This window comes from Triticum urartu, chromosome 2A, assembly GCF_056163025.1.
Source record: "Triticum urartu cultivar PI428250 chromosome 2A, HENAU_Tu73, whole genome shotgun sequence".
In the NCBI taxonomy this organism is placed as follows: Eukaryota; Viridiplantae; Streptophyta; class Magnoliopsida; order Poales; family Poaceae; genus Triticum; species Triticum urartu.
The window spans coordinates 13,641,374-13,713,462 of NC_141874.1; the positions used below are offsets into that span (position 1 = coordinate 13,641,374).

Here is a 72,089-nt window from a genome sequence, read left to right on the forward strand (position 1 = left end):
CTCTCTCGACCCCTCGGCGATCCTCGACCCCTCGAACCCTCGACGACCCTGGAACCCTCGACCCCTAGACGACCCTCTTCTTCCTCTCATGTTCGAGAGGATCGCCGAGGGGTCGGGAGGTTGCCTAGTGTCAAAGGATTCAACAAAACCATGTCTTCATCATTAGGCGAAAGTAACATGTGCATGATGGTACGAAGCTCTTCAAAGTTGTTCTGGAACGGAGTCCCAGATAGGATAATTCGCTTTTTGGTACAAAGTTCAGAAAGAGCCTTCCGAATATCGCTATTTGGAAGGCCTTTGCTGAATTCGTACCAAAAGGCGGATTATTCTATCCGGGACTCCATTCCAAAACAACTTTGCAGAACTTCGTGCCAACATGCCCTGGTTACTTCCGGCTAATGATGAAGGCATGGATTTCTTCAATACTTTGACACTAGGAAACCTCTCTCTACTTCCGGCTAATAAGAATAAGAAGAAGAAGAAGAAGAAGAAGAAGAAGAAGAAGAAGAAAAGAAGAAAAAAAAGAGGAGAAGAAGAAATGAATAGTGGAGAAAAGAGAAAATAGAATATATTCTATTTTCTCTTCTTCTCCACTATTCCTTTCTTCTTCTCCTCTTCTTTTTCTTCTTTTTTCTTCTTCTTATTTATTTCTCCTCTTCTTTTCGGTAGAGGAAACCCTAAATAGCTAGCAAGTATCGTGGGTGTGAGATACATGTGGCCTTCGGTGTCGGACACTACATCCACGTCCCACAAGTGACGTGGGCGTCGAAGCCCGCGCCACTTGTGGGATGTGGGTGTAGTGTCCGACACCGACGGTACATGTATCTCACACCGACGATACTTTCTATTTAGGGTTTCTCCTCTACCGCTCCTCGACCTCTCGACAACCCTCGTTCCCGATAAAATAAAGAGGAAGAAGAAGAAGAAAAAAGAAGAAAAGAAAGAATAGAGGAGAAGACTTCCTCTTCTTCCTCTCCTCTTCTTCTCCCTCTTCTTCCCCTTCTTCCTCGCCTCTCTCATGAATGTCCGACGTTCTCGACCCCCCCCCATGTGTCGAAGAAAAAAAAGAAGAAAAAAAAGAAGAGAAGAAGAAAGGAATAGAGGAGAAAAGAGAAAATAGAATATATATTCTAATTTTCTCTTCTTCTCCTCTATTCCTTTCTTCTTCTCCTCTTCCTTTTCTTCCTCTCCTCGTCTTCTCCTTCTTCTTCTCCTTCTTTCTCTACTTATTTTCCTTTTCCTTATTTTAATTTTTCCTCTCCACTAACATCATCATATATATGAAAAAATGCATATATGAAAAAAAACATCATCATATATATCATCATCATATATATCATCTATCATCTATGAACAAAAATATTCCTAGATACATAAAAAATTTCTACAAATGAAAATAACCTAAAAAAAATCATATGATCATCTATGAACAAAAAAAACATCATTTGATCATCTATCATCTATGAACAAAAATATCATCATTTGATCATCTATCATCTATGAACAAAAATATTCATCATTTGATCATCTATTATCTATAAACAAAAATATTCCTAGATACATAAAAAAATTCTACAAATGAAAATAACCTAAAAAAATCATATGATCATCTATGAACAAAAAAAACATCATTTGATCATCTATCATGCATCTATGAACAAAAAAATCATCATTTGATCTCGATCATCTATGAACAAAAATTTGCAAAGGGATGGCGCCGGCGGCCGGACCAAGCTAAGGAGAGGTTGGCGGCGTGGATGGCGTCGGGGCAGGGGCGCGGGCGACGGCGAGGGCGGGCCGGGGCGGCGCGCGGGCGACGGCGACGGGGGCGGGCCGGGGCGGCCGCGTCGGGGCAGGGGCGGGCCGGGGCAGGGGCCCGGGCGACGGCGAGAGCGCGGGCGACGGCGGGCGACGGCGGGCGACGACGGGCACAGGCGAGGCGACGGCGACGGCGGGGCAGCCTGACGGCGTCGTCGGGGCGAGCTCGGGCAGCCTGGCGGCGTCGTCGGGGCGGGGAACTGGCGATGAAATCTAAAAAAACGCTAAGTCTTTGCTTATATAGAAAAGGCTTTGGTCCCGGTTCGTGGCACAAACCGGGACCAATGCCCCCCTTTAGTCCCGGTTGGTGCCACCAACCGGGACTAAAGGCCAATTTTCGGCAGCCCAAAGGGCGGGAAGCGGCGGCCTTTGGTCCCGGTTGGTGGCACCAACCGGGACTAAAGGGGGGCAATGGTCACGGTTGGTGCCACCAACCAGGACCAATGCCCCCTTTAGTCCCGGTTGGTGCCACCAACCGGGACCAATGCCCTTGTGCTGCCCGCGCCCAAAAGTTTAGTCCCACATCGCTAGCTGAAGGGCACCGGCACTGGTTTATAAGCGCTGATGTGCCTCTCCATTCGAGCTCCTCTCTAATGCAGGCTTTCGGGCCTAAACTTGCTACTGCCTGTGGGCCTATTGGGCCTCTGCGAGCCTGAATCCTGGCCCATGTAGGGTTTCTAGTCGTATTCAGGCCGTGGAGGCCCAGTAGGTGGCATTTTTTTTGGTTTTTTCTTTTTTATTTCTACATTTTTTTGGTTTTTTATTTTTTTATTTCTACTTAAAACTAAATACTTACAGTTTTTTAGTGATTTCTTTTTGCTTTTAGGTCACAAAAATTATAAACTTTCTGTTAGTGCCATTAGTTTTAAATTTTGAATAGTTTAAATTTGAATTTTTAAATATTTGTGTGAATCACTAGTTTATGAATAACTTTACTATAAAAATAGAAATTTTTTTCTATTTATTTTTTATTTATACTTACAACTAAATATTTATAGTTTTTTAGTGATTTCTTTTTGATTTTAGGTCACAAAAATTATAAACTTTCTGTTAGTGCCATTAGTTTTAAAATTTTGAATAGTTTAAATTGGAATTTTATAAAATTTGTGTGAATCACTAGTTTATGAATAACTTTACTATAAAAATAGAAATTTTTTTCTATTTATTTTTTATTTATACTTACAACTAAATACTTATAGTTTTTTAGTGATTTCTTTTTGATTTTAGGTCACAAAAATTATAAACTTTCTGTTAGTGCCATTAGTTTTAAAATTTTGAATAGTTTAAATTGGAATTTTATAAAATTTGCGTGAATCACTAGTTTATGAATAACTTTAGTATAAAAATAGATTTTTTTTTCTTCTTTGCTATTTATTTTTTATTTATACTTACAATTAAATACTTATAGTTTGATTTTAGGTCACAAAAATTATATTCTTTTTGCTATTGAAGAATATTATAGTTTTATTTTAGTTGATCATAACATAATATTTTAATTGATTGTTTTTATTTTCATAAAAGTTCTGTAGTTCATTCTGTTTGCTATTAATTCATTCTTAGAGCTAAATGACTCTGAAATTGGAAAGCATTTCAAAATGAACTCTGAAAAGGTTGAAAGTTGGCATGATATCATCATTTCACCCACATAGCATGTTCCAAAAAGTAGAGAGGGTTACGACAAAAACTTGATACACTTCGTGTACAAAATGGACAATCACTTTCGAAGTATCAAAGTTTCGAACCATAAGACATGAAAGCATTTCAAATGAACTCTGAAAAAGTTGAAAGTTGGGATGGTATCATAATTTCACCCACATAGCATTTGCTTATTGCGGGAGAAAGTCTTCACTTTTTCTTCGCTTGTGTCATTTGCTTATTGCGCCGTAACCATGGATAATCTTCATTGTTTATCAGGATGCTTGGGTCAGCCTTGACATTGATGGGAGGAATTTCATGAAACTTTTCATAATCTTCAGACATGTCTGTCTTGCCGTCCACTCCCAGGATGTCCCTTTTTCCTGAAAGAACTATGTGGCGCTTTGGCTCATCGTATGATGTATTCGCTTCCTTATCTTTCTTTTTCTCGGTTTGGTAGACATGTCCTTCACATAGATAACCTGTGCCACATCATTGGCTAGGACGAACGGTTCGTCGGTGTACCCAAGATTTTTCAGATCCACTGTTATCATTCCGTACTGTGGGTCTACCTGTACCCCGCCGCCTAACAGATTGACCCATTTGCACTTAAACAAAGGGACCTTAAAATCAGGTCCGTAGTCAAGTTCCCATATGTCCACTATGTAACCATAATATGTGTCCTTTTCGCTCTCGGTTGCTGCATCAAAGCGGACACCGCTATTTTGGTTGGTGCTCTTTTGATCTTGGGCGATCGTGTAAAATGTATTCCCATTTATCTCGTATCCTTTGTAAGTCAATACAGTCAAAGATGGTCCCCTGGACAACAAGTACAACTCATCACAAACAGTGTTGTCACCTCTGAGACGTGTTTCCAACCAACTGCTGAAAGTCCTGATGTGTTCACATGTAATCCAGTCGTCGCACTGCTCCGGGTGTTTGGAGCGCAGACTGTTCTTGTGTTCATTGACATACGGGGTCACCAAGGTAGAGTTCTGTAGAACTGTGTAGTGTGCTTGAGGCCAAGAATATCCGTCCCTGCATATTATTGAGTCTCTTCCAAGGGTGCCTTTTCCGGTCAGTGTCCCCTCATACCGCGATTTAGGGAGACCTATCTTGTTAAGGCCAGGAATGAAGTCAACACAAAACCCGATAACATCCTCTGTTTGATGGCCCATGGAGATGCTTCCTTCTGGCCTAGCGCGGTTACGGACATATTTCTTTAGGACTCCCATGAACCTCTCAAAGGGGAACATATTGTGTAGAAATACGGGCCCCAGGATGACAATCTCGTCGACTAGATGAACTAGGACGTGCGTCATGATATTGAAGAAGGATGGTGGGAACACCAGCTCGAAACTGACAAGACATTGCGCCACATCACTCCTTAGCCTTGGTACGATTTCTGGATCGATCACCTTCTAAGAGATTGCATTGAGGAATGCACATAGCTTCACAATGGCTAATCGGACGTTTTCCGATAGAAGCCCCCTCAATGCAACCGGAAGCAGTTGCGTCATAATCACGTGGCAGTCATGAGACTTTAGGTTCTGAAACTTTTTCTCTGGCATATTTATTATTCCCTTTATATTCGACGAGAAGCCAGTCGTGACCTTCATACTGAGCATGCATTCAAAGAAGATTTCTTTCTCTTCTTTCGTAAGAGCGTTGCTGGCAGGACCTTTATACTGCTTCGGAGGCATGCCGTCTTTTTCGTGCAAACGTTGCAGGTCCTCTCGTGCCTCAGGTGTATCTTTTGTCTTCCCATACACGCCCAAGAAGCCTAGCAGGTTCACGCAAAGGTTCTTCGTCACGTGCATCACGTCGATTGAGGAGCGGACCTCTAGGTCTTTCCAGTAGGGTAGGTCCCAAAATATAGATTTCTTCTTCCACATGGGTGCGTGTCCCTCAGTGTCATTCGGAACAACTAGTCAACCAGGACCCTTTCCAAAGATTACGTAGTGTAAATCATTGACCATAGCAAGCACGTGATCACCGGTGCCCATGGCGGGCTTCTTCCGGTGATCTGCCTCACCTTTGAAATGCTTGCCTTTCTTTCGACATTGATGGTTGGTCGGAAGAAATCGACGATGGACCAGGTACACATTCTTCCTGCATTTGTCCAGGTATATACTTTCAGTGTCATCTAAACAATGCGTGCATGCGTGGTATCCTTTGTTTGTCTGTCCTGAAAGGTTACTGAGAGCGGGCCAATCGTTGATGGTCACGAACAGCAACGCCTTAAGGTTAAATTCCTCCTGTCTGTGCTCATCCCACGTACGTACACCGTTTCCATTCCACAGCTGTAAAAGTTCTTCAACTAATGGCCTTAGGTACACATCAATTTCGTTGCCGGGTTGCTTAGGGCCTTGGATGAGAACTGGCATCATAATGAACTTCCGCTTCATGCACATCCAAGGAGGAAGGTTATACATACATAGAGTCACGGCCAGGTGCCGTGATTGCTGCTCTGCTCCCCGAAAGGATTAATGCCATCCGCGCTTAAAGCAAACCATACATTCCTTGGGTTCTTTGCAAACTCATCCCAGTACTTTCTCTCGATTTTTCTCCACTGCGACCCGTCAGCGGGTGCTCTCAACTTCCCATCTTTCTTTCGGTTCTCACTGTGCCATCGCATCAACTTGGCATGCTCTTCGTTTCTGAACACACATTTCAACCGTGGTATTATAGGAGCATACCACATCACCTTCGCAGGAACCCTCTTCCTGAGGGGCTCGCCGTCAACATCACCAGGGTCATCTCGTCTGATCTTATACCGCAACGCACCGCATACCGGGCATGCGTTCAGATCCTTGTATGCACCGCGGTAGAGGATGCAGTAATTAGGGCATGCATGTATCTTCTCCACCTCCAATCCTAGAGGACATACGACCTTCTTTGCTGTGTATGTACTGTCGGGCAATTCATTATCCTTTGGAAGCTTCTTCTTCAATATTTTTAGTAGCTTCTCAAATCCTTTGTCAGCCACAGCATTCTCTGCCTTCCACTACAGCAATTCCAGTACGGTACCGAGCTTTGTGTTGCCATCTTTGCAATTGGGGTATAACCCTTTTTTGTGATCCTCTAACATGCGATCGAACTTCAGCTTCTCCTTTTGACTAATGCATTGCGTCCTTGCATCGACAATGACCCGGCGGAGATCATCATCATCGGGCACATCGTCTGGTTCCTCTTGATCTTCAGCAGCTTCACCCGTGGCAGCATCATTGGGCACATCATCTGGTTCCTCTTGATCTTCACCAGCTCCCCCCGTTGCAGCATCACCATATTCAGGGGGCACATAGTTGTCATCGTACTCTTCTTCTTCGTCGTCTTCCATCATAACCCCTATTTCTCCGTGCCTCGTCCAAACATTACAGTGTGGCATGAAACCCTTGTAAAGCAGGTGGGAGTGAAGGATTTTCCGGTTAGAGTAAGACCTCGTATTCCCACATTCAGTGCATGGACAACACATCAAACCATTCTGCTTGTTTGCCTCAGCCGCATCGAGAAACTCATGCACGCCCTTAATGTACTCGCGGGTGTGTCTGTCACCGTACATCCATTGCCGGTTCATCTGCGTGCATTATATATAATTAAGTGTCCAAATTAATAGATGTTCATCATCACATTAAAACCAAAGTGCATACATAGTTCTCATCTAACAACATATAGCTCTCCAGAGCATCTAATTAATTAAACCATACATTGAAACTATGGAAAACATTTCAATGCAAAAACAAATGCGATCATAATCACAACCAAGGTAACAATTGATCCAACGGAATAATGATACCAAGCCTCGGTATGAATGGCATATTTTCTAATCTTTCTAATCTTCAAGCGCACTGCATCCATCTTGATCTTGTGATCATCGACGACATCCGCAACATGCAACTCCAATAATATCATCTTCTCCTCCTCAATTTTTTTTATTTTTTCCTTCAACAAATTGTTTTCTTCTTCAACTAAATTTAACCTCTCGACAATAGGGTCGGTTGGCATTTCTGATTCACATACATCCTAGATAAATAAAATCTATGTCACGTTGGTCGGCATAATTTTCATAAACAATAAATGAACCAATAGTTATAAAGATAATATACATACCAAATCCGAATCATAGACAGGACGAGGGCCGACGGGGGCGAATACCAAAACCATCGCACTATATAAGATGCAATAATAAATGTAAGAAAATGATACAAGTATCTATCTAAACATACAAGTAAGAATATTTTTCCTTTCATAAAGAAGATAAGAACAAGAGGCTCACCACGGTGGTGTCGATGATGAGATCGGCGCGGGTGATCGACGGCGGTGAAGACGGGGACGGGGCGTGACGGACCGCTAAATCTAGACAAATCTCGAGGAAAATGGAGCTTGGAGGTCGAGCTTCGAGAGGAGAAAGCTTAAGTAGTGTGGCTCGGGCATTCCATCGAACACCTCATGTGCATAGGAGGTGAGCTAGAGCACCACAAAGCCCTCTCCCCCTCGGCCAGAAAAAACAGAGCACTGTGCTCTGCTCTTGCGCGAGGGGGTATATATAGGCACCTCATTGGTCCCGGTTGGTGGCATGAACCGGGACTAAAGGGGAGCCTTTGGTCCCGGTTCAAGCTAACAACCGGGACCAATGGTGGTGGGCCAGGAGCGAGGCCCATTGGTCCCGGTTCATCCCACCAACCGGGACCAAAAGGTCCAGATGAACCGGGACCAATGGCCCACGTGGCCCGGCCGGCCCCCTGGGCTCACGAACCGGGACCAATGCCCACATTGGTCCCGGTTCTACACTGAACCGGGACTAATGGGCTGAGCCGGCCTGGACCATAGCCCTGTTTTCTACTAGTGAATGTCCATGGTCAGGAAACCATAACCATCTATTGATCAACGAGCTAGTCAACTAGAGGCTCACTAGGGACATGTTGTGGTCTATGTATTCACACATGTATTACGGTTTCCAATTAATACAATTATAGCATGAATAGACAATTATCATGAACAAGGAAATATAATAATAACCATTTTATTATTGCCTCTAGGGCATATTTCCAATAGAGGACGCCGGGCATGGTGGTGGTGGCTGCCTTCTCCACCAAAGGCGGTTGGCTAGGCTGGTGGTGATGGATCTTGGATCCCACTATTAGCACCGGTGGCGAGTTGAGGAGACATAGTCGTTGGTGAAATCCGAGCCGACTCCGGTCATGGCGGGCGATGGTGGCGTCTACGTCGTTACCTTGATGAAGGCATCGTCAAGCAACTGTCGTCAACCTGCCCGTGCCGCTCCTGGAGAAATCCTAAGATCACCGGATCGGACGATGGCGGTGCTGCGGTGTTGTGTTCCCTATTGGGGGCATCGTTTGTGGAGCGGCGCCGGATGGAAGAGGCGTGAGGTGGTGTGGTGTGCCTTCTCTCGCGTCGACGATGGCGGGTCTCGGCGGCATGGATCAGCGGGGTCTCGCCGGTGGGTGTGTGAGGATGGACGAGCGCAGGATGGTCGTGTTGTCTGGCGTCGTAGTGGTGTCGACGGCAGCTAGACCGGGCAAGGTAGATGCAGCAGTACAACACTGAAGATGGATTGGTGGCAGGTGGCTGCGGCGGCCTCATACCCGGCAGACGTCCTGGTTGAGGAGTGTGCCGTACTGGTGGGTGCCCCATACCCGGCAGGCGTCCTGGTTGGGACCTCAGGTCTTACATGTTAGGTTTGGTTGTGAGGTCTGTTTGGTATTAGGCCCAGACTATCAGCATGTCTACATCAACTGGATAGGAGTAGCGACATATGTCGCCTAGACGGTGGTTTTAGTCTTACTGTTGTATGACTTTGTAAGGTCTTGTGTGAATAATTAATAAAGTGGCTGCATGCATGCCCGGATGGAGAGGCCGGAGGTCCTCCAGCTTTTCTAAAAAACAATCATTTGAATACGTGTTTTTGGAGTATTTCACTAAAATGAGCCATGCCCTGCAAGAAATGTGATCCTCCTACACCAGTCGTGACCTCAAACACTCAAGTATTTCTTTTATATCATCTGCTGCCATAAGCCTTCAGAATTCTCCTATTTCCATGACCACTTGCATAGTAAGCTATTGTTCATCACACTGAGAGTCAGAATCCCTAGTCCCCCAAAGTCTGTATGCCAATTGACCAAGTGTTACTTCTCCTCATATTGCTTCTCTTGCCACATCATCCTAGCCCAAAACATGTTCGCGATTTAACTAGTATATAATTTATAATAGATCTAACAGAAATACTAATCGACAATTGGTAAAGATCTATCTGTAGTATTAACATGTAACTATACCATAGGTCTAGGGTTGACTCACATGAGTCACGCAACCACGACTTGATGCTAAGATTACCAGCACATCATGGAGGGCACACAGACGGTTCAAGTCTAATAGTCACTCTATCTAATCAGGCATGTCTAGTTATCCCATTCAAGGATTCTTTGTAATATAGACCATTCAGACGTTTGCCTCAATAATTTGGCACCGAAATAAAATTGGGTTTTGGAAAATGGGGTAGAATGTCGCTGAGGCATGCTCCCCAGTATTCCCACTCTAGGCTTTTTTACAGTCAGAGAGAGAGATAAACTTCATTCTACCTTTTGGTTTTTGAGACACACTTAATGTTTTAATTTGTGTTGCTACTTTAGCTAGAGTAGTTTTGTACTAGAAGTACGCATGTGCTTTGTTGTGACATTTTCCCTTTAGCGCTCTTGTACTGCTTTTTGGTCAATGATAGGTTCTTTGAATTGATGTGTTTCACTCCGCCAATCGTTTATGTGGCATGGTTTACTGAAATTAATAATGTGTGCAACTTGAGTTGAATAAAATAAAACAACCCATGCTCCCTATGAATAAAACTCGATCTATTTTAAGGAGGTCATCAGGAAAGTAAAAGTTTACATTAATTTTGTAGGAATAACACTATTTGGAACATATGGATTTTGCCTTGGAAGGTCCTACGTTGATTTGATGATTCACCATAGTCTATAACCACCAGAAAGAGTGATATTCGTGAGCAATTTTTCTCAAGTGAGGTGCAAAATCAAGCAAACTTACAGCAAACATTTGCAAATATGTGGGTACATGGAAATGGTGACAAAAAGAAAACATGGCAGGGTTATGAGTGATGCATTTGAATTAAGCCATGGCATAAAAGATCTTAATGTCACTAACTACTTGTAATCATAATTTAAATGACTTCACTTGCGTGACTGATAATTGATATGTGCATTTTGCTTCACTATTTCTTGATATAGATTGCTCAATTATATATATGTTTTTATACGTTATGGCATAATTCATGTACCCTTTTTCCTTTCATTTGCAAGATTAGAAGAAGGAGGTATGCCGAAAAACTAACACAAAGGATAAAACCAAGGAAAAATGAAGGGAAAAATCCCGAAGCCAGAAAAAAAATCACAATTCAGATTAGCTTCGACCTCACCCTATCCTTATCACTGGGCAAGATAAAGTTACCCACAGCATATTTCAGCAAATTCCATTGAGAAGAAGCCTCAGCCAAAATTTCATTATGAACTAAAGGGGCTGTTCTTAGTGAAGGCTATATTGTAGAGCCTAAGAAAATGTCCAGCCATGTCTACCTCCATGCTAATCACCATCCTAGAAAAATGTTTTTACCCCAGCACCAACAATCCTTTGAATGCGTTTTTGGAATATTTCATTGATATGAGCCAGACCCTGAAGGAATGTGATCCTCCCATGTCAGTTGTCACTTCAGATAGCACCTGCTCACTCAGGTATTTATTTGAAATTACTTCTTACCATATGCCTTCAAAGTTCTCCAATATCCATACCACTTTCATAGTAAGATCTTGTTCATCACATCAAGATCCAGAATCCCCAGGCCCTATCCTAGGTTTTCCATCATTGGTTTGAAGAAATCATGTTATCTTCACTCTTCTCTCAGTTGGAAACCATTTTGAACATTTCAACATCCAAATATACATGAAAGAATGATATGCAAGTGATATGCTTCTATTAACATCCTAATTTGGAAATTTGGGATGTTACACGACTAGTATTTTTATTGTTAGAAGTCGTCTCCGCCAATCACTTCTAATGTCCGCTTATGTACTAGTCCAATCCAATTGGTGGAGTACTAGGGCTTGATCTAAATGGATGTGCTAATGGCGATGGAGATAACTATGGAGGCCTTTGATAGAGTGCCTACTATGCAATGGTAGAATTCACAAGCCTCGGTGGTTGGGACTCGAAATCCATTTCCAGTGCCTCCTCTCCTCCTTAAATAGATCTTCAATAATGTGTATTAGGCCTTGCGGCATTATACATAGTACAAGTGATCGCCATTTCTTATAGATCCTAATCTGGTGATGAAATACGTACCCAAGTGAGATTTGCATATCATGCAAAATACTCATTTGTAGACAACTTATAGGGATAATCCAAGAACATTCTTGGGAATATGAAGATTCAACTCCGGAAATTAAGGGTGTAGGATCCGCTTATCTAATCTTCCCAGTTGAACTGTTAATCATGCATGAGCAAGAAACATCCATAATGGACAAAAGTTTACTCCTGAAATTTGAAGACGGCAGGGTTCACTTACAACTGGTATGGAAAGATCACCCACACACTTGTTTACCTGGAAATTTAATGTAGATAAAAATGATAGCAAGGCTAATGCCTAGCTTTCTTTCATCTAGAAAAAGCCTTAATTAGCACATTTAGTTTTTTTTGAAACGGAGGCAAAAATATTTGCCTCGTCGATTAATTAAGAAGAAGAGAATTGCCGAGTTAATTTACGGAAAACCGGGCGAAAACCGATACAGACTCCCAAATGCGGACTAATCACAAACAACAACCGCAACCCTCAACACTTGAAGGACACAATGAAACTCCTGACAAGCACACTAACGAAAACTGAACACCCTCCATCATGAAACCACAGACGCCTTTCGGATGGCGCCACACTTCTTGTTTTTCTTCTTCTTTGGTTTCTCCTTACTTGGCATCTTCTTTGCAAGGTCACTTGTCTTGCTAGATGTCGGCTGTTGAGCCACCCATTTGTCAAGAAAATCGTAAAACTCATTGAATTTCTTTGTGTCGTTGTCGTCAACCAAGGGGCTCGTAGGAGCAGGCACCAACCAACCGGCAGCATCAACAACATCGACCCGAGGAACCACCGACATAACATCCTCCACCACAGGAACCAGCGACACAATCGACTTCGACACCTTTAGTTGCTCACATGATAGAGATGAAACATGTTACTTACACAACGTCGTCGACGAGTCCACCTCCAATCGCTCCAAGGACAAAGGCAAAGCAAGGTTCGAACATATATCCCGAAGCTCGGGCATGAGTTGCAACACCGGAGCCGCAAGCCCGACGATGGACTCGCCCACAGCGGGAGGCAACACAATGGAAGAAGCAGACACCGATGGTGAATTTTCCCGAACACGAGGAGAGAAACAACCATAGGGCTCTGTCCCCCGGTCCTCCGTGGAGTCAACAACTGTCACACCAAGAGGTTGTAGCGTGGCCTGCAACATAGCCGGCACAAGGGAGAGCCTACTCAAAGCAGCCTCTGCCCGCTCCAGGAAGGTCTCAATTCGTGCCTGTCAGCCTTGAAGCAACTCAGTCTGATCAGCAAGGGCGGTCTGGAGCACCATAGAAGATGGGGTTTTCGGGCTAGCAGAAGCAGAAACCACGGATGCCCAAGACCCACGGCGAAGCGCAGTGAAGGGGAGCGTGGATTTCATTTGGCCCTCTCTTGAAGGAGGAGGTGGACGACGTTGGGTGGCAAGGCGAGAGACGGGCGGGACGACATGACATGCCAATGAACTGAGAGGACACCATGGGTTACTGCAGTTGCGCGCACGATGACCGTTCTCCAAGCAACGAGAGCATCGGAAGGGATCTCTGCAAACCGCAGCACGGTGGCCACGGATGAGGCATCTGCAGCAGCGACCGTGAAGCCAAGCGGGGATTGGCCGGGGAGCTAGAGCCAAGGCCGGCGACGCCGACCGACGCCGGCCCTCCACTTTCACCCATCCTAGCTCCGAAGATACCTCAGGGGCAGTAGCAACAACAGCAGCAGCCTTATCGCTCACCCCGCCGGAGCATCTGGCAGCCAATGGCGTCAGCGGGGCGAGCTCCTCGTCATCGTCAATGCTGCAGACTTCATCAGCGAGGGAAGCCCACGACACGGCCAGCGGCGGCTGCGAGGCCCGCACAACAGCGTCGGGAGCGAGCACCTCCTTGGAGCTCTGAGAGCCCAGCTGCGCCGGAGGAAGCGCTGAAGGCAGAGAGGGCTCCTCCCCGACATAGGAGACTAGTACTTTGTCCAATTAAGTCTAACTACTCTACCTTGCACAATAAATGAAAAGTTAAAATTAATCAAAGTGAGACGTCGTGAAATGATTTGGAAGATTGATCATCGTCCTTGAGCTTCATCAAAGTGATGTGATCGGCCAAGCAGATGATTTTCTAACCCTGACTATCAATTCCCCTACTACCTCTTCGGTAACCCGACAGGAATTACACAACCTATGGCCCTTCTGATGCAGAAAAGAAAAAGAGACATACATAAAAGAAGATCATCAATTTTGAAAAATAGATATAAGCTAGAAACTATTAGAAAACATTATGATCCTAGCTAAAAGATAAGGCTGCGTAGTATGATTTATTTTTGAAGTTTATGTAGACAAAGAAGAGAGACCAACACTCCCGGGCTCCACATTAGAAAGTGCGCAGGCGAGCTAATAGGTGGCCTGAAAAAAAATACTTCTTCTTTAAGATTTGAAATTGGCAAGGGCAGATGCATCCCGGACAGCCAAGAGAAATTCCATTTGGCGACCGTTCAAATGCGCACTGCATTCTCGTACTGTCGTCGCCGTCGTCTGTCTCTTCACTGTCGTGCTCTGGAGCCAGAGCAGCAGTCCAGATCGTACTAAGTTAAGGTCCTGAGGCCCTTCTCCGAACCCACACGCTGTCTGCAGCACTATTTGACCACACAACTGATGATAGACAGGTTGCAGCACTATTTGCCCACACAACTGATGATAGACAGGTTACATACGACGGACAGCGAATCTCCGTGAGACCAATTTTGTGGGCGTTCTCATCGACGAACGCAGAGCCACATGACATGCTACATGATTAACTTGCTCGTTTTTTGGACGTACGTACATGGTCCCGATGACAACGCGCGTGGGATCGTGCAGGTTTCGTTGCCTTGACTCTTCTCTTCTCTTCTCTTCTCTTCTCGTACGCACACACTGTTTGTCTGCACCACATGATGATGCGTACATAGACATGGAGGACAGGCCAGTGTTCGTGACTGTGATAATCACAGGCCACAGCTAGAAGACAAGCTAATTAAGGTTGGTTGTGAGTCCCAGTCTCAGAATTGCCCTCTCCCATGGAGACATGTATTACTCCCTCCGATCCAAAATAAAGGTCGTGGTTGTAGTATAAATTTGATGAAGTATTTTTTATTGGTTTTAAAAGGGATTGTTAATTTTCAGAAACTAGGATTTCATCCAGCTTTCCAGATAAAGAAACATCACCGATACAACCACGAATCCAAGTTTAACCAAGTAATCTCTGTGTAAAAAGCTTAGTTATTTCTGGTGTTCATCGTACTGCCGTGATTGAAGATGAATAAATCGGAAGTTTTCCAGAAAAAAAACATGTAATCTCTATCGCTATATACACTAGTTAAAAAGAATGTAAGGTATCATGTTTTACTTTCCTTCTCACTACCCTTTCGTTCAACCATCCTCATATGATAATCAATCATCTTAATTTACTTATTTTCTGAACCAATTCCATTTTAATTTACTTTTCAAATTTCTCATCAAAATATAAGGCCTAGGTAAATCACGGTCGCGACTTAGTAAACATTTATTTACACAATTACCTTCATATGGGCAGTTAAATCACAACCTCACAAACTAGAATATTTATATTCTGTTGCAACGCATGGGCATTGTCCTAGTGAAAATAAATAGGTCCGTTGGAACCGGGTGTTGGCTGTGTGCATCTTATTTCTTTGCGAAAAGGCCAAAAAGTTAAGTAGCACATACGCTTATAGAAACACCCTTTCAGAATTTGAAAAAACCATTCAAATATTTGAGGGTACCAAAGTCTTTCTCCTCTTGCATCCACTGCTAGCGCTCCGTGAGCAAAGCTCATTGCCGCCTCTAGGCCCCTGTCTCAGTGCAAATAATTTCATGATGTTTTTTTATTCGTGAGAAACCATGCAAGTGCTTGGTGGTCCATGGGTCTGTTGTAATTTGTATTACCTCTAGTATTCTTTGTAGTGCCAGGTACACTTGACTTAGTTGCATGGTTTCTCACACATAAAAAAACATCATGAAATTATTTGCACAGTTGATCATCGTCCTTGATCTTCATCAAAGTGGTGTGATCAGCCAAGCAAGTGATTTTCCAACCTGACTATCAATTCCCCGGCTACCTCTTGGTACCCTGACAAGAATTGCACGCCGTACAGCCAATTCGGTGCAAACAAAAGAGACAAACATAAAAGATCATAAAATTTGGGAAATTAATATATGCTAGAAACTATTAGAAAACGTTATGTTTATAAAAGATAAGGTTACATAGTATGATTTATTTTTGAAGAAAAATCGAAAAGACCCTCGGATCTATTAGCCACAGATCAAGCAGTGAGGTCTCACCCGTAAAAAAAGATAGATATTACAACTAAGTCCCTAGGGTGCATCACTCCTCCAATCTCCTGGATGGGCCGATGGTGCGCCACCGCAGCCGCTCCAATAGCCTCCCCACTGCTAGATTCGGGCGAGCATTCTAGTCTAACGCACACTGTCAAACATTTCGGAGATGAAGTCATAGTCGCCCGATTCGAAGTCCAAGAGTTGAGAGCCTCGAGGCTGACCAAGCCAACGTAGAAGCACCAGAAGATGGCACACCGTCACTGCTCCATAGGACGAAAACAAAAAAGCCAACCACAAAGCTTGCACAAACTCTCGAAGCTTCCCGGTGATGCTGCATAAGCCGCTGTCAGGACGTGGACGAAACTCGAGGACAAAACAGCCAACGGTACTGCTGTGGCCGCTGCCTTCACAGCAACACCAGGCCCAGAATCCACTGGTCCTTCAGCGCTGAAGCCCGGTGCCGTCGTTGAGGTGGAGCAAGGATTGGGTGGACATTATTTTCATACGCGTCGAGACTGCTGCACCAACAACGGCACCGCCTTAGACGCAAGCCCACACCCTATTTTCACACTGGACAGCCAGATCCGAGGTTACCCCTCCCCACCCTTCCGCCGTCGGAGCGCCCGGGAGGGGAGTTTAATTAGAAATCATGAGAGAGCAACAACTCATCGCCGTTTTTTTGCGGGTGAAACGAGTATATATTAATTAATGAATGTGGCTACACTCGTTTTCACAAATCTTGCATAAATCATCTGGCCCTGAACCAAACCAAATAGCTGTGCGCTGCAAACCACGCCCCAGCTGCGCCATGCAATGTGCGGCAGCATTGCATGATCTCCCTACATGCACAAATCTGTGCCTTCGGACTCCATGCACCAGGCTGTTTATCTCCGCCACCAGTCCAGCAACGGACGAGCGACTAGTGCCCAAGCAATTAAGCTGCTCTACCCCTTCCTTGCAATCCATTTCCATGATCAAGTCGTTGTTAGTGTGTGCAAGTGCTAGGGGTATTCCTTCTAGGCATGCAGCTAGCTCCGCCTGTAAAGGAGACCAGCTCATCCCTGAGTACCATTCCAGCTCCACCTGTGCTCTCTCCATGCATGCAGGATCCATCTACGTTCAGTTTCGCCCAGCCCGGTGGTGGTCTCATCCATCTCGCCTTCAGTGCGTGTCCATGCATCGTACTCGGCCCTGCTTTGGCTGGATGGTTTGCTGCATGTATCACCATCTTGCCTTTTGTGATGTCGCCCTTGTGTGTCATCGCCTTTACATTAAAAATGCACATGCGAGCTAACACGTGTCATAGAAAAAAAAAACTTCTTAACGATTTGAAATTGGCAAGTGCATGCATCTGGAACAGCCAAGAGAAATTCCATTTGTCGACCGTTCGAATGTGCACAGACTCGTACTGTCATCGCCGTCGTCTGTCTCTTCACTGTCGTGTTCTAGATCGCACGTTAAGGTCCTGAAGCCTTCTCTTCTCTCCGGTCCAATCTACAGGACTATTGCCTACACAACCAATGATGGACAAGTTACGTACGACGGACACCGAATCGCATCTATTTATATATTAAAAGTAATTGACGGGATACCCAGAAAAAAGACAAATAAGCAAGAAATTACCACAAAAATCAGAAACATCTAGCCGTTAATTTGGTGGACCCGTCACTTAAAAGATATAACTAACAGACTAGATCTAAAAGCGGCTTATATAAAAAAAAAGAGAAAACGTAATTTGGTGGACCCATTGTTTAACCAACAGACTAGATCTATGTGCGATTAATCTAAAAAATTAAACCATTAAAAGTAATTGACGGGATACCCAGAAAAAAGACAAATAAGCAAGAAATTACCACAAAAATCAGAAAAATCTAGCCGTTAATTTTGTGGACCCATCACTTAAAAGATATAACTAACAGACTAGATCTAAAAGCGGCTTATCTAAAAAAAAAAGAGAAAACGTAATTTGGTGGACCCATTGTTTAACCAACAGACTAGATCTATGTGCGATTAATCTAAAAAATTAAACCATAACGTGCATGGGACGTGGGCAGAAAAAATTAACGTACGTGGGACATGGGCACATACCAAACAATATGCACGCATGAGAAATCAATCAAAAAAACAAGCTAACGTACATGGGACATGGGCAGAAAAAATTAATGTGGGTGGGATATGGGCTCATGCCAACCAATATGCATGCATGAGAGATTAATCTAACAAAAACAATCTATCTACGTGTGCATGGATGCAATACGCATACATGAGCGGTCCATTTAAAAAAAAGCTAGCGTACATACCTTGCAATATACATGCATTAATGGATTTTTTGGAAGAAGAAAACCTGCACACATGTCCATTGATATATGCATGCATCACATGCTATACCTAAACTATGAGAACATCAACTTAAAAAAACTATCCACGTATATATCTCTAAACGCATATGCTTCAAACTCTATCCGTGCACTTTTTATGTCAGGCCATGGTTGCCAAGTTGCCAACATGATGTCGCCCCAAGTGTACATCTCATTGGCAACATGGCCAACAACCTCGCCCTGTTCATCAACCACGGTGAGTCCAATTACCTGAAGAGGTTCTCAGCCTACAGGCAACGGACCAGGACCAAGTCAGGAGTGTTGCATGACCGCTTTGATCTGGGTCAGAGCGATAACAAAATACATATGAAAACAAGACCAATCAAAGTACCATGCTAACCGTCAGGTAGGATATATGCAGATAAGATGTGTGTTAATTACTTCCTATTGACTATTCAAGCATAGTGAAAGTAATCCATATTTGACGAGCATTTTGCCGCCATGCATGCACACATGGTTTACATCTTTGTTATGTAAGTTTGACTAGCCAAACGTGATTACATTTCTTTAAAAAAACAATCTGCAATTCAAGTTAAATATATCTATAAACGTCAGTCCTTTCATCACACTCATTTCAATATAAAAAAAATCCTGGAGAATCTGACAAACTTAAGCATGGCACGCCCAAATAATATACTATAATAATTTTTAAAATGGGTTCTAACTATCTTGGAACTAGGAATGCTAAAATTAACTTTCAAAGTTGTAATGTACGTAATAGTGCGGACAATGCTTTTGTCCGGAAGTAGTGTCCACACTATCTTGGAGGATGTTTTTTCCCTATAAATTGTGGGCACTGTTATAGTAGCAAACTTCGCTTATGACATAATATAAGCCATTATTTGTCCCGCTTAGTGCACGAGCCTTAACTTACCTAAATCAAATGATCATGGAAACAAATATATAACAAGACACTACATATAGTATATAAATGCATTCTATTTTTTTATACAAGATTAGAAAAAGTTACAGTAAAAAACAGAAAAATAGTAATTAATATGTAAATCTTACACAATATTTACGAATATTCTTATGCCTACATGGATGCAATGAGATCTATTCAATTAACGCTTGAAGAAATTATATTACAATGCAACGTTGGTAAAAATGATGTAAAAAATATCTAAATATAATACGCACAACACGACCGATCAGAAAATATACAACGACAACGTCATGCATAACTACAAGCTAAATGATAAATGGACGACATATATACTTTTATATGTAAATAGAATACCATGGCTCCGGTGTTTCTTTACACATATCAAATAATAAGATCTCATTATTAAACTTTCAAAATTCTAGCCAGCGCAACGAGCGGGACACTTTGTTAGTTGTGAGAATAATCTTGTGGACGTTCTCATCCACGAACGCAGAGCCACTTATTAACACGGTACTCCGTCCGTCCGAAAATACTCGTTATCAAAATGAATAAAAGGGGATGTATCTAGATGTATATTAGTTCTAGATACATCCCTTTTTATCCATTTTGATAACAAGTATTTTCGGACGGAGGGAGTACATGATTAACTTGCTGCTGCTACTGCTGCAGATGTGACGACCTCCGACATACAGTACGTAGGTACGTGCTCCCGATGACAATTCAACCCCGCGCGTTTCACCCGTGCGATCATGCGGGCTGTGGTTGCCTTGACTCCTCTCTTCTCTTCTCGTACACACCGTCTCAGGGAGGACCGGCTAGTGTCAGTGATTGTGATAATCACATGTCACAGTTACAAGACAAGCTAAGGTTGGTTGTGAGTCCCAGTCTCGGAATTGCTCTGTCACCTGGAGACATGTACAATTTGTATTCTGTTTGGTGTTAATAGGGATAGGTATTTTTCGGAAACTAGAGTTTGGTCCAGCTTTCTTGGTAAAGCAGACCGTGTGCATCTTTTTCTTTTCCGAAAAGGCCACCTATATTAAGTAGCACAAACCCTTACAAGATCACTCGTAAAATTAAAAACTACATCCAACCCTTCAGGGCACCAAAGTCTTCTTCGTCATGTATCCACCAGCCACACGTTTTGAACAAAGCTCGTTGCCGCAGCGGATCAAACTTGTTTAAACGAGGGAACATGTAAAAGCAATGAACAGGAGGTCATCGATATAAACCAGAAGACGTCGATCTTCGTGATGTACATCTTAACCATGCAGAGACCTGATGTGTACTTATTGTACGTATCTCCTAGATGCAATATTATGAGTCAATAAAGGCGCCCTTTATGCAAAACTACTCCAGGATAGCATGATGGTATGTAATATAACATAGGAGATGTTAGTATCGAACAGGAGGACTTTTCTTAACGGAACCCGTAAGAGTATTGTGGAAATTAAATCTAGCAAAAGTGCATGACTATCCATTCTCCACATCTGCAGGCTATAAACAGGAATTAAAAAAAATCCACCATCAACTATATCAGCCAGCAAACTCCTATCAACAAAATTACATGTTTCAGAAGTACCTTTTGAGATACATATATGCATATGATTTATAAACATCGTATCTGCATATTTTTAAAGTTGATGAAAGTAATAAAGAGAAGTTGTAAAACAAATAAAACTCGAGCTTGGCTAGCACAAAACCCAGTTGGCGTTATTTCTTAAATAAGGTAGCTGCAAGTCCCAGTCTCAGAACTGCCCTTTCCCCGGAGACATATGTACTATTTGTATTTGGTGTTAATATGGCTCCACAATTGGATTAGGGATTCATAATTCACCATCGACTAGATCGTCAGCAGAACACATGGCAGATCACCGGACATAAAGAAATATATAGATAACAAAATTCTTGAAAACACATAAAATAAATCAACAACTGATAAAAATTGCATTCCAACAGATTTGCAGGCCTGATTGTCTACCGGACAAAAATTTAAACAGAAAGAGACAGACATAAACTGAAAGGCTATAAGTGTTTAGAAAACGATAAAAATATATTAGATTATAATTTCCAGCAAAATTAAAACTTATCACATTTTTATAATATGAAATTAATGATTAAAAGAAAAATAAAGTTCAACAAAATGCACAATTAATCTAAGAAAATTAAGAAAAAACTGAAAATACTTTAGGAACAATCACGTTTTTAATTCCCTAGTTAGTAAAGCAATGAATATCATGCTACCTAAAAGAAAAATGAGCAGATTGGTACAATATAATCTTGGAAACTCTATCCCCACCTATGATAGTCTACTTAAAACTGATCTTTTTTTTCCTTTTGCAATACTAGATATAGAATTCATTCCACGGATGCAACTTGTACGATGTATGATATGATCTTTGCCACAGGTAGATAGTCTATTCCATAAACACCTGTGGATAACGACGATTCTGTTTTTTAGACTAATTTGCAGTTTATGCCGAAGACTGTAATTACTATAGCAGCTTTGCCCGTGTAATTCAGCAATAAATTTTTCTTTCTGTCTTTGTTGTTGCATTGATGAAATGAAGCGAAATTATTGAAATGAAGAACCTGCAGCAATAAACGAAAAGCTGACAGTACAAACCAAACAACAAGAACTTACTCGTAGCATTATCAACAATAACCACTAGCCTGACAATACACTGTCCTGCAAAATACAATTCATTAAACATATGAAAACTACAAAATTACTTCCAAAATAAGAATTCTCGCATCGTTTTCAAGCACCAAGCCATCTCTTTGGACAACCTGTTTCACTTGATTATTAAGCAGAATCTGCCGCAGTCTAGTTCATCAGAATTTTGGTTGTTTCAAAGGGAAATGAACCGGGCCTTGAGCCTGATTAGGATGAGCATTTTCCTTTTTTTCGCCTTTTCGGTGATGGTGAACCTGCCCGGCTCGTTAATCATTGTGTATAATTTTATTTCAGAAGAAAAGATTTCTCACAACAAAACAAACCCTAGGTAATAGAATAAAAAAACTTAGTTCATAGAACAACAAGTTGGCAATACAGAACATATTAATGTTTGAATGACAGAATGGTAAGATGGGGTCAAAGCTGGGCACACAATTGTATAGCCAGGCATGTATACAACATAAACATAAAACTTTTGTGCAATTCCAAGGATTATTTGCATGGTACACCATAATGGAAAATACAGAGGTTTTGTTTTACATAATGATAACTACACACATTACATTAGTGATGCAACCATCGATTGCTTCTTTGTTTCTGCACACATGCAAGTGAACCCAACGTAGCGCCAAAAACATGTAACATACACTAGTTCCAGATACATTTTATTGATACATAAATGAGAAAACACGTATTAAATCTATTTAATTGGATCATATATAGAGATGTGCAGCCAATCGTGGTGTAGCTTGCAGAACAAGGGGTTCAGCTAGTGCAAGGCCCGCATTGCGTTCTTTGAGACTGATACTCTTAACGCCGGGAAGCTTTGTCCAAGTGAATGCCTGCAACATCCTTGCGAACAACATCATTGTCATAGAGGTACCAAGTGAAATCCCAGGACAACCCCTCCTCCCACTGCTAAATGAAATGAAACGTAGGCCTGGATCAGTGAGAAGTACATTCGCAGTGTTCAAATGCCTCTCAGGCTGAAACTCCAGTGGTTCAGTCCAGATCTTGGGATTGCGGCCAAGTCCAAGCCGGCTTAAAAGTATGTGGCTATCCTTGGGGATGGTGTAGCCAGCAATAGTTGTGTCCGCCATGACGACATGGGGTACGTTAAGAGCATGGTATGGGTGTAAGCGGAAGGCCTCCCGGATGCATGATTTGAGATAGTTTAGCTGAGGAATGTCAAACTCCTGCACCAGTCTATCTTTACCGATGACAGCATCGAGTTCCTCGGTTGCTTTTTGCATGATCTCTGGCATGTTCATCATCTCAGCGAGTGCCCACTCAACCGCATTAGATGGGTTATCGACTGCTGCGAACATCATTTCCTACATCCATAGATTTGAGAATAAATAAAGTAATCAATATAACGCAACAGAAAAGGTCAATACACGGATAAAATGGATCGAAGAACAATGAATGAACTTTTTATTAAGATGAGATACTAACCGCTGTTTGTGCTCTAATGTCTTCTAGGGAAAGCATTGGTTGTCCATCCTCATCTTTAAGATGAACTAGGACATCTAGAAAGTCTCGGGCCTCTTTCTTTTCACCCCCTTTCTCAAGAGTGGATGACCTTTCACGGATCCGCTCCTCTATTATAGGATCATGCAACCGGTTGATTGTTTGCATGGCATCCTTAGAAACCTTTTCATGGCCATCCAGGTCGAGGCCTATGAGCGCTGGGAAGTAGTCGGACACACAAAAGTTGTACAGATGGTTGAGGGCCATGAAGAGAGCGGCAACATGTGCCACCTCATCATGTCCAGGCCCACTAGTGGATGAAGCTGGTAGGTCACTGAAGTATCTTTTACCAAACACAAGCCTTCTTATCATGTTGCCAACGAAGTGTTGGGTTACATGACGGACGTTGACAATGTTGCCTGGACATGCCATGTCGCTGCAATGAGTTTTATTAATGTACCTCACAAGGTGGTCGTACTCCTCTTTCCGGAGGTGGTGGAGCTTTCGCTCCATGGACGAGGCGAGGATCTCAACAGTGAGGACGCGCCTCATCTTCTTCCACTGGTCTCCGTGCGGTGAGAAGATGGAGCCCTTGTACCCGAAGCTGAATATGCCCGAGGCGAAGGTGGTGGGACGGGAGGCAAAAACTTCATCATTTTTTCTTAGTACCTCAGAGGCTATCTGTGGACATGCTACAACAATGACATGAGTAGCTCCGAGACGGAGGCACATGATGTCTGTGTTCATCTCCTTGAGCAGGGCGTGGATCCATCGGAACACCGCCGGCTTGCTCAGAATCACCTGATGCATGTTACCGATGATGGGCAGCGCCGCAGGCCCTGGGGGCAGCCTGCCTCGTCGTCCCCATTGTTGCTGGGACAATAGCACTCTTTTATTTTTCAAGAGAAAATACACCAGCATGGTGGCCATGATAACCAGAGTACCAAGAGCCATATTGCATGAGCTCGTCGGGGTGCTATATGAAGTAGGATAGAAGGCAATTTGTGGAACTGATCCGTAATGGACAGATGTTTTAACAGTTGTGTTTGAAGACACTCTTGCTCTTGGTGCATCTTAGCTGGTTAGTTCTGCAGGTATTTATAGGACAGCCGGGCAGCCAGCATCCTTGACGTACATAATAATTATTTAATCAGTTAGTGACTCCTTTCATTGCCCCACGTGGCCACATATACTATTCATGTCGCCTCATGCAAGTTCAATGCATTCTGGAGGGTCCACATTCTTTTGGTTGGACAAATTGATAGAGAGCAAATTAAGTGAATGCTGGCCACTCACTTGGAGACGTTCTTCACTTGATCATCTCCATGAGCTCTTCCAATTGACATATTCAGGGAATGCTAGCTCACATGGAGTCTTTCGTTCATTCAGACTTTGCCGGTGAGAAGGAACCTTAAATGTTTTATGGAAATCCTTCTCATTTCAGAGTGTCATAGGCATATAAAGATTTACGATTCTCCGGCCTCTATCGATTGATGCACACAACGATCTATTATTGCAAATTTTCAACCTCGGAAGTAAGAGCATCTACAACTAAGTGCCTTGTATCCATCTTAAACGTTCGGACAGACAGTCTGGTCATTCACTAGTCAAGAAAAAGTGACTCGGTAGGGCTCCTGATACCGGCCCTAAACACCCGGGCTGACCGACACCCCTCATATCCTGTCCAATTCTAGGACGGGGATGGGGAGGTCTGGGCGCGCTTAGGCGCGTCTGCCACGTCGGATCCGACCCACACTGGCCCATCCCGACCCCACATATATTTATCCCCATTCGTTTGTCAAACCAAATGCTAGCCACTCCCCTCCGCCCCAAGCTCACTTTCGGCTATCTCTGGCCTTCTTTGGCATGGCGGGTAGCGGATCCGAGTCCTTCGTCACCCGATCTGTGAACTGTGACCTCATCCAAGTAGGGCTGGAGAAGGACATGTCGGTCCACTCCACCGCGCCGGCGAGGAGAACGCCTCACAACGGTCATACTCGATCCGGAGGGAATCCATAACGTCCTCCCAAATGGCGCTTGGATCCGGCGCGAGGCGCGTCACTAATCCCTCGCCTGAGGCGGTCCGCTTCGTCTGGCGTTTGAACACCGTAGAGACGTATGTGTGCCGATGACGAGGCCTTCCATGGCCCGTCCACGTCGGAGGCTAATATGGCTCGGCGTGCCGGCAGTGTGAGGCAGAAGGCACGGGAGGTGGAGGCAGCCCTCGCGACGGACGTCGGCGAGGCAGATTCATACTCGCCATGCACGTGGTGGCCTCCGACCATGACAAATCCTTCATTGACCTCACTTTGACCAGCGACGTGCAGCAGCTGACGGCCTCTGATGACGAAGAGTAGGACATGGGAGACGACAACGCCTCGAGTCCCATGAGCCGGTGCGAGTCCCATGTCCTACTCTACATTGCCGACCACTGCATCAATAGTCCGAGTGGCGCTGCCAGCCGCCGAACTAGGGCACGGCAGAGCCGGACAAGCTCCGCTTATGTTTAGGTTTCATGTGCATGTAATTGTATGGATTTGAGGATTACTAGCTAATTGAGGTATCTAGTTGTGGAAACGTCAATTTCATGTCTGACCGATCACTGTCTATGTAGTTTGAGGGATCAAATTTGTTGTATATGGTTGTAGATGCTCTAAATGTTATTTCCTTGGATCCAAAATAAATGTCACAACTTTGAACCAAGACTATGAAGTAGAGAAATTAAGAACACGGGCTAGCAGAACCCGACAGAAGAAAAATCCTGGAAGTATCATCACTAAAATGTGTTATTCATGGGATCCAACCGAGGCGACGGCTCCTAGCTGCCATCTCTTGGCCATGCCAAAATTTGGTACCGTGACGCCAGTTCGGTCTTGCGTTGGAATTTTGCACTGAGGCTGGCCGGGTTTCTATGGGTGTCCGTCGGCCCGTACGTTTGATGTCCGCGTTTCTGTGGGTGTCTGTCGACCCGTACGTTCACTGTCCGGATCTATTCTCATCCACAGCACATGATGCACGAGTGTCCGGATGCATTCTGTTCCACATACGCACTAGCTGCAGGCAACGGCTCATGCTAGCCTCAGTACTGTGCTTCCATGAGTATGCGGGAGATGTTGACGAGTTACCAATCGACGCTCAAACCATTGGTTGACTAGTTATTACACATGCATATTGTTCACTAATTGTCATCCATGCATAGCCATGTGATCCGTGATTGAAGGGCAAAGAATCAGAATCCAATTACCCTTTCTCCTATAGTACTGTCGATCATTCTGACCTCCACCTTCTAGAGTGAGCGTCACATAGCTAAAGTTTGTGGTATTTGATCCCGCAAAAATAATGTATGTGGCTATCCAAGCCGGCTTAAAAGTATGTGGCTATCCTTGGGGATGGTGTAGCCAGCAATAGTTGTGTCCGCCATGGCGACATGGGGTACGTTAAGAGCATGGTATGGGTGTAAGCGGAAGGCCTCTCGGGTGCATGATTTGAGATAGTTTAGCTGATGAATGTCGGACTCCTGCACCAGTTTATCTTTACTGACGACAGCATCGAGTTCCTCGGTTGCTTTTTGCATGATCTCTGGCATGTTCATCATCTCAGCGAGTGCCCACTCAACCGCATTAGATGGGTTATCGACTGCTGCAAACATCATTTCCTACGTCCATAGATTTGAGACTACATACACCTTTTTTGCATGTGTTGTTTTGAGGGTTGTTGGCGACAAGATTGTTGATCTCTCCATGACCATTATGGTAAATTTCCTACTGATTCTTTCAATATGTCATTATTATGCTTAGTGGATTGACATGAGTGCCAATATACATGTGTGTTTTGATATCTCCATGTTTTTTTTCTTATCGGGTCACAAGGACTGCAACCGTGCTGATTGGAAACATATCCTATGCTTCTCTTCATGGTGTTGTACGGTTGATCTAAAGTTTACTATGGGAAAGAGCATTCAGCAGTTACAACTTAGTCATTTTTGAAGTGCGGGAGTCCAACGACGAAGCTCATAATATTGCTAAGTATTCCCTTTCTCTTGATCATGGTTACCACCTATGGATTATGGACCCCTATGTTTGTTAATGTTGATCAATAAAGCTTGTGAAGTTCTAAAGAAGGCTTTGGATGGCTACTTGGTCTCAATCACACACTCCCCTCGACTTGCTCAATGACATTTATGCATTGTCGGACAATTAGGGAGAACCATGACGAGCCATTTTCACCTATGAAAAAAGCGATGCATAAGTCAAATGAATGCAAAGTAACTCACGAGAAGTAGAAGAAAAAAGGAACTAAAGTACATGAAGTGATAGCCGAGGAACGAGATGTGGGAGCACCAGGAGGCCATTGACAAGGAGGAGTGAAATAATGGACGGCAATAAGGCCCATTGTCCTTGGACTCTTCTTTATTCCCCTTTTATGTTAAATTTCTGAGTTTTCTCTTTTGTATATGGACTGTTGCTGCGGCTACAAGCAATGGCGGCGCAAGGTTCTAGAGGGTGGGTATTCATTTTGGAGGAGGGTATTCATTTTGCCCAAATCATCACAGTTTTGCAAAAAAAAATCGCTTGTTTTATATAAAATTTCAATGCCTTGTCAAAATCCTGGGTATTCAACCGAATACCCAAGAAGACCCCTGGCGCCGCCCCTGGCTACAAGGCCCAAGGTCACTTCAAACACCCCGGCTATGACACACTATGATTCAATTTGACGACCAAACACACGTGCATGAATTCTGTGGGCGGGTCTAGTTCAAGCACTTGTATTATTCTCCTCACTTTATACGGTTTTCCAATGGTTTTGTCTTAGTTTTTTTTGTTTTCTTCCTATTTTCAAATGGTTTTCTCATATTTTCTATGTTAGATTTATTCCCAAAATCTGCAAAAAAAAATCATGAATTAAAAATTCTTACATTGAAAAATGGTCTTGACTTTAAAAAATGAATATGAATTCCAAAAATGTTCACTAATATTTTTTCGAAAACCAGAAACTTAGCAAACATTTTCGTATTTTAAACATGATTGTGTATTCAAAAACTTATGAATTTTTTTTAAAAAAGTGTTTGAATTTATAAATACTCACAAATTTACAGATCTACATGTATATCAAAATTGACCCCAGATTTTAAAAAATCTCAGATTTATTTTATATAAATATTAATGCATTTAGAAAATTCTCAAGGATTTACATATGTTCGCTAAAAATTCTTTATGAAATTTACAGAATATTCTTGAATTATAAAAATGGGAAAAAAATAAAAACAAAAAAAGTAAAAAAATGGAAAATGGAGAAATAAATGAAATGACAAAAAGGAAAAATTCATTAAATATAGCCAACCAAAGAAATGAGAAAGTGAATGAATGAACAACTATCAGTTAGTCTACTTGGGGTGGCCCATTAGTTGGCTTTGCTCGACATGTTCACGCAATGAGTATCAAATAGGAAGTCCTCCCCTAAAAAGAAAGGAAGTCCATCGTCCAAAAAGACAAATGGTACGGCAAACAAAGCCGAGCATTACCTTCCATTGTCCAAAAAAATGGAAGAAAAATGAAGGAGAGGATTGGGCCAAGGTGCTAAAGACCCATGCGCCGAAGCAGGATGGTCGATCCCCTCGAGAATGTCCTATCTGCTGCTCTTTGCGGGTGATTCGCGGGGAAACACATAGATGGTCGGCCAACTCGTGCACGCAGTGAAGCTAGCTTGAAACAAGGCACTGTAGCAAAACCAGACGAACACTGCCACATATTGACAACAAACTGGAGCGAGGCACTATAGCGAACTGACCTGATTTACTGTAGTGAATTTTTTAGGAAAACAATTGACAACAAGCTTTGAAAACATGAATTTTTTTTTCCAATTTCAAAATAATTTAAAATCAAAATTTTATTTTGTAAATTATGATTTTTTTAAATCCCAAATAATTTAAAAAATTCTAGCACTTTTTGAATATTCCAAACATTTTCTAAATCATGAACACAATTTGAATATTTGAATTGTTTTCTAAAAATTCTGAACAGTTCTTTGAAAATAACAAACTTTTTTTGAAAATGCGGAAATAAATAAATTTTGCAAGCAATATTTGGAAATTTGCATTTTTTAATCACGAATATATTTTAAATTTGCCAATATTCTTTGAAAACACGGATACTTTCAGTTTTATGAACATTTTTTTGAAAATTGAGAATTTTTGAAACAAAATGATGAAAGAAAAAAAGAAAAAAGGACAAAAGAACCCAATTAACAAGAAATAGGGACCATCTAGAAGGTTTCCAAACCCTTCAGGAACCTCCCAAAAAGTTCAAAAAATAGGGGTTCCCTCAGCAACTAACTAGCCCTAAATGGGCCTGTCCATATAACGCTCACTTGTGGCTAGCCTATGTTTTTCAGCGACTACTTGACGGAAAGGTCGTCGAATAGGAAACACCGAACCCCGCAGCTCTCGTCGATCGACTTGATTAAAAAAACAAAAGTTCTCATCAATTTACAATTAAGTGTTGATTTTTTGTATCCCAATAGTGGTGCACCCTTGTCTGTCCAGTTTGCATCAAGATTCATGCTCTTCTTATATAAAAAGTTATCTTTTTTGTTTCTTCGAAACAAGAGATCATTTGACCATGAAACTTTGCAGGTCAACTATACACAAGTGAATCTCATTGTATAAAATGTTTTTGATTTTTTTATGAAACATAAATTATTCAAAATTCAAATTCTGAATGAGTCGTATTTTACCAATTATGTTACGCGAAAAAGTCGAAAAACTTTTTTGCACGTAGTACTACATGTGTGATATTAATCTGCAAAGTTTCGAGTTCAAATGTTATTTTATTTGGGAGAAATAAAAAGAAGAAACTTGCTTGCATGAATTTTGATGCAAAATGAACGGTGAGGATAGAGTGTACAATGGTATGGGGTACAACCAGAATTTTCCCTTTACGATTCGCATGCACGCAAGATAGGAGGACCTCATCTTGTCGATCCTAGTATATGCACAGGAGGTCGTACAATGGTCGCTGTTTGTCTCGATCTTCTCTGTAGCCATAGACGCAAGCGTATATGTAAGCCAGAGACTTGATGCAACCGTAAGCAATTGGCGTACATTAGTAGAAAAGGGAGCAATGGTCCAGGCCAGGCCAGCCCATTAGTCCCGGTTCAATCCAGAACCGGGACCAATGGGGGCATTGGACCCGGTTCGTGAGCCCCGGGGGCTGGCCGGGCCACGTGGGCCATTGGTCCCGGTTTGACTGGACCTATTGGTCCCGGTTGGTGGGACGAACCGGGACCAATGGGCCTCGCTTCTGGCCCACCACCATTGGTCCCGGTTGGTGGCTTGAACCGGGACCAAAGGCTGCCCTTTAGTCCCGGTTTGGGGCACGAACCGGGACCAATTAGTTGCCTATATATACCCCTCGCCCGCGAGCAGAGCACTCCCAGTGCTCTGTTTTTCGTGGCCGGCGAGGGGAGAGCTTTGTGGTGCTCTAGCTCACCTCCTATGCACACGAGGTGTTCGATGGAATGCCCGAGCCAGACTACTTAAGCTTTCTCCTCTCCAAGCTCGACCTCCAAGCTCCATTTTCCTCAATATTTGTCTAGGTTTAGCGGTCCGTCACGTCCCGTCCCCGTCTTCACCGCTGTCGATCGCCCGCGCCGATCTCGTCGCTGGCACCACCGTGGTGAGCCTCTTGTTCTTATCTTCTTTCTGAAAGGAAAAAAAATTCTTACTTGTATGTTTATATAGATACTTGTATAATTTTCTTACTTTTATTATTGCATCTTATATAGTGCGATGGTTTTGGTATCCGCCCCCGTCGGCCCTCGTCCTGTCTATGATTCGGATGTGGTATATATTATCTTTTCATAACTATTGGTTCATTTATTGTTTATGACAATTATGCCGACCAACGTGACATAGATTTTATTTATCTAGGAGGTTGTTGAACCGGAAATTCCAACCGACCCTATTGTCGAGAGGTTAAATTTAGTTGAAGAAGAAAACAATTTGTTGAAGGAAAAAATTAGAAAAATTGAGGAGGAGAAGATGATATTGGAGTTGCATGTTGCGGATGTCGTCGATGATCACAAGATCAAGATGGATGCAATGCGCTTGAAGATTAGAATGATTAGAAAATATGCCATTCATACCGAGGCTTGGTATCATTATGCCGTTGGACCAATTGTTACATTGGTTGCGATTATGATCGCATTTGTTTTCGTATTGAAATGTTTTACATAGTTTCAGTGTATGGTTTAATTAATTTAGATGCTCTGCAGAGCTTTATGTTGTTAGATGAGAACTATGTATGTACTTTGGTTTTAATGTGATGATGAACTTCTATTAATTTGGTCACTTAATTATCTATTCATGATGTTCTGTAATGATTTTTGACACACCTAATTATATATAATGCACGCAGATGAACCGGCAATGGATGTACGGTTCAAGACACACCTCCGAGTACATTAAGGGCGTGCATGATTTTCTCGAAGTGGCTGAGGCAAACAAGCAGAATGGTTTTATGTGTTGTCCATGCCCTATATGTGGGAATACGAAGTCTTACTCTGACCGGCAAATCCTCCACACCCACCTGCTTTACAAGGGTTTCATGCCACACTATAATGTTTGGACGAGGTACGGAGAAATAGGGGTTATGATGGAAGACGGCGAAGAAGAAAAGTACGATGACAACTATGTGCCCCCTGAATACGGTGATGCTACTGAACATCAAGAGGAAGAAGACGATGTGCACCATGATGCTGCAACGGGCGAAGCTGCTGAAGATCAAGAGGAACCAGACGATGTGCCCGATGATGATGATCTCCGCCGGGTCATTGTCGATGCAAGGACGCAATGCGAAAGTCAAAAGGAGAAGCTAAAGTTCGATCACAAAAAAGGGTTGTACCGTACTGGAATTGCTGCAGTGGAAGGCAGAGAATGCTGTGCCTGACAAAGGATTTGAGAAGCTACTGAAAATATTGAAGAAGAAGCTTCCAAAGGAACGAATTGCCCGACAGTACATATGCAGCAAAGAAGGTCGTATGCCCTCTAGGATTGGAGGTGCAGAAGATACATGCATGCCCTAATGACTGCATCCTCTTCCGCGGTGTGTACAAGCACTAGTGCAGAACAGGGCAATAGCACCGGTTCGTAAGGCTCTTTAGTGCCGGTTTCGGAACCGGCACTAACATTTTGGCACTAAAGGCCCCCCCCTTTAGTACCGGTTCAGCATGAACCGGTGCTAAAGGGCAACCACGTGGCACGAGCCAGCTCCGGGGGCCGGGAGCCCTTTAGTACCGGTTGGTAACACCAACCGGTACTAAAATGTTTGGGGGATTTTTGGTTTTATGATTTCTTTTTCATTTAATTTTGTGTTTTCCATTTTAATTCTTTTTCGTTTGCTAGTATTTTACGGTACTACACATTGTACACGTTATGCATATATATATATATAAATAGAATTTCTAGTAGAACCAATCATATATATATATATATCATCAATGTCTCACAAACCACCATATTAATTTACACATACACACATGTATAGCTATATACAATTTCTCCTACATATGCATGTTGCCTTCGGAGCTAGTGGCATTAGCCTAATTGGTGCCTTCGGAGCACGATGACAATTGGAAGTGGTTCATGACATGTTCGATGGGGGCGGTAGCGGGTAATAGTATTCTCCCTTCGGATTTATGACCTGGTCGAGCAAAAATCCCGCTATTTCCTTTTGAAGTGCTTCTACGCACTCCGTTTCTAGGAGCTTGTCCCGCACCTCTTTGAACTGTTAAGAAGGAGATCAATATGCATGTGTATTAGTTGTGTGACTAGATATCGATAATGGTGTAAAAATTATGAATAGTGTTCTGACAAGCGTACCCATTCCTGTCTTTGAGATCTGCTCCTTTCGGACGCCATCATGCGAATGTTCTCGCAAACGCAGTATGCATACAGATTAGTCCCCTGCGCCTGCTTCAGGGCCTTTATTACGAGAATGGAATTTAATTTGATCAGATAATAATTAATCAAGCATGATAATTAAAGAGATGGCAGCTAGCTAGCTAGCTAGTACTACTTAATTACTTACCTTGGATCGAAACCATTTCAGCTGTGGTTTCCATTCGCCTTCCGTGACGCTGATAAACCTTGCCCAAGCCCTGCCCGCCGACAAAGAAAATGAATAAAGGGGTTATTAAATAGTTCATATCATGAAATGACGAACTAAATAGGCCGAGATATATAGTTAATAATGATTGAAATTACCTGTTGACTATCCCATACAAGATGTTGTAGTCACTATTTGCTTTGAGTAGCGAGTCCAATATTTCAACTGTTCCGGCGTCAACTTTAATGATACACAAGATCCAGTGAAATCTGCATGCACACACGTTTGCATGTCTTAATTAAGCGGGCATATGTAAGCAAAGACATGTAGCTAGCTAGTAGGCAAAAACAGAGAATTTGTAGTACAAGAAAGTGTGACTCACTCGAAGTTGTAAGGAAGTAGTATATCTTCATTGTATTTGAGGCGCTTCAAGAACTCTAGCATGCTGTCGTCTACCTGCTTTTCATAATACTTGCTCATTTTCCATGTGTATTGATTAACGGTGTTTGGGTCAATGAACCCAATGCCATAGCGTCCACCTTTTCTCATTTCATACATCTTCATCCTGCATAATACCACAGAAAAGAATATAGTGAGGATAATTACAGGTAATGATTGATCAAAAGGATCACTACAGCTAGCTTGAGACTTAAATTACAGAAAGAAATCACTTACAGACAATAGCAACTGACGATAGATTTGTCGAGTGCGTCTTGATTGTATAACTGAAACAGTTCAGAATACTCAACGGCCACAACTTTCTCATGGTAGTAATGATCCTTCTTGACATACACCATGAGGGACTCTCGATCGGATCTCTTGGTAATGTCCATGTACCATTGATGCAATTCATACATTCTCGTTGGGAGCTTCTTGACATCTTCTGGCTTGACCAAAGGTTGGCCCCGGACATATTTCCGTTTTATTTCCTCCTCTGTAATCACAGGCATGTCCTCGATCTCGAGGAGTTGTCCAACAGTGATCTTGAGTTCCTCAGCCTGCATTATATGCTCCTGGGTTATTACCACATCGCCCACCTCGGGAACGTAAACTGTTTGGCCACAATAATATTGGGCGCGTGTACTGTCACGTGTTGTCGGCACAACAAGCGGGGGGGGGGGGGGGTCGATTGCGCCGCCTGTTCTCCCAGCTGGGCAACGGTTTTCCCGCATTTTTCGACAGCTGCTTGTTGTTTGCTCGAGCTCGAGCTCGCCTCCTTCTGTAGACGTTGTCGATGTAACTTCCTGATGTGGCGCTCATAGTCTGTGTCAACAGGCTTAGGAGCTGGTGGTTGAGCCATACGAATGAAGTGGTCAACTACTTCCACAGGCACTTTCTCCCTTGGCGGTGGTGGCGGTTTCGGTCCAAAATGGGCGTCGACTTCTGCCCGCACTATGGCATTGGTTTGCTCCTCGGTCCTATCATAAGCCCTCACAGGAAGAGGAGTAGTGAGGTTTGGACCATATTTATATCGCTTGCCTCCGCCTGTACTTCCTGTACTATGACCTCGACTGGTACCGCTACGCACCATAGCTGCGGGGTGTCTCTTCTGCGATTGTTGAGGCGGCGGAGACGGCTGACGGGGCTGAGTTGGACGAGGAGGAGTGGCCTGAAGCTGTGCCGGACTTGGAGGAGGAGTGGCCTGAGGTTGTGCCGGACTTGGAGGAGGAGTGGACGTCTGACGCTGTGTCGGACATGGAGGAGGAGTGGCTTGACACTTTGCCGGACTTGGAGGAGGAGGAGTGGCCTCACGCGTTGGTGGACTTGGAGGAGCGGGAGTCTGCTGACTCGGTGGCGGACTTCGACGAGGAGTCGGGTGACGCAGTGTTGGTGGCCTTCGAAAAATGATGCAATCCTTTCTCCATAGGATGATACGATGTTTGGCATCTCCGAGTGTGTGCTCCTCATCACCTCCAAGAATGTCAAGCTCTAGCCCCGAATATTGGTCCACCACCTCATCAACCAAGACACGAGCATAGCCCGCTGGAATCGGGTTGCAATGGAAGGTTGCCTCGGGGGAATTTGAAAAAGCAACGGCGTCCGCCACCTTCATGGATATGTTCTTCATTCTGAAGTGTAGCTCGCAGTTAGTGTTCTCCGTGATGTCATCCACGGGGTATCTATCCAGCACTGCTGCGTCGCCCGGGGCGGAACCCATGCTGCTTCTCGGCATGGATGGGGCGGTGGTATCCAATGTTGGATCATCCGCTAGCTGCTGCAGCTGCTGAGACCCCCTTTGCTGGCTAAGTGAGTCGATCTGCTCCTACTGCCGCTGGAATTTAGCTGCCAATTCCGCTTGACTTGCTTCTAGGCCTTGAAGGCGTTCATAGTCGAGCTTCCTTTGCTCCTCCTTCATCTTCCTCTTCTTCTCCTCCGCAATCTTCTTTCTCGCACGGGTTCTGTAGTCGGCGTTCCAGTCCGAAAACCCCTCATACCACGGAATAGCGCCCTTGCCTCGTGTTCTTCCCGGGTGTTCAGGATTTCCCAGGGCACGCGTAAGCTCGTCGTTCTCTCTGTTGGGCTGGAACACCCCCGATCGAGCCTCTTCTATTGCAACAAGTAGCGCATCGTCGGCTCCGTTCAGACATGCCTTCGTCGAAACATTGCCTGTCTTCGGGTCCAACTCCCCCCCATGCGCATAGAACCAAGTCCTGCACCTGGGGGGCCAGCTCTTACTAACCGGAGTGACACCTGCATCCTCCATCTCTTTCTCAGACTTATCCCACTTAGGCATTGCCACCGCGTAGCCACCTGGCCCCAGATTATGGAACTTATCCTTTTTTCGGCATTCTTCTTGTTTATTCTCGACCGTTCCTTAGCTAATTCTGAATCCTTGAATTTCATGAAATCGTCCCAATGAGCACTTTGATTCTCTAGTATCCCCTCGAATACTGGAGTCTTCCTTCCTCCCTTGACGTACTTCTCCCACGTCATTCTCTTGTGGTTCTTGAATGCAACCGCCATCTTCCTAAAAGCAGCGTCCTTGACTTTCCGCACGTCTGCTTCTGTGAAATTATCTGGTAGGGTGAAATGTTCCATGAGAGTATCCCAAAGCAGATTTTTTTGATTCTCGTCGACAAAAGTAACATCTGGACGTGGATTTGCTGGCTTTCTCCATTCTTGAAGGGAGATCGGGAGTTGGTCCTTCACAAGAACTCCGCACTGACGAACGAACTTGTCCGCAATCTTCTTAGGCGCTAATGGTTCGCCATTAGGTCTGATTGCCTCGATATTGTACTTTACGCCCTCCTTCAACTTTTTGTTCGGGCCTCGTTTCGTCCTTTTTCCTGAAGATTTGCTCGATTCGGATGGCTGAAAGAAGAAAGATCGATTCGTTAATATATCTTCAACTCATTTAAAACATGCGATGATCACCAGATTCCTGCTTATATAAATATATATACCTCGCCGGTGTTTGTTGTTTCAGGATCAACATGTTCTTTGTCGTAGTTCATGACTTCATCTTCTCGGTCGTCGCGATCGAATATCATATCACCCTCTCCGGTGTTATTTAGAAATTCGGAGCCGTCAAAATCTTCTTCATTCTGATCATCATCTGGCCCGCGTATGATATCGAGTATGGTCTGTTCTCTCTCTCTGTCGGTATTGTCCGCCATAGCTTTTATTTAACTATGCCAAAAGAAATATAAAACAATTTAGTATAATCTCGAATACATCGTCTCGAATACATCATCTCGAATAATAGATATAATATTGAATACATCACTAGCTGAACATATTTCTTTAAGATGGCCCTTGGAGATGCTTCCTTCTGGCCTTTGGAGATGCTTCCTTCTGGCCTAGCATGGTTATGAATATATTTCTTTAAGACACCCATGAACCTCTCAAAGGGGAACATATTGTGTAGAAATACAGGACCCAAAAGTATGTTCTTCTCCTCTTTTTTTTCTTCTTCCTTCTTCCTCTTTTCTTCCTTTTCCTTATTTTCCTTTCTCGAGGGAGAAGAAGAAAAAGAAGAGTAGTAGAAGAAGAAAGGAATAGAGGAGAAAGAAGAAACTTCAACACGAGGGGGGGGGGTACCGATACCCCCTCCCCGATAACATTATTTTCCCATGTATATGTATGTCGCGTCGTTGTCGATATAACCCCCTCGAGATAACTTCGACATGAGGGGCGGTCGATATATATACCCCCTCTCGACCGTGATAACTTATACAACGGCAGCACCCCCCTCGGCCCTCTCGCTCGACCAAAACTCTCGAGGACACCCAAACCCTAGAGAGAAAACGATGTTGGTCTCCTACCCCCTCCCGCCGCGCCCCTACCCGACAAATTAACTCTCTTGAGGCCACCCAAATTTACCAAGTTAAAACAGCGTTGTCGTCGAGGCCACCCCAAACCCTTGAAGCATTGTGTCGAGGCGACCCCAAACCCTAGAGAAGCAGCGTCGAGGCCACTAACATGATTCCTTATTGTGATTAGCTAGCTAGTTCTATGTTTGCCACTAATATATATATATATATATATATATATATATCCATCTGTACCATGTTTGAATAATAATTGACATGTTGTAAATATTTGCAGAAACTATGGAGCACTCCCGAGACGAAGAAACAGAAGCGATGTTGGGGCACATAATCGCACAAGGAAGTGATGAAGTTGCGTCATTTCTCAACGACACCGATGGTCAGGAAGGACTGGGTGAAGAAGAGGGCTATGTTCATGATGGCTTCGACCCATTAATGCCGGTACAAGAAGAGGACTATGTTCATGATGGCTCCGGTGACACAATGGAGGTACAAGAAGGAGACCGTGCGGACTGCTCCGGTGACCGAACCGAGTCCGGCCAGGTATATATATATATTAGTTAAGCCCGTGCTGACTAGTTAATTGATGCATCCATTGTTTTGGTATATGTACACATATTAATTACTCTCGTCTTTCTTCCTTATAATTTCTAGCCCTCCGGATCGAGCACAACTTCGGTAACGAGACGAGGCCCGAAGAAAAAGTTGAGCTCGGATGAAAAGTTTGAGATCATAGAAATCACGCCCGACGGCGAACCGATTGAACCCATCCGGACAAGGAAGGCATTTTCTGCTCAGTGCGGGGTTCTTGTTAGGGACAAGATCCCGATCAGCATCAATCAATGGTATAAGCCTAAGGAGGAAGACCATGAGGTGTCTTATGTCAATAATATGCAGAAAGAAGATCTTTGGACTCAGCTGAAGGCAAATTTCACCCTACCGCCAGAGGAGGATCCGGAGAAGCCAGTTAAAGAGCAATTAATCAAGTCTTGTGCTCTTAAGAACATGGCAACCCTAATGAGGAGGTGGAGGAAAGAGCTGAACCAGTTTGTCGAGAAAGAAAAGACACCAGAATTCATTGGCAAATATGAGAAGATCAAAGATCACTGGCCTGCATTTGTGGCCCACAAGACATCGGAAAAGAGTAAGAAGATGTCGGCGACAAACAAGCAAAATGATGCAAAGAAGAAGCTTCACCATCGCACGGGGTCAGGTGGCTACCGCAAAGCCCGGCCTAAGTGGTCCAAGGCTGAGCATGATCTGCTTGAAAAAGGGATCGAACCAGAGACAATGTACTGGCCAGACCGTTGCCGGACTTGGTTCTTCGGGGCTGGCGGAACCTTGGACCCTGTAACAGGGAAGTGCCAGTGGACGGACGAGCAACTGCAAATACCAGTCAAGAACCTTCGACACTATATCGATGCAGAGCAGCGAGGGACGTTCCTTCCAAACAGGGAGAAGGACGAGCTCACAATGGCCCTTGGGAATCCTGAGCACCCTGGACGGACACGAGGCACGCTAGGCTCCATTCCGTGGAAGGTTGGTTTTCCGGACGCAGGGGGTTACAAAACCCACGAGAGGAGGAAGAAACTGGAGTAGGACCAACTGCAGGCGCTGCACGAAAGGGTAATGGGGCTAGAGGAACGAGAAGAGGAACGAGAAGCAGCAGATCGCAGCAAATGACCTGTCGAAGCTTCCCCTGAAGCTACCCCGCCATCTCAGCGGAGAAGCAGCGTGGCTTCCACCGAGCTGCTTCAGCCGGAGCATGTCTTGACGGCTCCTGCCAGCTATCCCGTGGATGGTATCACGAAGTCTCAAAATTGCCACATTATGGCACGATGGTATCCTCCTTCTCCGCCTCGCCAGCAAGGGCGGAAGAGACCCGCCGCCGCCCCGGCTGCTCCGGCGCGTCGTAGTCCTTCTCCTCCGCCTCGTAAGCAAGCACGAAAGAAGACAGACGCCGCAGCCGCTCCGTCTGCTCCGGCGTCTAGCAGCACAAGAAGAGGAGAGAGGCAATACAGATACGGTCCACTTCTAAAGCCTCTAGAGAAGTTACCGTACGAGAGGACCGAGGAGGAAAACAATACGATCGTGCAGACCCATGTGAAGGAGTTCTTTGAAGGGGTGAAAGCAAAGAGACATCCACCTCCAGAGGAGAAGGTAGATCCGGTGAAAGCAAAGCGCACTCTCGATGCCCTGAGGAAACCGACAAAGTCTCCGCCGAGAACCAACTATGAGCGCATTACTGAATAGACATATCTCCAAGCGGAGCGGTCGGGAAGTACTGTCAGACATCAAAGAGCAAAAGAACGAGCAGCTGCGAAAAAAATTGACCAGCTCGGCGAACAAGCAAACCAATCGTGCCCCCCGCTCAATGTGTCTAGCGGCAACATCGTCACTAATGTTCCGGGGATGGTGGCCGGTTATGGCAATCTACAAGATTACCTGCCTGACGATGCACTTCCTGATTTCATGAAGGTGGAAGAACACAAATACGAGTACGGGAAGCCTCTCGTCAAAGATGAAAAATCTGTAACAATGATGATGCGAAGATTCCATACTTGGTACATGAAAACCTGCAGAGAGTCTGGGGGGATGAATACTTTGTATCTGAGAATTAAAGAGGAGCACGACCTCGTTGGAAGTGATCTGTTGCCTGTTCCATTTGAGGAGTTCTTCGAGTTCTTCAATCAAAAGACCCTCGATAAATTAACGGTCTTTTGCTACTGCATGTAAGTACTATTTCTGTCATTAAGTCTCTATATATAGCTCGGCTCTTTCATTGCATGTATTTATAATTAATTATCCTCAATATATTATGCAGATTGAAGATCGTGGAGTGCAAAAAAAATGAAATTTATGATATTGGGTTCATTAACACAAATATCATAGATGAATTTCTGGTTGAAAAGGACGTCAAAGAGGCCGAGGACAACTTGCTACAATCGTTGATCAAAAATCAAAACAAAGATACCATACTCTTTCCTTACAACGGCAAGTGAGTGTTACTGATCGTTTGCATATTCGGTTTCCCTTATTACTCGAGCGAGGTTATAGTAATGTAATTGCTGAGTTATGCATGCATGCGCAGGTACCACTATATTCTTCTGGAGATTAAGCTTGAGCGTGGACTAGTAACCGTCTTAGAATCGAGACGGAAAGATCACGAAACCTATGCGGACATGACTGAAATGCTCAGCAAGTAAGTTCAATCGATCATTATCGCACCATAGCGGCAACTTTTTGTTCATTTCCTGATATCTCAAGTAATAATAATTATTTTCTTTGTCTTGCAGGGTTTGGAAACAGTTCACCGCAGAAGCTCCGGGACTGCCGAAGGAGCTGCGATATACATACCCGAAAGTAAGTACTACTAGCTAGCTAGTTGTGCGCATCTCCCGTTGATTCTATAGCTATACTTTCATCAATGCCATTTATAATGCTTCATTATCAGTTTGATTGACCTCTATTTCTCGTAAAGTGCTTGTGGCAGGAACAAGGGAATGATTTCTGTGGATACTACGTGTGCGAGTTCATCCACACCGCGACTTTGAAAAACAAGCGGGGCTACTCTCAAAGACAATATGAAGTGCGTAAGCAATAATATTCACAATTTCATTTTATTACACCATCATTTCTTTGAGTTTCATTCATATATATATGTATTAATTAACCCCCTTCTTCAAATTAGACGTGGCAGATGCGGAATGAACTCCTAGAACCAAATCGCATGAAAGCAATTCAAGAGGAATTGGCGGGATTCTTTCTTGACCACGTCATCAATAAAGCCGGAGAATACCATGTGGAAGTTGATTTCAAATGCTAGGGGACTGTAATTGAGAGATCTTATATATTTTACATGTATGTAGCCAGTAGCGTCGGACGTACATGATACGAAAACTTGTTGTTCGACCAATCTCTCGGAGAAGGAGAGGTCGATCGGTCATTTCTCTCGGTATGCATGACGAACTTCTGTACTCAATGGTTCCCTTCATTTTCTTACTAGCTAGCGTGTCGAGGGCTATATGTATATAGTACGTAGCGTCGACCAAGCACGGACATAAGAGAGAACACTTCTCTCTATTAATTAGCTAGCTAACACAATATATGAAACACCTAAATTAACCCCCAACCCCCCCCCCTTTAAAAAAACAAAAACCCCACCACTGGAATGCTGACGCGTGGATGCCTTTTGGTCCCGGTTGAAGCCACCAACCGGGACCAAAGGCCCCCCTGCCTGGGCTCGGCGCACCAGCCACGTGGAGGACCATCTGTCCTGGTTCGTGTTAGAACCGAGACTAAAGGGGGGAGGTATTAGTAACGACCCATTAGTCCCGGTTCATGAACCGGGACTAAAGGCCCTTACGAACCGGGACTAATAGGTGTTTTTTTACTAGTCGTACTTGATGTTAACTCATGCCCACCCAGAAGAAACAAAACGTCATGCTGTCATTATGGTAAAATGGTTAGCTAAAATATTGCCATATACAACTAAACATGGGTGAACCAATATGTTGTTGGATGATTAGGAGGACAGTGCTATCCATAACCCACCAGAGTTCATGTCCTAGAGGTGCTCGGATTTTCCTGAGTTTATTTCATGCCTTCCAACAATGTGCGGTCAGTGGGAGATATGTCTCGTCGACTACGAAGGCGTCTGTGACGACTTGATCAATCTCAAGATGATGTGCCGACTCAATCTCTCAGGGTGCTCATCAGGATAGGGTGTGCGTGCGTGCATTCATAGGGATCAGTGTATGTGTGTATGTATGAGCGTCTGCATCTATATTGTGTTAAAAAACTAAAAAAGGTAAATATTGCCCCACAATAAATTACGTACATCAATCAAATACACGGTCTCTTGAATCACTGCTGAAATTCTTGAGCAAAGGCTTCCTCATTTATATTGCTCTAGTATGAAACAAAATCAATACCTACAAAAAAATTAGTCCTGGACACCACTCACCAAGATGAAATAGTATCTATTCCTACTATGCATTCAAAGAAATTAGACACCTACCAATAATTACTGTTTTTTTAGCAAATTAATAGTTCTACTGTTATGAAAAAAAGTTCTACTGTTTCTCGCTTATGAAAGGCCCCAAGAACCATTCGACCCCACCTTAGTAAACACAATGCGATATTCAGGCCAAAGTCATGCATGTGTTGGCAAAAGGTCTAGAAAACCAGCAATGTTGGTAGGTGTCTTCGTTAATTGACGAAGAATCATCCATGGTATGGTCTTCATAGCTTTTCGAGACTCTTTCTCACCAAGCTATTCTCCGCCGCATGGCTAGCTAAGGGAGATGGTGCATCCCCTCTCTCTAGTTCAGCCTTGTACATACTTTCACACAATACACATGAAGATAAATATCATGAGACCTCACCAAAAGATCCACGGCCGGACATGTTGGAGGAGGGGTTCGGCCATGGTAGATTCGGTCGAGGGTGGAGGGGTTCGACAGTGGCATTGGTCGGGGTGGAGGTCTGGAGAGGAGGCTCTAATTTGGGTAGAACTGGTTAGGTCCATGAATATAACTATTTTTGGTTGTTTTCGACTCTCGCGCCCTCTTTCATGCCAGCGCGTTTGGACCCAATTATTTCATTCCCGCGCCACAGACGGTCCCGGCAAGCAGTGGGCCATGCTTGAACTTTGCCAGTAGTTACAATGAAAAATATATTGTTTGCAGTGTATATGTCCTCATTTGTCAACTCGCGCCGGCAATTCTCTGCCCTTAAGTATTTCTGGTGGCAGTAACATGATTTCGGTTGCCTTTATTCAGGTATTTCTCCCTACAGTTAATTTCCACCAATCAACAGTTATAGTGTAGTGAGTTGTGTTGGGTTGGTAACTGTAACGTGGGCAACTTGGTAACATATTTGTGTGATGTTCCTAATTATAGCCTGAACAACTGGGTAACTACATAATTGCCATGTGGGTAACGATGATATATGCAACAGTGTAACTACATAATAATCATGTTGCTAACTGTAGAATTTACAATTGGGTAACTAAATAATTGTCGTCTTGGTGAGTTCAGCATAGGCACATGGTAACTAGTACATTATTGCCAAGTTGATAGTTGTAGCATATGAACATAAGAATGCGGTAACAGTATGGTTCACATAATTACCGTCTTGACCTACTAGACCACCGTTAGATCTGACGACAAACACCGACATCAACCTCGTTCCTGGGGTGATGAACAAATTGTCCTGTGGGTTACCACCTGCTCATCCCATTTCATGATTTTTTTCGTTTAAATTGGGTCGATGATTCTTGGGTTTTTTGCGTACGTACAAATAAGTTATCGGTTACAAAACTTAGAGAAAAGGTTGTTGGTCTAGTTGGTTATCTATAATACCTAAATAGTTCATCCCCACTATGATATTTCTCTTGACATGCAGCCTATCCACATCAGCAATGCTGCCACATTAGCATTTAGTTAGAGGCTTACATGCGGGGCCCACACTCCCCACCACAATAGAAAACATGCACGTCAGCTTCAGTTACTACTGCTAATTGAACGCAACCTCCTGTTCAGCATTTAGTTAGAGGCTTTCATGCGGGGCCCACACTCCCCACCACAATAGAAAACATGCACGTCAGCTTCAGTTACTACTGCTAATTGAACGCAGCCTCCTGTTCACCTCTCGTCACAGTTCAGTGTGTTCTACCTTTCTTTTAATTAGCACGCATGTTCCACTTTCGATTTATTATGAGCCACGCAATCAATACAGTATGGAAACTGAGGCGAGCGAGTTGGCCTTCTCCTCTTCCTCTCCCTGGCCAGCGCTTATTCTTCCCGTTCCCCTCCCCTCGGCTTTCCCAGGCCTCCTCGTCCCCTGAACTCTTCCTTCGGCTCCAACGCACTGCTTCCCGTTCCGCGATCCCTGCAATTCGTCGCTGATGGGCCTTCTGATTGTAGGCACATCGGAGCTCTAGCTATCCCTGGAAGTGGAAAGACTCATCGATGCAGCCATCCTCGCGTAGCCGAATCAGCATGTTGCGCAGGCCGTTGGTCTGCTCCCGGCTCTACTGACGCGGGCAACCTCGGACGCGCCGCTCTGCTCCGGGCTTCCTCGCGCTGGCGTCCTCAGACGCACAAGACGCATCCATCACCGTCGCGGCCCGATTCCGGTGTAACGGCCGTGCCTGATGCGGCCATACCTGCGAAGCCAAGCGAGTACGTGTGCGCACGCGTTGCTCTGCTCCAGGCCCTCCTCGCCTCGACGGTCTCAGACGTACCAAGACCATCCCTGTTGCGGCCACGTTTCCAGCGGATGAGTTCGGGAAGGAGAACATCGCTGGCCTCACAAATGCCCTCTTTATGTCGCTATGAACACCCGCAAGCCCAACTAAAAAAGAGCATGAGCATCTCTTCTCCTTGCGATTGGCCCGTCAGGCCGTCAGTGCATGCACTTATTAGCTGTTGTATTTTTGGATTTGTGATGGTGATTTGGAGGATTAATCTTCTGTATTTTTTGATGGATTTCCATGGTCTGCACAGCTCCGAAGAAGATCAGTACCAATGGTGAGCTCGAGCCTCCTATATGTTCTGGATTTCTTTCTTTGTGATCAGATTAATTTCCTGTTCTTATGTTGTGTTTGCACGTTTTGTGCCGCTTGCTGGTAGATCCGAGGTGCTTGCTAGCTTGAACTTGGCAAGAACAGCGACCTACGGACTACAACAACAACGCTTCTGCAGTTTAAGGTCAAGTGCTCCTGTGTTGATCTTCAGTTTGTTATTTTCCTACGAAGATGTACATGCTGGAACACTGTGCAGCCCAATTCCATGTTGTTCTCCGCATAGTATAAATGACTGAGAATGAATTAGCGCTTCTTGATGTGCAGCCTAATCCTAATTCTGATTTCATATAAAACCATCTGGCAGGTTTGGTACGTACGAGCCCCATCTTTTACAAAATTTTGATTTTTATCTGCACTACACATGCATTGCATTGCATTCTGCATATCTTAGATAGCCAAATCATGTTATTTCTTATGTGTGCTACACAGCCTAACAGATAATCTTGCAGCACCCATACGAACTTTCTTAAACATTGGGTTAATTTTCTGAAAAAAATATTGGGCAATTATTCTCCTTCTGCATGGAAAAAATAAATAGATTAATTGACTTCACAAAGTAACAATTTGGTCCACTGTTTACATAAATTTAATTGTTACTACTACTCGTATTTCCATTGTAGGAATCATATGCATGGGTCCTCTCACACAGGTGATTTCTTTTGTTGGGAATAAAAGAAACATGTGATATGTTAATGGTTACACCAATACATCCTGTATATCAGGGTTGTGACCTTTCATCGCAAAGTTGATCAAAGTTTTCATTATTGAGTACATACAATAGCTGATTCATCGTATGCTTCCACCCATTAGTTTGTAAACACTTTCTCTCAGCGCCCGAGATGGCTTATGAGAATGTTACTTCTTTTCATAGTGGAACACTTGAGGAGGGTTACTAAATTGCTTCATGTATCTATATTACATGTTATGTAAATCTTTTTCCCTTGAAAAAATAGTTCTATAAGCCCAAATTTTCTATTCATTTTATATAATCGTTCCCGCAGCAACGCGCGGGGTATCGTCTAGTTGGCTATAACGACCAAACATTAATTCCTTTTTTTAGCGGGAGACGAAACATTAAATCCACCCTCAAGCATTTATAGCGACATAAAAGTTGGGAGGGAGAAACCAACATAGATGAACAAACAGTTCGGCTCTAAGCCTAAAAATGAAATTTGTCAGCTAACTTTAGCGATTCTTATAAAATGAACTATGCACCAAACGTTTCGTTGCAGCATCGTCGCTGAGAGGTTTGCTTGGTCATATGTCTCTCTCTTGCTCCTTTTCATGGCATCGTACATGTCTCCCTCTCTCACTTTCCAAGTTTCCATATATGTGGGCACAGGAGAGAGGTATCTCGTGTGATATATATGTACATCAGATGTGACAACCTTGTACGCGCTCTTAACGTCCACAAATCAACTCTCGATCGTGCGGGTGTGGTTTCTTTGAATCTTCTCTTCTCTCGTCCATACCGATGCTGCTTTGAATCTTCTCTTTTTTTCTCTCGTCCACAAACATAGGCTATTTGTTTGCAGTACATGACCACAAATTGAGCAGCCATATATAGAGTGAAATTATGACACTCGCACGTCCTCTGACTACCAATAATTAATGCGTGATAGAGCGAGCGTGGTTGCTTTGATTCTTCCTCACAGAGAATCTTTCTGCAGTACACGGTCATATGTAGCCAAACCATTGAAGACCGGCCAATGACCATGACTGATAATCACTCACAGGCTCACAGCTAGAAGACGAGCCAAGGTTGGTCGTGTGTCCCAGTCAAGTTGGCCTGTACCTGGAGACATGTACAAATGTGTATTTGATACACTAAGAAGGGTTGATATTTTGCTGGCCAATCTAACAGAAGTTGGATTAGTAGTTCCTCATTCAATCGCGCAGCCATGGATAATGGATAGTTTGAGATTCTGACACACTTAATTTTCACACTACTTCTTTCAGCCCCATAAGGAGTTTTCTAATGTGACCACACCTATAAGGAGTTTTCTAAAGGCTGTGTGGACTGGGATTTGGGTTATCAGGACGGTGTCGATCGGTCCAAATACAAGAGCATCTCTAATATTTTTCCTAAATTCATTATGGCCTATATATATAATTGACAACCCGATTTTAGAAAAATACATACAGATCACAATAAATCAAAATAATAATATTGAGCTTGGGAACAAAATTCAGCTCACGTGCATGTTTTAAAAATATTTTATTTAGAATATCTATTACGGGCCTTTATAATAGTTTCCTACAATACTTTATGGTTCAGATAGTCCCCATAATTTCTTTTAGAAGACCCGTATATGCAATGAAGCTCTATCAAAGGTATTCCAACATTACTTTCAAGAAGTCATATCTCCGCTTTTGTCTGAGTTGAAAACCAGTTTGAACATTCCAACATTGCATGAAACAATGATATGCAGGTGCTATGCTTCTATTAACATCCTAATTTGGAAAAGTGGGATGTTACATGACTAGAGGTTTTAGCTATGGGAATCATCTCTGTTGATCTCCTCTAATGGTCGTTTTTGTACTTGTCTAATCCGATTGATCGAGTACTACCGCTTACCTAAATGGAGGTGACGAAGACGATGTTTATAACTATAGGGACTTTGGATATAGTGCCTACTATGGAATGGTAGACTTCACAAAGCTCGGTGACTCGGAATGGCAAGCCATTTCCAGTGCCACCTATCTTCCTTAATAGATGTTCAATCATGCGTATTAGGGCTTGTAGCGGCAGACGTAGTACCAGTGCTCATCGTTCCTTCTGGATGCTCGTCTGGTGATGTACCACATATGAAAAATTGCTATTCCATGAGCATATTTAGGAGATATCATAATCTTGAACTTTTCAGGCATATCTATAAAGAAATACAAAATAAATATCAGATTTGCGCATTGCAATTAATTACTCTTTCATAGAAAATTTAAAGGGATAATCCAAGAACATTCTTCGGAATATCAAGATCCAACTGTGGAAACGAAGCGTGTAAGATCCGCTCATACATTTTTCCCAAGCTTAACTATTAATCGTGCATGAGCATGAATGATCCATAAGGAATGTAAAGTTTAATCTTGTAATTTGAAGAAGTTAGTGTTATAGCGTTCTTCGTTGCCGCCCATCTACTTAATCAAGGTGACATGATCAATATCATGAAATTATTCTCTTTCCTCCTCCACAACAAAAGTTCCCAAGGCTTCCCTTCCATCAACGCCACTGATGGCCTTTTTTATTAGATTTAACATCTTGGTTGGGGTTGTGTGGAGACGATGATGTCCCTCGGTAGGAATAATTTCTCCACATTCTATCCCCGTCCCAATGGTGTGTCTAGTATCGTCAGAGGGTGTGTGGAGGTGTGTCTCCATCGGATCTCATGGGATTCGGTCAGTGCTAGTCTTTGGTGGATCTATTTGGAACCGGTCTTCCTTCGTCTTTGTTTGGGTGCTTACACGTTTGATCCTTTTGAACTACAAATGTTTTCATCGGCCATGGTCACTACTCTGGTGCGCTAGCCCTATGAGGCCTTGACACGACGACTTCCAAACTATCTACTACAATAAGGTTTGTCCGGCTTCGGTGAGGGGCGATGACAGCGACGCGCCTTCGGCTCGTCCTTGATCTTCATCAAAGTGGTGTGATCAGCCAAGCAGATGATTTTCCAACCTGACTATCAATTCCGCGACTACCTCTTGGTACCTTGACAAGAATTGCATACTCTACGACCCTTCCGGTGCAAAAAGACAGAGACAAACATAAAAGAAGATCATAAAATTTGGAAGATTAGTATAAGCTAGAAACTATTAGAAAACAATATGTTTATAAAAAAATAAGGTTGTATAGTAGATTTATTTTTTAATTTTTTCCGAAAAGACCCCCAGATTCATTAGCCACAGATCAACAGTACAAGACAACCCTAAAAAAGAAAAATATTACAACTAGGTCCCTAGGATGCTTCACTCCTCCAATCTCCAAGATGGACCGATGGTGTGCCGTCGCAGCCGCTTCGGTAGGCTCCCCACTTCTAGATTTGGGTGAGCATTGCATTGTACTCTAACGTGAACCGTCAAACATCTTAGAGATGAAGTTGTGTAGCTAAATTCGACGTCCAATCGTTGACAGCATTGATGCTAACCAAGCCGACGCGGAAGCACCGGAACATGGCACACCGCCACTGCCCCCTAGGACAAAAACAGACAAGCGCACCCAAAGCCTACACAAACTCTTGAAGCTTCCCAGTGATGCTGGATAAGCCGCTGCCACGACGCCTGCGAAGCTTGAGGACAAAACGGCCAACGGTAGTGCTGCCGCCGTTTTTCAGATGTACGTCACGTACTGGTGTCACATATGCCAGCTGCTGCAGATGTGACGACCTTTGACGTTTTAGTACGTAGGCACGTGCTCCCGAAACGATTCTACCCCGCGCGTTTCACCCGTGCGATTGTGCATATCGTCTCAGGGAGGACCGGCTAGTGTCCGTGATTGTGATAATCACATGTCACAGCTAGAAGACAAGCTAAGGTTGGTTGTGAGTCCCAGTCTTGGAATTGCCCTGTCACCTGGGGACATGTATTACATTCTATTTTGGTGTTAAAAGCGATAGGCATTTTTCAGAAACTAGGGTTTCGTCCAGCTTTCTTGGTAAAGCAACATCACCAATAAGACAAGTAATCAAGTATGGAAAAAAATAAATAAGCCTACTTGAACCGGGTGTCGGCCGTGTGCATTTTTTTCTTTTCCAAAAAGGGCACCGGCCATATATTATGTAGCACAAACCCTTACCAGAACATTCTTATAAAACTGAAAAATACACCCAACCCTTCAGGGTACCAGAGTCTTCTTCGTCATGCATCCACCAACCACACGCGTGATGGACAAAGCTCGTTGCCTTGTTTAAACCAGGGAACATGTAAAAGCAATGACTGGGAGGTCATCGATATAGACTAGAAGACGTCGATCGCCGTGATGAACATCTTAACCATGCAGAGATCTGGTGTGTACTCATTGTACGTATCTCCTAGATGCCATATTATGAGTCAATACGGCCTTTATGCAAAACTACTCCAGGATAGCATGATATATGGTATGTAATTTAGCATAGGAGACCGTGACAATATCGAACACGAGGACTTTTCTTATCAGAACCCGAAAGAGCACAGTGGAAATTAATTCTAGCAAAAGTGCATGACTATCCATTCTCCGCCTCTGCAGGCTATAAACAAGAATTAATAAATCCACCATCAATTATATCAACCAGCAAAATTTTATAATAGCATATTCCTCAAATCAACAAAATTACATATTTCAAAAGTACCTTTTGAGATACATATATGCATATGATTTATAAACATCGTTTCTGCATATTTTTAAAGTTAATGAAACTAATAAAGAGAACTTGTAAAACAAATAAAACAAATAAAGTTGGAGTTATTTCTTAAATGAGGTGGCTGGGAGTCCCAGACCTGCCCTTTCCCCGGAGACATGTACTATTTTGTATTTGTTGTTAACATGGCTCCACAATTAGATTAGGGATTCATAATCAACCATTGACAAGATCGTCAACAGAACACATGGCAGATCACCCGACATAAAGAAATATATAAATAACCAAATTCTTGAAAACACATAAAATAAATCAATAACTGACAAAAATTGCATTCCAACGGATTTGCAGGTCTGACTGTCTGCCGGACAAAAATTTAAAAAGAAAGATTCAGACATAAACCGAAAGGCCATAAGTGTTTAGAAAACAGTACAAATATATTAGATTATAATTTCCAGAAAAATTAAAACTTATCACATTTTTATAATATGAAATTAAGAAAAATAAAATTCAACAAAATGCACAATTAATCTAAGAAAATTAAGAAAAAACTGAAAATACTTAGGAACAATCACCTTTTTAATTCCCTAGTTAGTAAAGCAATTAATATCATGCTACCTAAAAAAATGAGCAGATTGGTACAATATAAACATGGAAACTCTATCCCCACCTATTATACTCTACTTAAAACTGATATTTTTTTTCCTTTTGCAATACTAGATATAGAATTCATTGCTTGGATGCAACTTGTACGATGTATGATATGATCTATGCCACATGTAGGTAGTCTATTCCATAAACACCTGTGGATAACGACGATTCTGTTATTTAGACCAGTTTGAAGTTTATGCCGAAAATTGTAATTACTATAGCAACTTTGCCCGTGTAATTCAGAAACAAATTTTTCTTTCTGTCTTTGTTGTTGCACTGATGAAATGAAGCGAAATTATTGAAATGAAGAACCTGCAGCAATAAACGAAAAGCTGACAGTACAAACCAAACAGCAAGAACTTACTCGTAGCATTATCAACAATAACTACTAGCCTGACAATACACTGCCCTGCAAAATACAATTAATTAAACATATGAAAACTAGAAAATTACTTCCAAAATAAGAATTCTCACATCGTTTCAAGCGCCAAGCCATTTCTTTGAACAACCTGTTTCACTTGAATATTAAGCAGAATCTGCCGCAGTCTAGTTCTTCAGAATTTTGGTTGTTTCAAAGGGAAATGAACCGGGCCTTGAGCCTGATTCGGATGAGCATTTTCCGTTTTTTCGCCATTTCGGTGATGGCGAACCTGCCCGGCTCGTTAATCATTGTGTATAAGTTTCTTTCTACTAAAATGCATCATGATACAGCTTTTATATCTCAGAAGAAAAGATTTCTCACAAAAAAAACCTAGTTAATAGAATAAGAAAAAACTTAGTTCATAGAACAATAAGTTGGCAATACAGAACATATTAATGCATGAATGCCATAATTGTAAGACGGGGTCAAAGCTGCGCACACAATTGTACAGCCAGGCATGTATACAACATAAACATAAAACTTTTGTGCAATTCCAAGGATTATTTCATGGTACACCATAATGGAAAATACAGAGGTTTTGTTTTACATAATGATAAGTACACACATTACATTAGTGATGCAACCATCGATTGCTTCTTTGTTTCTGCACACATGCAGTGTCATAACATTACAAGAGAGCCGAACGTAGCGCCAGAAACATGTAACATACACTAGTTCCAGATACATTTTATTGACACATAAATGAGAAAACGCATATTAAATCTATTTAATTGGATCATATATAGAGATGTGCAGCCAATCATGGTGTAGCTTGCAGAACAAGGGGTTCAGCTAGTGCAAGGCCCGCATTGCGTTCTTGGAGACTGACACTCTTAACGCCGGGAGGCTTTGTCCAAGTGAATCCCTGCAACATCCTTGCGAACAACATCATTGTCATAGAGGTACCAAGTTAAATCGCAGGACAGCCCCTCCTCCCACTGCTAAATGAAATGAAACGTATGCCCGGATCAGTGAGAAGTACATTCGCAGTGTTCAAATGCCTCTCAGGCTGAAACTCCAGTGGTTCAGTCCAGTTCTTGGGATTGCGGCCAAGTCCAAGCCGGCTTAAAAGTATGTGGCTATCCTTGGGGATGGTGTAACCAGCAATTGTTGTATCCGCCATGGCGACATGGGGTACGTTAAGAGCATGGTATGGGTGTAAACGGAAGGTCTCCCGGATGCACGATTTGAGATAGTTTAGCTGAGGAATGTCAGATTCCTGCACCAGTCTTTGAGAATAAATAAAGTAATCAGTATAACGCAACAGAAAAGGTCAATACACAGATAAAATGGATTGAAGAACAATGAAGAAACTTTTTATTGAGGTTAAGATGACATACTAACCGCTGTTTGTGCTCCAATGTCTTCTAGGGAAAGCATTGGTTGTCCCTCTGCATCTTTAAGATGAACCAAAACGTCCAAAAAGTCTCAGGGCACTTTCTCAAGAGTGGATGACCTTTCATGCATCCGCTCCTCTATAATAGGATCATGCAACCGGTTGATTGTTTGCATGGCATCCTTGGAAACCTTTTCATGGCCATCCAGGTCGAGGCCTATGAGGGCAGGGAAGTAGTCGGACACACAAAAGCTGTAGAGATGGTTGAGGGCCGTGAAGAGAGCGGCAACATGTGCCACCTCATCATGTCCAGGCCCACTAGTGGATGAAGCTGGTAGGTCACTGAAGTATCTTTTACCGAACACAGGCCTTCTTATCATGTTACCAACAAAGTGTTGGGTGACATGACGGCCGTTGACAATGTTGCCTGGACATGCCATGTCGCTGCAATGAGTTTTATTAATGTACCTCACAAGGTGGTCGTACTCCTCTTTCCGGAGGTGGTGGAGCTTTCGCTCCATGGACGAGGCGAGGATCTCAACAGTGAGGACGCGCCTCATCTTCTTCCACTGGTCTCCGTGTGGTGAGAAGATGGAGCCTTTGTACTCGAAGCTGAATATGCCCGAGGCGAAGGTGGTGGGACGGGAGGCAAAAACTTCATCATGTTTTCGTAGTACCTCAGAGGCCATCTGTGGACATGTCACAACAATGAATGAGTAGCTCCAAGACGGAGGCACATGATGTCTGTATTCATCTCCTTGAGCAGGCCATGGATCCATCGGAATACCGCCGGCTTGTTCAGAATCACCTGATGCATGTTACCGATGATGGGCAGCGCCGCAGGCCCCAGGGGCAGCCTGCTTCGTTGCCCCCGTTGCTCCTGGGACAATAGCACTCTTTTATTTCTCAAGAGAAAATACACCAGCATGGTGGCAATGATAACCAGAGTACCAAGAGCCATGTTGCATGAGCTGGTCAGGGTGTTATATGAAGTAGGATAGAAGGCAATTTGTGGAACTAGTCGGTAATGGACAAATGTTTTAACAGTTGTTTTTGAAGACACTCTTGCTTGGTGCATCTTTGTTGTATTTATAGGACAGACGGGCCATCATCCTTGACGTACATAATAATTATGTTTTCAGTTAGTGACTCCTTTCATTGCCCCACGTGGCCACAGATACCATTCATGTCGCCTCATGCATGTTCAATGCATTCTGAAGAGTCCACCTTCTTTTGGTTAGACAAAATGCATTCTGAAGAGCAAATTAAGTGAATGTTGGCCACTCGGTTAGAGACGTTCTTCACTTGATCATCTCCATGAGCTCTTCCAATTGGCATAGTCAGAGAAGGCCTTTGCTGGGCTAGGTCACATGGAGTCTGTCCGTCATTAAGACTTTGCAGGTGAGAAGGAACATTAAAAGTTTTATGGAAATCCTTCTCATTTCAGAGTGTCACAGGCATATAAAGATTTACAATTTTCCGGCCTCTATCCGATTGATGCACACAACCATCTATTATTACAAAGTTTCAACATCGGACGTTAGAGTATCTATAGCTGAGCGCCTCGTACCCGCATCAAACGCCTAGACGGATGGCCCAGTTACTGGCTGGTCAAGAAAAAGCGACGCAGCCTGCCTCCTCATACCGGCCCTAAACACCCGGGCTGACCGGCACCCCTTATATCCAGCAAAAATCTAGGGCGAAGAATGGAAGGTTCGGGCGCCCTCAGGCGTGTCTGCCAGGTCAGATCCGACGCACACTAGCCCACCCTGACCCCACATATATTCATTCCGATCCGTTTGTCAGACCAAATCCTAGCCACTTCACTTCACTCCCGTCTGCCCCAAGCTTAGTTTCGGTGATCTCCGGCCTTTTCCGGCATGGCGGGCAGCAGATTTGGGTCCTCTGTCCCCGATCTACGAACTGGGACCTCATCCAAGTCAGTCTAGAGAGGGAGATGTCCGTCCGCATTGCACTCGGCCGCGCCAGCGAGGAGAACAATCGACAACGATCGGACTCGATCCGGCGGGAATCCATAACGCCCTCCCAAACGACGCTTGAATCCGGCGGGAGGCGCAACGTCGCTCCCTCGCCTGAGGCAGTGCGCTTTGTCTGGCATCCGAATGTCATACAAATGTTGCCCCTTTGTTGGTGTGCCGATGACGAGGCCTTCCATGGCCCGTTCCTGTTGGAGGCTAGTATGGCCCGGCGCGCCAACCATGCGAGGCAGAACGCGCAGGTGGCTGCGGCAGCCCTTGCGACGGATGTAGGTGAGGTGGATTCACACTCTCCGGCGCCGATACGTGTGACCAGCAACCCCGGGTGTCGTGGTGGACGTGTTGGCCTCCGACCATAACGGATCCATCGCTGACCTCACTTTGACCAGGGACGTGTAGGCGACGGCCTCCGACGATGAAAAGTAGGACATGGGAGATGACAACGCATCGAGTCCATGAGCCGGCACGTTTCACATGTCCTACCCTACATCCCCCACGACCGGACCAACACTCCGGGGGGCTCTGCCAGCCACCGAACAAGGGCACGACGGAGTCAGATGAGCTCGGCCTATGTTTAGATTTCACTTGCATGTAATTGGATGAATTTGAGGATTCCTAACTGAGGTATCTGGTTGTGAAAACGTTAATTTGTGGTCTGACCGATCAGTGTCCGCGGACGCGCTCGGCCGCGTCCATGGGAGTCTGAGTGGTTGGATTTTTTGGAACTGATCGTACATGCTCTAAATGTTATTTTCCCGATCCAAAATAAATGTCACAGCTTTGAACTAATACTAGGGTCCTGTTTGTTTGAGCTTTAGAAACCAGATTCAGCTTTGTCAGTGAAACTAAATCTGAAATCTGAAACAAACAGTTATCTCGAATCAGCTTTACCAGTGAAGCCAGTTTTGCCAATGAAACTAAATCTAGAATCTGAAACAACCAATTATTTCAAATCAGTTTCACCACTAAAGCGAATATACAGGTGATTCGAATACAATCAAAACTGAAACAAATATGATCTTATATAACCATGAATCAGCTTTGCCACTAAAGTGAATCCCTAGGTGATTCGAATCAGACCAAAGCTGAAATAAACAAGGCCGACGTAGAGAAATTAAGAAGAACGGGCTAGCAGAACCCGACAGGAGGAAACTACTAAAATGTGTTATTCATGGGAGCCAACCGAGGCGACGGCTCCTGGCTGCTGTCTCTTGGCCATGCCAAAATTTGGTACGACGCCAGTTCGGTCTTGCTTTGGAATTTTGCACTGGGGCTGGCCGGGTTTATGTGGGTGTCAGTCGAGACGTACGTTTACTGTCCGGAGCCATTCTCCTCCACAGAAACGCACTAGCTGCAGGTAGCACATGATGCACGAGTGTCCGGATCCATTCTCTTCCACACACACGCTCTAGCTGCAGGCAACGGCTCCTGCTAGCCTCAGTACTGTGCTTCCATGAGCATGCGGGAGATGTTGACGAGTTACCGACGCTCAAACCATTGGTTTGACTAGTTATGGTTGGCGCCGCCTCTCACAGCGCCGCTTCTTCTTCTACCTTGGTGCTGCCTCTCACAGCTCCCTCTCTCTTTCTCTGGTTGTTTCTCTCAAACACAAAAGAACACCCACACACACACATCAAGAAGGAGCACAAAGCTTTGCCCACGGGCTCTTTTTCTTGGTGAACGTATTCGCTACATTTTGCTCGGCCCTCACGGCCTCTTCTTTCATTCTTACTAAATCAAAGATATTTATACACGGCCAGGAGCCAACGGCCTGGTCCACAACCCATGCACAAGCGCCCACTATCGTTAGCACTCGTCCATCATCTCCTAGAATCACTCCAGGTCCAGATGGCTCGGCCACTAACTTGACCATCCATCATGCACTAACTAATCCTATCTATATGCAACCTCCACCAGCTAATGACGTGCATGTAATCAACATGACCGAATCACTCAGCAACATGCCAAGTACCTCACGCATGCATGGCTGCTTCAAACCCATCTGAATGACTCACCGGTTCACCCGACTCAACATGATGCAGTCCGTCATGCTTCGGCCTCCATGATCTTTTGCCGTTTCTCACGACGTAGCCGTATCCCATGGAACCATTGGCATCTCGCCGTGCTCGCCGCATCGCACGGCAGCCTGGCATCTCGCCTCCTTCGCAAACTGAGCTGAAGCTTCACCGGACAAACATGAACCTACACTAGACTACATCCTAAACAAAAATACAATGAAGATACATAATCAAGATTAATCCTAACATTCTCCTCCTTAATCTTGATTCTCCAATCTCCGATGCGGACCACCCGCTGCCACTTGACGACGCCATCACAGTGCCGTAACCGGCTACGTGCCGCCACCGACGCCGTCGCAGCAGCAGTCACCATGAACTATCTTGTCGTGGATGACGTCCTCGCAACGCCAATCACCACGCCGTCTTGCCGTGGACGACGCCGTCGCAACGCCGAGTACCACGGCCTCCTGCCGCATGCAGCGGCCATCCCTTGACGTGGATGACGCCTTCGCGGCGCCGATCGCCACACCATCTTCTCCTCATAACGGCCTCGCGTCGTCAAAGCCACCAGCGGCCTCACGCCGCCACAAGCCTCCTGTTTGCGCCGCCGGCCTCCATCACACATGGACTCCACCGCGCCGCCGATGCCGCCACAAGCCTCCTGCTTGCGCCGCCGGCCTCCATCTCACATGGAGTCCACCGCGCCACCGACGCCGCCACCGGATCGACGAGGCTCTGATACCACTTGTTGGCGCCGCCTCTCGCAGCGCCGCTTCTTCTTCTACCTTGGTGCTGCCTCTCACAGCTCCCTCTCTCTTTCTCTGGTTGTTTCTCTCAAACACAAAAGAACACCCACACACACACGCACCAAGAAGGAGCACAAAGCTTTGCCCACGGGCTCTTCTCCTTGGTGAACGTATTCGCTACATTTTTCTCGGCCCTCACGGCCTCTTCTTTCATTCTTACTAAATCAAAGGTATTTATACACGGCCAGGAGCCAACGGCCTGGTCCACAACCCATGCACATGCACCCACTACCGTTAGCACTCGTCCATCATCTCCTAGAATCACTCCAGGTCCAGATGGCTCGGCCACTAACTTGACCATCCATCATGCACTAACTAATCCTATCTATATGCAACCTCCACTAGCTAATGACGTGCATGTAATCAACATGACCGAATCACTCGGCAACATGCCAAGTACCTCACGCATGCATGGCTGCTTCAAACCCATCTGAATGACTCACCGGTTCACCCGACTCAACATGATGCAATCCGTCATGCTTCGGCCTCCATGATCTTTTGCCGTTTCTCACGACGTAGCCGTATCCCATGGCACCATTGGCATCTCGCCGTGCTCGCCGCATCGCACGGCAGCCTGGCATCTCGCCTCCTTCGCAAGCTGAGCTGAAGCTTCACCGGACAAACATCAACCTACACTAGACTACATGCTAAACAAAAATACAATGAAGATACATAATGAAGATTAATCCTAACATTCTCCTCCTTAATCTTGATTCTCCAATCTCCGATGCGGACCACCCGCTGCCACTTGACGACGCCATCATAGCGCCGTAACCGGCTACGTGCCGCCACCGACGCCGTCGCGGCAGCGGTCACCATGAACTATCTTGTCGTGGATGACGTCCTCGCAACGCCAATCACCACGCCGTCTTGCCGTGGACGACACCGTCGCAACGCCGAGTACCACGGCCTCCTGCCGCATGCAGCGGCCATCCCTTGACGTGGATGACGCCTTCGCGGCGCCGATCGCCACACCATCTTCTCCTCATAACGGCCCCGCGTCATCAAAGCCACCAGCGGCCTCACGCCGCCAGAAGCCTCCTGCTTGCGCCGCCGGCCTCCATCTCACATGGAGTCCACCGTGCCACCGACGCCGCCACCGGATCGACGAGGCTCTGATACCAATTGTTGGCGCCGCCTCTCGCAGCGCCGCTTCTTCTTCTACCTTGGTGCTGCCTCTCACAGCTCCCTCTCTCTTTCTCTGGTTGTTTCTCTCAAACACAAAAGAACACCCACACACACACGCACCAAGAAGGAGCACAAAGCTTTGCCCACGGGCTCTTCTCCTTGGTGAACGTATTCGCTACATTTTTCTCGGCCCTCACGGCCTCTTCTTTCATTCTTACTAAATCAAAGGTATTTATACACGGCCAGGAGCCAACGGCCTGGTCCACAACCCATGCACACGCACCCACTACCGTTAGCACTCGTCCATCATCTCCTAGAATCACTCCAGGTCCAGATGGCTCGGCCACTAACTTGACCATCCATCATGCACTAACTAATCCTATCTATATGCAACCTCCACTAGCTAATGACGTGCATGTAATCAACATGACCGAATCACTCGGCAACATGCCAAGTACCTCACGCATGCATGGCTGCTTCAAACCCATCTGAATGACTCACCGGTTCACCCGACTCAACATGATGCAGTCCGTCATGCTTCGGCCTCCATGATCTTTTGCCGTTTCTCACGACGTAGCCGTATCCCATGGCACCATTGGCATCTCGCCGTGCTCGCCGCATCGCACGGCAGCCTGGCATCTCGCCTCCTTCGCAAGCTGAGCTGAAGCTTCACCGGACAAACATCAACCTACACTAGACTACATGCAAAACAAAAATACAATGAAGATACATAATGAAGATTAATCCTAACATTCTCCTCCTTAATCTTGATTCTCCAATCTCCGATGCGGACCACCCGCTGCCACTTGACGACGCCATCATAGCGCCGTAACCGGCTACGTGCCGCCACCGACGCCGTCGCGGCAGCGGTCACCATGAACTATCTTGTCGTGGATGACGTCCTCGCAACGCCAATCACCACGCCGTCTTGCCGTGGACGACACCGTCGCAACGCCGAGTACCACGGCCTCCTGCCGCATGCAGCGGCCATCCCTTGACGTGGATGACGCCTTCGCGGCGCCGATCGCCACAGCATCTTCTCCTCATAATGGCCCCGCGTCGTCAAAGCCACCAGCGGCCTAACGCCGCCACAAGCCTCCTGCTTGCGCCGCCGGCCTCCATCTCACATGGAGTCCACCGCGCCGCCGACGCCGCCACAAGCCTCCTTCTTGCGCCGCCGGCCTCCATCTCACATGGAGTCCACCGCGCCACCGACGCCGCCACCGGATCGACGAGGCTCTGATACCAGTTGTTGGCGCCGCCTCTCGCAGCGCCGCTTCTTCTTCTACCTTGGTGCTGCCTCTCACAGCTCCCTCTCTCTTTCTTAGGTTGTTTCTCTCCAACACAAAAGAACACCCACACACACACGCACCAAAAAGGAGCACAAAGCTTTGCCCACGGGCTCTTCTCCTTGGTGAACGTATTCACTGCATTTTTCTCGGCCCTCGCGGCCTCTTCTTTCATTCTTACTAAATCAAAGGTATTTATACACGGCCAGGAGCCAACGGCCTGGTCCACAACCCATGCACACGCACCCACTACCGTTAGCACTCGTCCATCATCGTCCAGATGGCTCGGCCACTAACTTGACCATCCATCATGCACTAACTAATCCTATCTATATGCAACCTCCACTAGCTAATGACGTGCATGTAATCAACATGACCGAATCACTCGGCAACATGCCAAGTACCTCACGCATGCATGGCTGCTTCAAACCCATCTGAATGACTCACCGGTTCACCCGACTCAACATGATGCAGTCCGTCATGCTTCGGCCTCCATGATCTTTTGCCGTTTCTCACGACGTAGCCGTATCCCATGGCACCATTGGCATCTCGCCGTGCTCGCCGCATCGCACGGCAGCCTGGCATCTCGCCTCCTTCGCAAGCTGAGCTGAAGCTTCACCGGACAAACATCAACCTACTCTAGACTACATGCTAAACAAAAATACAATGAAGATACATAATCAAGATTAATCCTAACATTCTCCTCCTTAATCTTGATTCTCCAATCTCCGATGCGGACCACCCGCTGCCACTTGACGACGCCATCACAGCGCCGTAACCGGCTACGTGCCGCTACCGACGCCGTCGCGGCAGCGGTCACCATGAACTATCTTGTCGTGGATGACGTCCTCGCAACGCCAATCACCACGCCGTCTTGCCGTGGACGACGCCGTCGTAACGCCGAGTACCACGGCCTCCTGCCGCATGCAGCGGCCATCCCTTGACGTGGATGACGCCTTCGCGGCACCGATCGCCACACCATCTTCTCCTCATAACGGCCCCACGTCGTCAAAGCCACCAGCGGCCTCACGCGGCCACAAGCCTCCTGCTTGCGCCGCCGGCCTCCATCTCACATGGAGTCCACCGCGCCGCCGACGCCGCCACAAGCCTCCTGCTTGCGCCGCCGGCCTCCATCTCACATGGAGTCCACCGCGCCACCGACGCCCCCACCGGATCGACGAGGCTCTGATACCAATTGTTGGCGCCGCCTCCAGCAGCGCCGCTTCTTCTTCTACCTTGGTGCTTCCTCCCACAGCTCCCTCTCTCTTTCTCTGGTTGTTTCTCTCAAACACAAAAGAACACCCACACACACACGCACCAAGAAGGAGCACAAAGCTTTGCCCACGGGCTCTTCTCCTTGGTGAACGTATTCGCTACATTTTTCTCGGCCCCCACGGCCTCTTCTTTCATTCTTACTAAATCAAAGGTATTTATACACGGCCAGGAGCCAACGGCCTGGTCCACAACCCATGCACACGCACCCACTACCGGTAGCACTCGTCCATCATCTCCTAGAATCACTCCAGGTCCAGATGGCTCGGCCACTAACTTGACCATCCATCATGCACTAACTAATCCTATCTATATGCAACCTCCACTAGCTAATGACGTGCATGTAATCAACATGACCGAATCACTCGGCAACATGCCAAGTACCTCACGCATGCATGGCTGCTTCAAACCCATCTGAATGACTCACCGGTTCACCCGACTCAACATGATGCAGTCCGTCATGCTTCGGCCTCCATGATCTTTTGCCGTTTCTCACGACGTAGCCCTATCCCATGGCACCATTAGCATCTCGCCGTGCTCGCCGCATCGCACGGCAGCCTGGCATCTCGCCTCCTTCGCAAGCTGAGCTGAAGCTTCACCGGACAAACATCAACCTACACTAGACTACATGCTAAACAAAAATACAATGAAGATACATAATCAAGATTAATCCTAACATTCTCCTCCTTAATCTTGATTCTCCAATCTCCGATGCGGACCACCCGTTGCCACTTGACGACGCCATCACAGCGCCGTAACCGGCTACGTGCCGCCACCGACGCCGTCGCAGCAGCGGTCACCATGAACTATCTTGTCGCGGATGACGTCCTCGCAACGCCAATCACCACGCCGTCTTGCCGTGGACGACACCGTCGCAACGCCGAGTACCACGGCCTCCTGCCGCATGCAGCGGCCATCCCTTGACGTGGATGACGCCTTCGCGGCGCCGATCGCCACACCATCTTCTCCTCATAACGGCCTCACGTCGTCAAAGCCACCAGCGGCCTCACGCCGCCACAAGCCTCCTGCTTGCGCCGCCGGCCTCGCGTCGTCAAAGCCACCAGCGGCCTCACGCCGCCACAAGCCTCCTGCTTGCGCCGCCGGCCTCCATCTCACATGGAGTCCACCGCGCCGCCGACGCCGCCACAAGCCTCCTGCTTGCGCCGCCAGCCTCCATCTGACATGGAGTCCACCGCGCCACCGACGCCGCCACCGGATCGACGAGGCTCTGATACCAATTGTTGGCGCCGCCTCTCGCAGCGCCGCTTCTTCTTCTACCTTGGTGCTGCCTCTCACAGCTCCCTCTCTCTTTCTCTGGTTGTTTCTCTCAAACGCAAAAGAACACCCACACACACACGCACCAAGAAGGAGCACAAAGCTTTGCCCACGGGCTCTTCTCCTTGGTGAACGTATTCGCTACATTTTTCTCGGCCCCCACGGCCTCTTCTTTCATTCTTACTAAATCAAAGGTATTTATACACGGCCAGGAGCCAACGGCCTGGTCCACAACCCATGCACACGCACCCACTACCGTTAGCACTCGTCCATCATCTCCTAGAATCACTCCAGGTCCAGATGGCTCGGCCACTAACTTGACCATCCATCATGCACTAACTAATCCTATCTATATGCAACCTCCACCAGCTAATGACGTGCATGTAATCAACATGACCGAATCACTCGGCAACATGCCAAGTACCTCACGCATGCATGGCTGCTTCAAACCCATCTGAATGACTCACCGGTTCACCCGACTCAACATGATGCAGTCCGTCATGCTTCGGCCTCCATGATCTTTTGCCATTTCTTACGACGTAGCCGTATACCATGGCACCATTGGCATCTCGCCGTGCTCGCCGCATCGCACGGCAGCCTGGCATCTCGCGCTCCTTCGCAAGCTGAGCTGAAGCTTCACCGGACAAACATCAACCTACACTAGACTACATGCTAAACAAAAATACAATGAAGATACATAATCAAGATTAATCCTAACAGTTATTGCACATGCATGTTGCTCGGTAATTGACATCCATGCGTAGCTGAATGTTTTAAATAGCCGGCTAGCCTTTTCAGCAGAGTGCCGCTAGATGGACGCCTTCACAAATAGCCAGCTATATCCCGCTATAGTCCGCTATAGCTCCGCTATAGCTGTTTTTGGAGGACCGTCGCTATTTTTCATAGCCCGCTATTTAAAACATTTTAGCTCGTGTGATACGTGATTTAAGGGCAAAGATTCTGAATCCAATTACCCTTTCTCCTATAGTACTGTCGATCATTCTGACCTCCACCTTCTAGAGTGAACATCACGTAGCTAAATTTTGCTTTCTTTGATCCCGCAAAAAAAATGGTTTGTATATGCGATTAGCTTTCACGGCGGACCGCGCGGACGTAATTTTCGTCCAGTCCCCCGTTGGAATTTTGAAAAAGATAGTAGCAGTGGCGGGTGCGGCCAGTGGCCCGCCCTAGGTTCTTTAACCTACCACTGGCGGGTAGTAAGCAGGACCCGCCACAGCTATGTTCTGCCAAGACCGGACATCCGGCAAGGAAAATTAGTGCCGGTTGCTAGTCACTACTAGTCACTGCTTGGTCATCTACCTGTGGCGGGTGCTAGGTAGAGCCCATCACTGCTGAGTTGCGCAGACAAGTCCCGTCTGGGAGATTATATTGTGGCGGGCAATGAGTTCTATCGCCCAAATTACGGTTTTAGTTGTGGCGGGCAGCCTTTGCACAACAAATCCTTATGATCAAAGAGTAATCCTTCATCTCCTCTTGAAAGGCTTTTTCTCTGTTCTATAAAGCAACATAAGAAAGTACACGATCGAACGATACAATATGGTTGGAGGCCCCTTGCAACTCCTGCCTCATGTTCTAATAGTGATCGGTACTGACGGCCAACCTTGCCTCGTCCACTAGCTAGCTGTGCATATCAGTTATCAGTGTCCTTCAGATGAGTGACGATCGAGATTGCCGCTGGACATTTTTTTTTGCAGGGTGAAAAGGGATTTCATTACTCAAGGTGGAGAGAGATCCTCCAAACAAAGTTGATGTACATTAGCAGGGCCTGAACGAAGCCAAACTGTTGTCCTAGCTTCTACACGTCCAAATGAAGCTAATCTATGGCCAACAGCATTTTGATGCCTGCTTACATGAGTAATAGAACACTCCCTTTCGCCAAGAAGCTCTTTAACTTCCTTGATTATCATCGCGTTCTGCGATCTGTCCTCCATATGGCGCTAGACTAATTTGTAGTTTATGCCAAAAAGTGTAATTACTATAGAACCTTGGCCTGTGCAATTCAGCAATATATTTATCTTTCTATCTTTGTTGTTGTTGAACTGATGAAATGAAGTGATATTAATGAAACGAAAAACCTGCCAGCAATAACTTACAAAAAAGTTCACAGTAGAAACAAACAACAAGAACTTACTCGTAGCATTACCAAACAATAACAAAAAAGTTCACAGTAGACTAAAGATAGACTCTTTTGCAAAATACAATTCATCAAACATATATATAAATAGAAAACTGCTTCCAAGAAAAAGAATTCTCACATCATTTTCATGGGAGCCAAGCGAGGTGACGGCTCCTGGCTGCCGCCTTGGCCATGCCAAAAATTGGTACCAACGCCAGTTCGGTCTTGCTTTGGAATTTTGCACTGAGGCTGTCCGGGTTTCTGTGAGTGTCCGTCGACCCGTACGTTCACTGTCCGGATCTATTCTCATCCACACACGCACTAGCTGCAGGTATGTAGCACATGATGCACGAGTGTCCGGATCCATTCTCTTCTACACACGCACTAGCTGCAGGCAACGGCTCCTGCTAGTCTTACTGTGCTTCCATGAGCATGCGTGAGATGTTGGCGAGTGACCAACGCTCAAACCATTGGTTAATTGACTGGTTATTACACATGCATATTGCTCGCTAATTGACATCCATGCATAGCTCGTGTGATACGTGATTTGAGGGCAAAGAATCAGAATCCAATTACCCTTTCTCATATAGTGTTGTCGTCTGTCGATCATTCCGACCTCCACCTTCTAGAGTGAGCGTCACATATCTAAAGTTTGTTTATTGATCCCGCCAATAAAAATGTGTGTACTCTTTGAGAAAAAATGTACTAGTGGCATGCGGACTAGAAGCCACGCCACATGACTTACGGATTTGGCATGCCAAGGTCTCACAATGATATCAACATGCTTCACCGATCTCCGTTGTTAAAGAGACTTTGCGATTGGCATTTCGAGTGCTCCAACTTCGTTGGGGTATTGTTCGTGGAGCTGCAAATATATGGGATCTTGAGATGCTGTGGACAGTGATGGCTTGTTGTATGATCATGCATAACATAAATGTAAAGGATGAGGCTGACGATGCTCGCCATACCTCTGATATTTTATACATGTTCGCCTCCTAAAAGAAAATCCAGAGCATATCGTCATCTTTCTATAGATGCATCAAAAACTTCAACATTAATAACCGCATGTGTAACTACTCGATGATCTTGTGAAGCATATCTGGATTCATGTAGGAAACCATTAGTTTTATATTTGAACTTATCCCCTGAATGGTATTTACGTCTGAATTAACTATGCATTTTTAATTTGAATTACTTATTGTTGATTTTTTTACCTATATGTGTATGGGAATGCATGGAAATGAGGACGTCGTTGCCCAGGCAGAAAAATGGGGAGCCGTTGGTAACTGTCCACCCACACGTCCGAACGTGTTTGTGGACAAAAGTCCACTGAGCCCCATTGTCTAGTGCCCTCATTTTACAGAGACATAGAGGAGGGGGGGGGGGGGGGGGGGGGGCTTAGCACAGTCCGGCTAGAGAAGGACGCTAGTCATCAATCCTTTGCTACCCGCCACTGTTTGTTTTTAAAAATAGATGTGGTGGGAGCCCCGCCTCGCCCGCGACTCATTAGAGTTCACGTATAAGCCTTTTTGCAGTAGTGATGGTAACTAGGACATTATTGCCTAATTGATAGTTGTAACAAATGAACATAAGAATGCCGGTAATAGTATGGTAACTCAGATAATTACCATCGTGGCCTGGTAGATTATGACTGTTGGATCTGACGACAAACAACGACATCAACATCGTTCCTATGGGGATGAACAAATTGTCCTACATGTTGTCTCTTTCTATCCTACCATTTCATGATTATTTTCCTTTATATTGGGTCAGTGATTCTTGGTTGTTTTGCGTACATACAAATAAGCTATCGGTTACAAACATAGAAAAAAGGTTATTGGTCTAGTTGGTTATTGGCTATAACAACCAAGTATTAATTCCACCGTCAAGCATTTATAGCGACGTAAAAGTCGGGAGGGAGAAACTAACATAGACGAACAAACAGTTCGGCTCTAAGCCTAAAAATGAAATTTGTCGGCTAACTTTAGCGATTCTTAATAGTAATAAAATGAACTATGCACCAAACGTTTATTGTACCATCATCGCTGAGAGGTTTTCTTGGACTATATCTCTCTCTTGCTCCTTTTCATGGCATCGTACATGTCTCCCTCTCTCACTTTCCAAGTTTCCATATCTATGGCCACAGGAGAGAGGTATCTCGTGTGATATATATAAAGCAGATGTGACAACCTTGTACGCTCTCCCAACGACCACAAATCAACTCTCGATCGTGCGGCTATGGTTTCTTTGAATCTTCTCTTCTTTCGTCCATACACACGATGCTTAGAATCTTATCTTTTCTTCTCTCGTCCACAAACATGCGCTGTACTGCCCCCACCCCCCACCCCCCTCTCTCTCACTCACACACTTTCCAAGTCTCCATATACAGAGTGAAAATATGACATTCTCGTACGTCCTCCTGACAACCACAACTTAATCCGCGATCGAGTGAGCGTGGTTGCTTTGATTCTTCTTCACAGAGAATCTTTCTGCAGTACACGGTCATATGTAGCCAAGCTATTGAAAGACAGGCCAATGACCATGACTGATAGTCACTCACAGACTCATAGCTAGAAGACGAGCCAAGGTTTGTCGTGAGTGCCAGTCGAGTTGCCCTGGAGACATGTTCAAATATGTATTTGATACGTTAAGAAGTGTTGATATTTTGCTGGCAAATCTAATCGAAGTTGGATTAGTGGTTCCTGATTCAATCGCACAGCCATGGATAATGGATAGTTGTGAGATTCTGACACCCTTAATTTTCACACTACTTCTTTCAGCCCCATAAGAGAAGTTCTCATTCTTAATACTAAGACGGTATCCCGAGGTAAGCTTTGAGAACTAATTTCAATCGTAGCATATATACATCACAATTGCCATGCTGTGGCAAAAGCAATAATTTTAGGGTGGCAATTGTGATACATTGTACAAATCTAAGAGTGGCAAAAGTGAAATGAAAAGTTATGGCTTTTGCCATGGAATGTCATTTGTGATGTATTGTCAAAAACTAAGAGTGGCAAAAGTGATATGTCAAATTCTAGAGTGGCATAATCAAAGTAGGCAAAAGTTAGAATGGCAAAAACAAGTTTTTCCCTGTTTCCATACGTGTTGAGACTGTTGCCCTGACCACGCCACCGGCTTACACGCAACACCACACTGTATTTCCACACCGGACAGCCAAATCCGAGCCCCCCCCCCACCCCCCACGCACACACACTTCCGCCGCCGGAGCACCCGGGGAGGGGAGTCTAATTACAAAACATAAGAAAAAGCAACAATCTGAAACTGGCAAGTGCATATGCATCCCGAACAGCCAAGCGAAATTCCATTTGTCGACCGTTCGAATGTGCACAGGCTCGTACTATCATCACCGTCGTCTGTCGCATGTTAAGGTCTAAAGCCTTAACTCTTCTCTTCTTTTATCCCCTCCGCGTGTTAGGTCCGTGCGGGTTTTGGCTGCCTTGACTCTTCTCTTCTTTTCTCGTACACACCGTGTCAGGGAGGACGGGCTAGTGTCAGTGATTGTGATAATCACAGGTCATAGCTAGAAGAAGACAAGCTAAGGTTGGTTGTGAGTCCCAGTCTCACAATTGCCCTGTCACCTAGAGACATGTACTAGTATATTTTATTTGGTGTTAAAAAGGATCAGTGTTTTTCAGAAACTAGGGTTTCTTCCAGCTTTCTTGGTAAAGCAACATCACCCACTAGTAGAAAATGGGACATTAGTGCCGGTTCATAAGGGCCTTTAGTCCCGGTTGCCCAACCTGGACTAAGGAATCAGGACTAAAGGCCCCCCTTTTTAGTCCTGGTTATGTTATGAACCGGGACTAAAGGGACTCCACGTGGCCGCTGTGGAGCATCCAGGCAGGAGGACTAAAGGCCGCCACGCATCAGGCGCTGCCAAGCATTGGGGTTTAGGATTTTGGAGAGGGCATATTTCATTTTGTGTTTCCCTTTTCTTTCTGTGTTTACCATTTAGTTATTTTCATTTAGGGTTTTCATTTTAATTTTATGTTTTCCATTCAAATCGACGCTACTACATATAGCAATTAAGGAACCGTTACACAACATCATCATGAATATAGAGAAGTAACCTCTTTCTCCGTGCTTGGTCGAACAACAAGTTTTCATATATATATTCGATGCTACTACATATAGTACACGTTCATGCATATATACAATATAATATCTTTTACGATCCCTAATATCTAATTACCAATTCCCGATGGCATTCTTCGGTTTTAGATATGACCTCTTTATGCCAAGATGCTTGTAACACTGAAACTAATAGTATAATTGATCTTTATATCACTGTCAATCCCAACAATAAAATGCTTAGGTTGATCAAATGCATGTAAGTCTCTTTACTGCCGACTGATGTTTATGTAGGTCCACTTCCATCTCATATTGGCAGTGGTGCTTCTTCGACTATGACAATTGTCAAGACCCTCCTATGGTGACCACTCAAACAATGACGTCGTGACCACAACCTTTGAGCCCGGAAGAGAAGCAATGTCAACAACTAAAGGCATTCCAGGCGGTGAGCAGCGCGGCTGCTTTTTCTTTACATTCGGAAATGTACTAGTGGATGAACTATATTTATGCATTATATGAATGTATGGATGAACTGTGTGAATACTTGAATGTAACGATAACTGTATAAAAAACATATGGCCTATTGTTTGAATCCAAATAATTACTAGTGGTTAGTCAGATGAAGTGCACACCACTAGTAACTGGTTATTAGTGGTGTGTGTGCATGAGTGCACGCCACTTAGATGTAGTTATCAGTGGCATGTGCTCCACACAATAGTGCGCTATGCTTGCTGCAAGTAACATTTTTGTGCAAGCCGCTTATAAGTGTTTCTGATGTATCGGCCCTTCACCATTCCACATGAGCTACTTTTAGGTTAGGTCGCCAGAGCCATAGGCTACAGTGTGCACCATTGAGTGTGATGGCCTAATCTTGTGGACGATCCACAGTAAGATGGTTATTGAGAAGTCCATGCTTCGTATACGTACTGATACTGTTCACACTTTGCCATCCTTTTGCAGCAGTGACATACGCTGAGTACGGCACAAGATAGGGTAACTATCACCCTTTTGTACACCGACGTGATCAACTTGTCACCCCCGCTTACTCCCATATGCCTCCTCCGAGCACATAGGCGATGTTCTCATGCTTGTAGCTACTATAGTTACATAACTGTTTCCTGCAATCGTACCATTCTTATTGTTTGGACCTTGTATGGTAAATGTACTTTTTTGCGACAATCTTGTGCTAAATGTTGGCATAGTGTAAATCTATGTATGACTGTGTGTTGCTTTATCTATAAAGCGGGGCGTGAGCCTATTTCGAGATGAGTTGGCAAATCTGGAGTACACATCGGCATACCACAGAACACCATGCCGTTGTCACCAATGATTATTATTGCTAACACCACCAGCATGACTGGCGGAGGCTAAGGCACTTGAGCTAGCAGCATGGCTAGCTCATTTCCTCAAAATGAAGAGCACAAACCTTCTGATGGACAAGCAAACTCTTGCGGAAGCAGCAAAGAAGACCCAAGCAATGGCCTGGACATTGGACGTTACCCTACGTACCTAAATAAATATATTATGGTAGAGAAAGACGAAGTAATGGCCTTCAAGATTCAACGCAAGGATAACAAGTTTGCTCATAGGCGAGAGCATGAACCTTACTGAGAATCATGCTTGTTTTCTTGTTGAGGACAGAATCATATGTCAGATCGATGTCCTCTTGAGATCTTGTTCACCCAGGAAAATGTGCCTCTCCCAGCACATTACTGTATACGTCACTTGTATATATATATGAACTCGCACAAATAAAAATTATCATAAAGTTTCAGAAATAAAAGAGGTCCAAATTATAAATCTACCAATCATACGCATGATGCACCTTGTGTGTCACCATTGGATAATTAGCTAGTGCTTTGAATGGTTCAAGTGATCGTTGTGTGTGACTTCTCCAAATAGACTTTCTTCATGTTCTGTAAATAAAGCACCATCCCTTGTCCAGATTTATCCAAGTTCGAGGAGAGGATATTCTGTTGGAGCAACAACACAGAGATGCGCAGAAACAATACTCCCTCAGTTCCACAATGTAGTGCATATAGATTTTTAAAAAGTTAAACTTTACAAACTTTGACCAGGTTTGTAGAGAAAAAAAAAATATACTTCTAGAATACGAAATACATATCATTGGATGCGTCACAATATGCACTTCCATATTGTCTATATTTTGTATTATATAAATATAAATAGTTTTCTCTATAAACTTGATCAAAGTTTTTTAAGTTTGACTTTCGAAAAAATCTATATGCACTACATTAGGGAACGGAGGGAGTAAGAAAAGACATACACAAGACACCTGGGTGGAGAGGGGCAGTACGAAGTTGACACGCGCGTCCGCGACATGTAGCATATGGGCGCTCCATCGTCATTGAGGGACCAGTGGTACGTATATATGTTCTCTTCCCGTTGTCCCAACGCAACCACATGGCTCTCTCAGTGCAGGTATGACTATCACACCCTGAAAGCATCAATGGAAATTGGTCCAGTCGAAATTGGAGTACGTTAATTTGCATCAAGTCTGTGGCTCATGTTTATGCTTGCGTTGGTGTACGTTAATCGATGCAAGCAGCAGTAACAATCGAGACAAGTCACTGAAGCGAGTTATGACTGTCGAGACAAGTCTGTGGCTCTCTCAGTGCAGGTATGACTATCGTACGTTAGGACTAGTCACTGAAGCGAGTTGAAGACTTTTCTTCACAGTACACGAGGACAGCTACATTGGATGCATTGAGCACGACGTTGTCTCCACGTACGGCTGCATGCAACACCTTAATCTTAGATTAAAAAACCATACTGTTTTTTTGTTTCGAAACAAA

General features: G+C 44.7%; 2 protein-coding genes, 1 long non-coding RNA gene and 2 pseudogenes across 3 annotated transcripts; 2 read left to right on the forward strand and 3 right to left on the reverse strand.

The window, feature by feature from the left end:
- Positions 1-12,371: 12,371 nt before the first annotated feature.
- Positions 12,372-13,199, reverse strand: LOC147982904 (uncharacterized; annotated as a pseudogene).
- Positions 13,200-22,793: 9,594 nt separating this feature from the next.
- Positions 22,794-24,504, reverse strand: LOC125540542 (tyrosine N-monooxygenase-like). The gene is made up of 2 exons (XM_087539393.1): positions 23,536-24,504; positions 22,794-23,414 (listed from the first exon to the last, which is right to left on the reverse strand). The coding sequence occupies exons 1-2, from the start codon at positions 24,502-24,504 to the stop codon at positions 22,794-22,796; spliced, it is 1,590 nt and encodes a 529-aa protein (XP_087395519.1).
- A 15,832-nt stretch (positions 24,505-40,336) lies between these two features.
- On the forward strand, positions 40,337-41,528 carry LOC147982905 (uncharacterized). The gene is made up of 5 exons (XM_087540581.1): positions 40,337-40,422; positions 40,749-40,922; positions 41,016-41,126; positions 41,221-41,287; positions 41,406-41,528. The coding sequence occupies exons 1-5, from the start codon at positions 40,337-40,339 to the stop codon at positions 41,526-41,528; spliced, it is 561 nt and encodes a 186-aa protein (XP_087396707.1).
- A 3,102-nt stretch (positions 41,529-44,630) lies between these two features.
- On the forward strand, positions 44,631-45,768 carry LOC147982906 (uncharacterized). The gene is made up of 2 exons (XR_015614912.1): positions 44,631-45,459; positions 45,562-45,768. It is a non-coding gene; the product is annotated as an uncharacterized LOC147982906 (long non-coding RNA).
- Positions 45,769-52,656: 6,888 nt separating this feature from the next.
- On the reverse strand, positions 52,657-54,217 carry LOC147982907 (tyrosine N-monooxygenase pseudogene; annotated as a pseudogene).
- Positions 54,218-72,089: the final 17,872 nt, after the last annotated feature.

Bases quoted from the DNA above. Each gene is read 5' to 3' on its own strand.
- LOC147982905 (XM_087540581.1), top strand. From the start codon at position 40,337: ATGGTGGCCGGTTATGGCAATCTACAAGATTACCTGCCTGACGATGCA. The intron at 41,127-41,220 runs GTAAGTTCAATC...TTTGTCTTGCAG, and splicing joins ATGACTGAAATGCTCAGCAA to GGTTTGGAAACAGTTCACCG. The intron at 41,288-41,405 runs GTAAGTACTACT...TTTCTCGTAAAG, and splicing joins TGCGATATACATACCCGAAA to TGCTTGTGGCAGGAACAAGG.
- LOC125540542 (XM_087539393.1), bottom strand. From the start codon at position 24,504: ATGGCTCTTGGTACTCTGGTTATCATGGCCACCATGCTGGTGTATTTT. The intron at 23,415-23,535 runs GTTAGTATCTCA...CTATGGATGTAG, and splicing joins ACATTAGAGCACAAACAGCG to GAAATGATGTTCGCAGCAGT.